The 50,693-nt window shown below is 36.5% G+C and overlaps 1 protein-coding gene across 1 annotated transcript; it reads left to right on the forward strand.

The window, feature by feature from the left end:
* Window positions 1-18,226: 18,226 nt before the first annotated feature.
* LOC108671659 (RNA-binding protein Musashi homolog 2) lies at window positions 18,227-37,584 on the forward strand. Its single transcript, XM_047880339.1, has 7 exons — window positions 18,227-18,365; window positions 24,382-24,567; window positions 33,070-33,113; window positions 33,536-33,757; window positions 34,846-35,071; window positions 35,537-35,767; window positions 36,359-37,584. Exons 1-7 carry the CDS (start codon window positions 18,290-18,292, stop codon window positions 36,577-36,579), a joined length of 1,206 nt encoding a protein of 401 aa, XP_047736295.1. The 5' UTR covers window positions 18,227-18,289; the 3' UTR covers window positions 36,580-37,584.
* The last annotated feature ends 13,109 nt before the right edge of the window (window positions 37,585-50,693 follow it).

The following is a 50,693-nucleotide window of genomic DNA, read 5'->3' on the forward strand; positions in this document are numbered from 1 at the left end:
ATAACTTGTCCGTGCTGGGGGGATATAACCCCCCCGCTTGTCCCTAACCCCCTCCATGCCCCCTTTTCACCCTTTTCAGCCATCCCCCGATCCCCCAACAACCACCCCACACCCCCCTTTCTAATGTAATATTAATTCATTTTAAATTTATTTGGGTATACCACTACAAATTAAGCCACGATAATATTATTAACAAATAACATAATAATTATTCGACGAAGTTGTTCTAATAATAAATACAAGGGTTAAAATAACCTTCATTTATTGAATAAAGTATATAATTTATTCAATAAATGTAATTTTCGTAAATATTTTCTGTATATTCGGAAATATTCTTATGTATATTTGGCAGTATTTTGTATGCCGCGTCGCTCTGTCAACTCCCTGTCACATTTCTGTCATCTCATTATCTGGAACCTGTCAACTGCCGTCAAACGAAGCCTGTCAATCCGATAACCACTTCCCGCAACAGACAGGAAATTATGGCAACAGACAGGAAATTATGGCAACGAGCAGGAATTATGGCAACGAGCAGGAAATTATGTCAACGAGCAAAAAATTNATCTTCCCCATACACTATCACATGCCTCCTGTTTTTCATACCCCATCTTCCCCATACACTATCACATGCCTCCTGTTTTTCATACCCCATCTTCCCCATACACTATCACATGCCTCCTGTTTTTCATACCCCATCTTCCCCATACACTATCACATGCCTCCTGTTTTTCATACCCCATCTTCCCCATACACTATCACATGCCTCCTGTTTTTCATACCCCATCTTCCCCATACACTATCACATGCCTCCTGTTTTTCATACCCCATCTTCCCCATACACTATCACATGCCTCCTGTTTTTCATACCCCATCTTCCCCATACACTATCACATGCCTCCTGTTTTTCATACCCCATCTTCCCCACACTCCCCCAAGTCACTATATTTATACACTCCCCTTTACTGGGGAATATTCTACACGCGGCCACGGTAAATTCCTCGCGACGTGTTTTCGCGGGGCTATATTAATAAGGGGCTTTTTAGGTCTGGGGAATTGGGGGGGAATTGGGGTTATTTTCGAGCGCTGATGTCGGTGTTTTGCCAGCGTCGGTGTCTAATAAAATCAGACCATGATTAAATACCTGTACATATTGAGGGCCAATATCTGGGTTATTTCCAACATACTAGGGCTAGTTATTTATATATAAATGAAAACAAGGGGCATCTAACCATGAGAGATTAAAATAAATATAATATAATAATATATAAAATAAAATAAAACAAGAATTATTTAACTATGAAGGATAGATAATTAATATAATAAAATAACATAATGTAAAACATGGGGTGTCCAACTATGAAGATAAAATAGTGTAATATATAATAAAATGAACCTATTTTATATATGGAGGAATATTCATAACACAACAAGAAAGGTTTTGATGTAACACATAATTAAGTAAATTCATCTCATTCGCCGTTAGTATTGTAAAATCAAGCCATGAGTTTTTACACGTCACACCTGCTCATGAGCGTCATGTCGGAGCCACTGATGAAACGACAGTGAATATTTATAGTGATATTTATGGCAGTATTTGTTGAGATATTGTGTTTATGGCAGTATTTGTTGTGATATTTTGGCTTAATTATGGCAGTATTTGGTGATATTTATGGCAGTATTTGTTGAGATATTGTGGCCTATTTATGGCGGTATTTGTTGTGATATTGTGGCTTATTTATGGCGGTATTTGTGATATTGTGGCTTATTTGTTGGGATATTGTGACTTATTTATGGCAGTATTTGTTGAGATATTGTGGCTTATTTATGGCAGTATTTGTTAAGATATTGTGGCTTATTTATGGCAGTATTTGTTGTGATATTGTGACTTATTTATGGCAGTATTTGTTGTGATATTGTGACTTATTTATGGCAGTATTTGTTGAGATATTGTGACTTATTTGTGGCAGTATTTGTTGTGATATTGTGACTTATTTGTGGCAGTATTTGTTGAGATATTGTGACTTATTTATGGCAGTATTTGTTGTGATATTGTGGCTTATTTGTGGCAGTATTTGTTGTGATATTGTGACTTATTTGTTGTGATATTGTGACTTATTTATGGCAGTATTTGTTGAGATATAGTGGCTTATTTATGGCAGTATTTGTTGTGATATTGTGGCTTATTTGTGGCAGTATTTGTTGAGATATTGCGGCTTATTTGTGGCAGTATTTGTTGTGATATTGTGGCTTATTTGTGGCAGTATTTGTTGTGATATTGTGGCTTATTTGTTGGGATATTGTGGCTTATTTATGGCAGTATTTGTTGTGATATTGTGGCTTATTTATGGCAGTATTTGTTGTGATATTGTGGCTTATTTATAAACTATAACAACTTCAGCTCGTTCAGTTCTTTTCCTCTAAATTAATGCGACAATTGATCATTGTTAATTAGTTGATTAATATTATGAGGAATATGTGGGAGTGAACTGTACTGATGAGTATTTATTATCTATTTTCAGGTGAGATCTTACGCAGCACCGCGGTAATGCTGAGTAAATCACCATTCATGGTGAGTTACTCATAATTAAAGTTGATGTCATTTTTTTGCTTAAACCGCAAGTTTACGAAAAATTTAAAAGCAAAGAATAGTCTACAAATATTCATATCTTTATAGAAAACGTTTTCTATAAAGATATGAATTTTTGTGGATAATTCTTTGCTTATAAATTTTAAGATCACTAGAGTTATAGGGTATAAGTGAGTTATAGCGTATATAAGAGTTATAACGTGTGTAAGAGTTATAGCGTATTTAAGAATAATAGCGTATATGAGCGTTATAGCGTACATAAGAGTTTTAGCGCGTATAATAGCTATAGCGTAAATGAGAGTTACAGCGTTTATAAGAGTTATAGCGTATATAGAGTTATAGCGTAAATGAGAGTTATAGCGTAAATGAGAGTTATAACGTATACAGAGTTATAGCGTAAATGAGAGTTTTAGCGTATATAAGAGTTATAGCGTATATAGAGTTATAGCGTAAATGAAAGTTATAGCGTATATAAGAGTTGTAACGTATATAAGCACTATAGCGTATATAAGCGCTATAGCGTATATAAGCACTATAGCGTATATAAGCGCTATAGCGTATATAAGCACTATAGCGTATATAAGCACTATAGCGTATATAAGCGCTATAGCGTATATAAGCACTATAGCGTATATAAGCGCTATAGCGTATATAAGCACTATATCGTATATAAGCGCTATAGCGTATATAAGCACTATATCGTATATAAGCGCTATAGCGTATATAAGCACTATATCGTATATAAGCGCTATAGCGTATATAAGCGCCATAGCGTATATAAGCACTATATCGTATATAAGCGCTATAGCGTATATAAGCACTATAGCGTATAGTATAAGCGCTATAGCGTATATAAGCGCTATATGTCGCACAAATCCCACTGATCTGCTGTAGCCGTGCGTGCTGCGGTGTACTGTCTGCGGATGACAGTTTTGAACTCAAACCCTGACATAATACTGATGCTAACAGATTAGAGATAACAGCAACAGTGTCATGAACAACAGCGAAAACAGCAGAAACAGCGGAAACAACAGTGATAACAGCAGAAACAGCGGAAACACTGTGATAATAGCAGAAACAGCGAAAACAGCAGTAAAAATAACAGCGATAACAGTACCTAGCGAATACAACAACAACAACGGTAAAGACAACAGCAACAGCAAAAACAGTAGTGAAAATAACAGTGACAACAGTAGTGAACACAACAAGATCTGTCTCTTATACACATCTAGATGTGTATAAGAGACAGACATATGGCGGAGGCTACATATGGCGGAGGCTACATATGGCGGAGGCNTCGCCCCGGCTTCTGGTAATAAAATTTAGAGTCGCCCCGGCTTCTGGTAATAAAATTTAGAGTCGCCCCGGCTTCTGGTAATAAAATTTAGAGTCGCCCCGGCTTCTGATACTCCAAATCAGAAGCTGACGCGTCTGTCAATTTTTATTGGGTTGTAGCGCTTGTCGGGGTACAGTTCTTCGCTAATATTATACGGTGATGCAGCGTACAGTTAATAATTGCGGTTGATAATGAAGCCTATTACCTTCGCCTCGTAAGTCTTCAGTATATGATTTATTACAAAATTCAAATAGGCTTCCTATTTATATATGATGATTCGATATTTAAATTTACGATATCCCCCCGAAACTGCTGCGTCACATATTTTGTATAATAATTTTAGAATTCAAATTGGCAATTTCCAAAAATCATTTTGCCGTCAGTAATTTTCGCTACTCGAAAGAACCATACATAAGAGCGTTTGTTCACCACAAATTCTTTATATTTTTCCCATTCTAAAAATAATATTATTACAATTAATGAATTCCTTTCAAGCGATTTACAGCTGAGGAAAAGGGGAGAACATATATCAAGATCGGTTTAAAAATTCGTTTGAAACGACCAAATTTTTGCATTGCATTGACTTTGTATTAATTTCAATATAGCGTCGTCGCGATATAATCGTTTTTTGTGTTTCTGCATGTAAAGTCTCAAAGAAAACAAGAAAACAAAATTTAATAACAACAACAACAGTAAAAAAACATTTTTCGACTGTGTAACTTCCAAAGGCCCTTTAGAACTGAACAAACGTAGTTCATTTTCCAGCCAAGTTTTGGTGGGTAAAAGCCCTTTTTAGAACGAAGAAAACCGTGAAGAGGAAAACTCTTCCGTTGGTTCTTGTTGGACATAAAGTTCTAAGTTCTAAACGGATATTGCCGCAGTTCAAAGAGTTCTATAGAACTCAAGTTCTCTCGTGGCGAACTTTACAGAGACCAGCTAAACTTGCAAGCGCCAAGTTTCTAGAGAAACGCTGCGTGTAAAATCTGCTTCTCTAGAACTGAGAGCGATTTACCTACTAGGTTCTAGGGCCGAAATAGACTTGTTGGTTCTAGGTTCTATAGGTTCTAGACTCGTTGGGCACCACTCACATAAAAATAATGGGTCAAATCGTGCAAATAGTGAGACCTTTTCTGTGCCTAGCTCTGAGCTGATTTGGTATTTGCGTTAAGCTATTTGAACAATGTCTCACTAAATTATTTGAGTGTTAGTTTGTCTCAGGATCTATCTGTATAAGAGCCTGAATGAGTTTGTGAAGAAATGTAAATGTATAGAGTCAATATATCCGCTAAAGTTATTTAAAGCAAACACAAAATATTGTTTAAATTCATACGTACGTGCACGATTAATAAATACACATTCATGCTCGCATACACATGTCTGAGAATATTCATAGAGTCTCTAAAAATTTTTCATTTTTTTGTTAATTTTCTTTCGTTTAAGCAGTTGTACAAATTGCATTATGTTTTCCATGCGAAATTTTATGTCTAATTCGCAACTTTTAAATTTTTTATAATTGTGAATGTACCTTTCTTTAAGTGTTATTTTATTTCGTAATCAGATTTTCGTCGTAATATGTACATTACTAAAATTATTGACGAAGTATTTTAATTTTAAAACTAATGATTGATATACTCCTTTTTTAACACATTTTTATTGCTTTATTGCATAAAAGTTACAAATAATTTTGAAATTATATATGCTATATGCTACATTTACTTAAATTCATTTTCTTTATGTTGAATATTTTAATAGATTCAAGTACTTAAATATCTTAAATTAGCATGTATTATATACAACATATATCGTTAATTGCGAAGGAAGTCCACGGACTTTAAGTGCCACTTATTGAAACCCGATTGAAATAAATCTACGGGATTTGGTACCATGAAATAAAATATTCTAAACAACTCTACGGATAGTGAAACCACAGAATCGTTCATGCCAATTACATAAATGCAATTAATTTCACGGAATAAATAGTTAAGTTACTCAACTACATCTAGTGTGCATCTAGTGCAAATCTAGTGTGCATCTAGTGTACATGCACCCCCCTCCCCCGCATGACTAGCGCATTTCTGCGTCTTTTGTCTTCGTCTTCAATCGTCGCCAAAAACAAAGAATCGAACTCGTCGCCGTGACTTCAATTACGCGCCGTTACCGTCGCCGGTGTAACGGTACCGTAAGTATTACCGTTACCGGTGTAATGGTACCGTCGCCGGTGTAACGGTACCGTAAGTATTACCGTTACCGATATTAGAGGGAATTTGAGGGAGAAATGCCCTCAGTTATCATGTCATTTAATAATATTAGAGGGAATTTGAGGGAGAAATGCCCTCAGTTATCATGCCATTTAATAATATTAGAGGGAATTTGAGGGAGAAATGCCTTCATTTATTTAATAATATTAGAGGGAATTTGAGGGATAAATGTCCTCAGTTTTAATGTCATTTAATAATATTAGAGGGAATTTTGAGGGAGAAATGCCCTCAGTTATAATGTCATTAAATAATATTAGAGGGAATTTTGAGGGAGAAATGCCTTCATTTATCATTTATTTAATAATATTAGAGATAATTTGAGGGAGAAATGCCCTCAGTTATAATGTCATTTAATAATATTAGAGGGGATTTTGAGGGAGAAATGCCCTCAGCTATCATGTTATTTAATAATATTAGAGGGAATTAGAGGGAGAAATGCCTTCATTTATTTAATAATATTAGAGGGAATTTTGAGGGAGAAATGTCCTCAGTTTTAATGTCATTAAATAATATTAGAGGGAATTTTGAGGGTAAAATGTCTCATTAATCGAGTTCGATGAAAAATATCAATAAGAAAAACATGAAAGAACTTCCCAGAGTTTTCGAATATATAAAATAATTGTTTTTAAGCAACACTTCCAGATCAATCCATGAAATAAGTCCATTTTCTCGACAATACCTTCAGCATTAAACAATAGTTGCATATTCAAAATAATGACTTATTTTAAATGAAAAAGATTTAGTTTAAGACTCACGTGAGCAGCAGTATAGAATTTTCACATACACTGAAATGATAAATTATTTTTAAATAACATGACTAAGTGCAAGACTCAGTTGAGGCGCAGTAATAAACTGGTGATTTTAAAATAATAATATATTTTAAATTTTCTTTAAATAATGATTTATTTTAAATTTTCTTTAAATAATGATTTATTTTAAATTTTCTTTAAATAATGATTTATTTTAAATTTTCTTTAAATATTGATTTATTTTAAATAACATGAAGCAATGCAAGACTCACGTGAGTAGCAGTAATAAAACGTTTATAAATAATAATATTAATAGCCATTATTTAAATAAGTTCAATACCTGTCTCTTATACACATCTAGATGTGTATAAGAGACAGGTGTACACACAGCCCTGGACACGCACACAGATGTGTACACACAGCCCTGACNGATTCAGAGGCTAGGAATCTAGAAAGATTCAGAGGCTAGGAATCTAGAAAGATTCAGAGGCTAGGAATCTAGAAAGATTCAGAGGCTAGGAATCTAGAAAGATTCAGAGGCTAGGAATCTAGAAAGATTCAGAGGCTAGGAATCTAGAAAGATTCAGAGGCTAGGAATCTAGAAAGATTCAGAGGCTAGGAATCTAGAAAGATTCAGAGGCTAGGAATCTAGAAAGATTCAGAGGCTAGGAATCTAGAAAGATTCAGAGGCTAGGAATCTAGAAAGATTCAGAGGCCAAGAATCAAGAAAGATTCAGAGGCTAGGAATCAAGAAAGATTCAAAGGATAAGAATCAATAAGGATTCAGAGGCTAGGAATCAAGAAAGATTCAGAGGCTAGGAATCTAGAAAGATTCAGAGGCTAGGAATCTAGAAAGATTCAGAGGCCAAGAATCAAGAAAGATTCAGAGGCTAGGAATCAAGAAAGATTCAAAGGATAAGAATCAATAAGGATTCAGAGGCTAGGAATCAAGAAAGATTCAGAGGCTAGGAATCTAGAAAGATTCAGAGGCTAGGAATCTAGAAAGATTCAGAGGCCAAGAATCAAGAAAGATTCAGAGGCTAGGAATCAAGAAAGATTCAAAGGATAAGAATCAATAAGGATTCAGAGGCTAGGAATCAAGAAAGATTCAGAGGCTAGGAATTAAGAAAGATTCAAAAGCTGGGAATCAAGAAAGAGTTAAAGAAGAAACAAGAATCAAGATAGGAAACAAGAAGGATTCATAAGCCAGGAATCCTAAAGGATTTAAATGTCATCAGACAATCGGTCAAAGTGAAGCAGATATTTTAAGTATAGGGCAGAGGGAGAGGGTGAGTGTAAGAGTTTGAAGGGTGTAGGCCTATGTTATTTCTTTATGTATATTTCATTAGGGACCAGAGAAATTGCTTTTCAGAGTAATTTTGATTTTTGATTCCGAACTGCATCCACAATATCCTTTATTTGTACTATAATTTCATTTCTAAATTTCAATTTCAAGTGTTGCATAACTTCTCCCCAGCAGAATTATTAATATTGTTTATTGGGGACGTCGCATTCTATTAAAATGTCTTCTATAGTAACTTGCTTTTCGATCGGTCTGTGACAACAAGAAATTTCGTCCGGCTCATTGATAAGTCAAATAAAAAAATTATCAACAAGAAACATTCTTTGGTCTTCAATCAAACTTACAAAAAAGAAGGGCTTCTACCAAACTGTACCGATAATCATTTAGGTATTTAATACATCTGCTATATGCGGATTCAGGTCTACAAAGAAATGCGGTCGTTTGTTTCATTCGCCCAGTTTATAATAATTTCTGAACAGTTTGTTTCATTCGTAATCGTGTTCGGGGATTACGATAAAAGCGAGTAATTACGCACGTACGAAAGGGCCTAAACGAAAATTACTTTATTTATTTTGTTAGAGTTCATCTTAGTAGGTAACGTTCGAATTTTTGTAGTGAATCAGCTTTTTTAAAGATATGTTATGTTCGTTTGAAAAAGTAGCAATTCGTCAGAAATTTGCTCTTCAAAAAACCACACCTATAAAACTAATTTAGAAATAGCTTTCTCAAGCAGGCATTATAATTACTCATTCTATCAAGTTATCTTCCTTCAGTTTGCTTCCACTTTATTCTTTGTTGCACTCTTTCATTCTTCTCTGAGCGCCCCAACAGCCCCTATATATCCCGACACGATAAGTATCCTGGATACGCGCCCCAACAGCCCCTATATATCCCGACACGATAAGTATCCTGGATACGCGCCCCAACAGCCCCTATATATCCCGGCACGACAAGTATCCTGGATACGTGCCCCAACCTAACCTTACCTAAACTAACCTATTTGATATGTTGATACATGGAAGCGTTAGCGAATACACAAAAGTTGTATACTGAGGTATGTCATGAAACAAAACTTGAAATATAATAAATATTGGAGATATTTTTTTCAATGAAACAGAGGGAGCAAATGGAGGGAGTTCAGTAGCAGCCCTACCGGGTTAAGGGGCGCCATTAGCATAGCTAATGGAGGGAGACGAGGGCTCGGCTCATCACGACCTGCCCCTCTCCTACCCCTCCCACTGCCCCATCCTTGCCTCCCAGACCACCCCTGCCTCCCCAGACCGCCCCTCACTTCTCCCTAATGCCCCTCTCTTGCCTATCCAAGCTACACCCCTCAGTTGATATTCTATTTGCCGTCATTAAGTATTGGAATTACTCTCACTTGGTATTCTATAGGCCCTCATCAAGTATTAGGATTACCTTCATTTGGAATGCTAGTAGCGATCAGATTCTAATGAACGAAGGGCAAGACTGCTCGCGGATTGGGAGAAATATTTAAACAAACCGGCGCTTATTGTACTCTGCAACCCAAGGGTTTGTGGGCCGATGGTTGGCAGAGGGCTAGCCAAGGGATGGCCGAGGGTTGACTGAGGGCTGGGTTGAAGGTTGGCCGAGGGTTCGCTCAGAGGGACGATAGTGAAACTTCATAAAAGCAGCACGCTGATTCGCCGTAACAAAATTAGGGAGCGCGCCCGACTCTGAATTAAGATTAAGTGCCGCCCAGGACTCGGGGAGCAGGTAAATCAGCCGCTCATGTCCGCTTTGGCTCAGCGTTTGGATGGCTGCCTCTGGACAGCTTGCAAGTTCGGTATGACTCGACCAAGTCATTCCTTCTCACACTCTCAGGCGACTATAAAGTTGGAAACAAGATTCTGACCTGAAACTGAATTCGATCGGGTGCGCAAGCAGACCCAGAATAACTTTGCGCCGAGAATAGCAATTAACTATTCGGCCGCCACCTAGGCGGTCCCTGAATTTTGTTAGGTAGGGTCTATGGATTTATAGCACTAGAAAAACCATCCTGCAGTATCTGCATCAACCTTCGAGCGAAGAACACGTGTGAAAATTTAAAAGCAAGATGAAACACTAGACTCTTCGCCTCAACTTCGCAGACCCCAACTACAGCACGTGGCTGCAATAGACCCCACCTGAAGCTCTAAACCCTTCACCTGACTGCCGCAGACCCCAGCTCCATTAAGAGCAACAAAAGAGCAAAGCAAAAGACTTGTGAGCGCCACAACTTCTAATTAGACCCTTTACTCCTCCCCCTCTCAAGCCCTCCTCCCCATAACCCTCCCTCCAACATCCCTCCTTCTTATCCTTACCTCTTAACCCTTACCTAACCATGAAATCTTAACCTTACCCTCTTAACCCTGCCCTCTTAATCCTACCCTCTTAACCCTACCCTCTTAACCCTACCCTCCTAACCCTACCCTCTTAACCCCACCCTCTTAACCCTACCCTCTTAACCCTACCCTCNTATTCCTGGTGTCTGGGAATATTCCTGGTGTCTGGGAATATTCCTGGTGTCTGGGAATATTCCTGGTGTCTGGGAATATTCCTGGTGTCTGGGAATATTCCTGGTGTCTGGGAATATTCCTGGTGTCTGGGAATATTCCTGGTGTCTGGGAATATTCCTGGTGTCTGGGAATATTCCTGGTGTCTGGGAATATTCCTGGTGTCTGGGAATATTCCTGGTGTCTGGGAATATTCCTGGTGTCTGGGAATATTCCTGGTGTCTGGGAATATTCCTGGTGTCTGGGAATATTCCTGGTGTCTGGGAATATTCCTGGTGTCTGGGAATATTCCTGGTGTCTGGGAATATTCCTGGTGTCTGGGAATATTCCTGGTGTCTGGGAATATTCCTGGTGTCTGGGAATATTCCTGGTGTCTGGGAATATTCCTGGTGTCTGGGAATATTCCTGGTGTCTGGGAATATTCCTGGTGTCTGGGAATATTCCTGGTGTCTGGGAATATTCCTGGTGTCTGGGAATATTCCTGGTGTCTGGGAATATTCCTGGTGTCTGGGAATATTCCTGGTGTCTGGGAATATTCCTGGTGTCTGGGAATATTCCTGGTGTCTGGGAATATTCCTGGTGTCTGGGAATATTCCTGGTGTCTGGGAATATTCCTGGTGTCTGGGAATATTCCTGGTGTCTGGGAATATTCCTGGTGTCTGGGAATATTCCTGGTGTCTGGGAATATTCCTGGTGTCTGGGAATATTCCTGGTGTCTGGGAATATTCCTGGTGTCTGGGAATATTCCTGGTGTCTGGGAATATTCCTGGTGTCTGGGAATATTCCTGGTGTCTGGGAATATTCCTGGTGTCTGGGAATATTCCTGGTGTCTGGGAATATTCCTGGTGTCTGGGAATATTCCTGGTGTCTGGGAATATTCCTGGTGTCTGGGAATATTCCTGGTGTCTGGGAATATTCCTGGTGTCTGGGAATATTCCTGGTGTCTGGGAATATTCCTGGTGTCTGGGAATATTCCTGGTGTCTGGGAATATTCCTGGTGTCTGGGAATATTCCTGGTGTCTGGGAATATTTGCAAGCTCAAATTTAGTATTAGTATACATTAGTTGAACAGAATTTAATAAAGTAATTATATATTACATTACAGTTTACAAAGTATATATAAGTTATTCTTGAAATTTAATCATTCTAAAACACTTTAATTGTCTTAATAATGTAATTAAATGAAAAACAACACTTTATTCAACTGAAAATGTTCCAGTTGACCACAACGGACGCTTCATTCCCATTCCCAGCGCCGAGGAAATGTGCTTAAGTTATTGCAAAAAAATTCCGCGAAGTCATGCACATTTGAATTAAAAATTTTCCTTCGGAAAATTGCCATCAGTTAAAGTTATTTATTTAAATTACTACCTCTTAAAAGACCGTCTAGAGCCTACTTTAATTTTACATAAATCCCTCTTTAATCTCATTTCTTACAGTAAACTCATCAAGATTAATCCAAGTCTGCGTGCTAATGCTATAAGAGAATCCCTAAAATCCTGACTCCTTAATCCCTGGGACCGGGAATCCCATTAGGAATAGGAAAAACGGTTCCCATTTTCTCGCCGTCACTCAAACAAAAAGTAGAAAAAATCCACGGAAAAACTCCGGCCAACTTCGTCGACTTGTCAATAACTTAGAAGACTTTTTGAAGGTAAAATTTTTTGCATTGTATTTTTGGTGTATTGGAGATCAATTGAACAGTTTAAACCGATAACTGCTTTGTTTAAAGGTCTAAGCGCTTGCTCTTTATTAAAAAATCGTAAAAATAATCTTAATCTTAACCGTCCAAATAAATAACTATTTTATTGAATACAGTTTAAAAGAATTATTTTATCTGTTAAAAAGTGTAGTGACAACTTGGATTTCAATGAACTTGTAATTGTCTGAAAAATGGTTTCTAAAAACATACATTTCAATACATGATCAGCGTTCACGGGACTTAATTGATTCAGGCGGCTTAAAGCATTAATTGTATAGTTTAATTAATTGTGATTCAATTTCGTTTCCTGTAAATGCGGAAGAACGCGAAACTAAATACAAATTTTTGGTGGTTTGTGATTGCGAAGAAGCCTGGTGCCCTCTGCTATCATGTCATTAAATAATATTAGAGGGAATTTGAGGGAGAAACGCCTCAGTTATCATGTTATTTAATAATATTAGAGGGAATTTGAGGGAGAAATGCCCTCTGTTATCATGTTATTTAATAATATTAGAGGGAATTTTGAGGGAGAAATGCCCTCAGTTTTAATGTCATTAAATAATATTAGAGGGAATTTGGAGGGTAAAATGTCTCATTAATCGAGTTCGATGAAAAATATTAATAAGAAAACATGAAAGAACTTCCCTAAGTTTTCGAATGTATAAAATAATTGTTTTTAAGCGACACTTCCAGATCAATCCATGAAATAAGTCCATTTTCTCGACAATACCTTCAGCATTAAACAATAGTTACATATTCAAAATAATGATTTATTTTAAATGAAAAAAGATTTAGTTTAAAACTCACGTGAGCAGCTGTATAGAATTTTCACATACACTGAAATGATAAATTATTTTTAAATAACATGAATAAGTGACAAGACTCAGTTGAGGCGCAGTAATAAACTGGTGATTTTAAAATAATGAATTATTTTAAAATAACATGAAGCAATGCAAGACTCACGTGAGTAGCAATAATAAAACTTTTATAAATATTAATAATAATAATCATTATTTAAAAAGGTTTAAAACTTACGCAACCAGAAGTAATAAAACGTTTATATAAATATTAATATCCATTATCATTATTTAAATAAGTTCAAAACATACGTAACCAAAAGTAAAAAACCTATTATATGTATATATAAATATTAATAACTATTATTTGCATAAGTCCAAGACTCACGCGAGCAGCAGACGTGTTGTCAGGACCGCTGCACAAGACATAGTGAGGGTAAGACTGAGGGTTAACTTTAAGGGGTAACATTTTGGGGGTTACCCTTACTAGGTGAGGGTAACCCTTTAGGGGCGAGGGTAACATTAAGAGCCGAGGGCACCCCTCTTATCATGCACCCCTCAGCCCGGGGTGCACTCGACCAGAACGGAGGGGACTTCGGCCTATTTTAAAGTACTCTACAAGATAAAATATCAGATATACTGTGATCATATTAGTAAAACTCACACATTAATAAAATATATTATATAAATACTGACCTCCTATCTTATAAATGATACTTTATCAAAAGCAAGCAACGTGATTTATAACTGGGATCTAAACAAACGCATTGCGCCTTCCAAACAATATCAAAATTTTACAAATTTCTATTTTAAAGTTCTCTACAAGATAATATATCAGATATATTGTTATCATATTAGTAAAAGTCACACATTATTAAAATATATGATATAAATACTGACCTCCTATCATTATAAATGATTCCTCATATAAGTCAAGGCTAGAAATCTTATCATCCTATCATTTCAACTTATACGTTATTTAAAACTGGGATCTAAAGAAACATATTGCACCATCTAAACAAAATCAAAAATTTAAAAATAAATAAACACAAATTTAATATTTCTAAGGAAAATTTGTAACATTAAAACAAGGGTCCAGGGGTGACGTTTTCACGAATTTTCGATATTCACTATCAAAAAATTTTTCCGTGAAATTATTGTTTAATGAATGGCCGACAATAGTACGCTCATAAATCGGTCATAATTACGTGTTATCATCACCATCATGGCATGTTATCATCACCATCATCGCGTGTTGTCATCACCATCATCGCGTGTTGTCATCACCATCATCGCGTGTTATCATCACCATCATTGCGTGTTATCATCGCCATCATCGCGTGTTATCATCACCATCACTGCGTGTTATCATCACCGTCATCGCGTGTTATCATCACCATCATCGCGTGTTATCATCACCATCATCGCGTGTTATCATCACCATCATCGCGTGTTATCATCACCATCATTACGTGTTATCATCACATCATTGCGTGTTATCATCACCATCATCGCGTGTTATCATCACCATCATTGCGTGTTATCATCACCATCATCGCGTGTTGTCATCACCATCATCGCGTGTTGTCATCACCATCATCGCGTGTTGTCATCACCATCATCGCGTGTTATCATCACCATCATTGCGTGTTATCATCACATCATCGCGTGTTATCATCACCATCATCGCGGGTTATCATCACCATCATAACCCTACCCTCTTAACCCTACCCTCTCTACCTTTCTGTCAGTTAATCGCCTTCTTATCAGTAGCTTGCACGCGTCGTGGCTTGATTTTACATATACACGTTTAATTGTGGGTCATTTTGAACCAATTTCACGGAATCGTAGTTCATTTTATTATAAGCTATTGTTTTAACACATTTTCAGTTATCTTCGAATGTGTCGAAGTATTGAATAGATTTTTTGGGTAACATTGAAAAGAACCTATACGTTCTGGAGTTAGGAAAAGTTGTACAAATCTTACCGTTTTTATTTTTTGTTAAAATCTTCACGTTTTTATTTTTTGTTAAAATCTTCCCGTTTTTATTTTTTGTTAAAATCTTCCCGTTTTTATTTTTGTTAAAATCTTCCCGTTTTTATTTTTTGTTGAAATCTTCCCGGTTTACTATACGCAGTTATACGTGTAATTGAGTCTACGCGCGATACTGATGTTAATATTGGTGCATATATTAACAGATAAAATATAGAGAGAAATAATAAACATAATACATAATATAGATTATATATTGATTGAGATGTTCAACATCCACGCTATTGGTGAGTCGGGCGTGGATTGCTACTTCGGTGCGTTGAAATTCCCTGCATTCATTCATTCATTCATTCATTCATTCATTCATTCATTCACTCATGAATGAATGCATGCATGAAGTCAGTCGTGTAGGCAGGACAGTTATAGGGCCAGCTTTAATGAATTGTAGCAATTAACTAATATCTATTATCTCGCTGACCTGTATAAATTTTTAATTAACTAAAAGCAACTGTCATAAGAATATAAATTGTTAATTACCGAATATACCGTATAATGTTAATTATCAGTTACCAATTATTAATATGGCAATACTGCTAATTACGACCATTATTCATTCTATGTCATGCTCAGGACTGCTGGATTATCAACTGTTCACTAACAAACATAAATTATCAATAAAGAAATATAAATTATTAATTAAATACCAATTATTAATGAACAAATATTGATAAGTAAACATAATTTATTTTATTTCAGGCTCAGGACTGCTGGATTATCAACTGTTAACAAATATTAACTCTTAATAAAGAAATATGAATTATCAATTAACGAAGATAATTAATTGTACACCAGGCTCAGGACTGCTGGTGAAGGCGGACTCGGCGGCCCTGATGGCCACGCCCCCCGGCGGCCACAAGGTGGAGGACCACCAGTCCGCCGTGGCCATCCCCGGCCACCACCCCCCGCCCCCCCAGCAGCTGGTCAACGGATCCTCTGCTGTGTCCCAGGCAGGATCTTCTGGCCGGTCCTCCCCCGCTGGTCAGATCCTTAGCGCTCTTCTATGCATTTTCAGGGTCTATTTTAACACGTTTATCTTTATTATATATTATATTGTATAATATTTACTTAATATTATGTTATGTTACGCAAGCTGGTCAGATCCTTACAGCTTTTGCTTTCATTTTCAGGGTCTTGTGTATAATATACAATATTTATTTAATATTATGTTAAGGAAACGGGTAAGATTCCAATGGCTTTTGTATTCATTTGCAGGGTCTTATATTATTTATCTTGNGGACACCGGATTAAGAGGGGATGGGGGTGGGGGTGAGAAATGTAGAGTGTATTATACAGTGAACAGAGTGATCCTAAAGAGTTCATTAAAACAAAAGTGGAATAATCGTTGCACATAAGAATTTGAATGGTGTTTAAAAAGGAAATACGTTTCCGGTATTGAAAACCTATCCCTACCAATTAATTAATGGGCTTATTGTTTTACTATTTTTTAATAGATATATCATTCGCCTGATATTTAAACTAGAACATAACAGTTTTAACAACTATCTCCAGGTTTCGAACCCGCGGCTAGCTACTTCAAACTCGCTGTTCTAAGCCACTCGGCCCACTACCGATTTAGACAAGTATTTTCACAGCTAGCTGGGTCTCGAAGCCGCAACTCGCTGCTCCAAACCTATATCACTTAGTTATTCGGCCAACACGCTAAGGAATACATATTATGATCATCTCTGGGGAGAGTGGTTAACCTGATAGGTTTTAACCTGGTAATGCTTAACCTGACTCTCCGCTATAGTTGTTTATAGATGACTTGCTATCATTATTGGAACTATAAATCATCTAACTGATAATATTGCATTAAAGTTTGTTCCACTCGAGTTTAACATTCATGCATTCAAATTGTTCGTAAAATCCCAATATATCGAACTTCCTAAAAAATTCGGACAAATTTGTTTGCCTAGAGCCCTAGATAAAAATAATTTTTTGTTGAGGTTACTGGCACATTTTCAGCTTGAAAAAGAATCTACCCAGACACAGAAGCTCCAACAATTACACATTATTAAAGAATATCATTAAGTTCGATCATAATATTTTTAATAAGCTTTAGTTACATGTTTTACACTTATCAGACACTTACTTTGGAGGAAACTCAGCGTTGAAATCACCATTAGACGACATGATGTTACTGTCATAATCAATATAATCGAAATCAATATGTGGTAACTCGAAACTTTTTCGTGACGACCGTACACATGTCTTACTTAACACCTAATTTCTTTCTTGTTTGTGATGTGATTCTAAAAACAGTTCCATTTGGGTCTTAAATTCGTCTCATTAGTATGAATATAGTCATTTCAGTTTAATTATTTAAAATTTAAGCAAGTCTTCTCTCAACACCATGAGCTACATGTCAATGACACTCCAGAGGAAGTTTACTGAACTCGCGTCTCCCAACACCATCAACATCGTCACTACCACGAACAGCTGATTCTGGAGAGCCTGCATTTACTTCTAATACAATCAACTTTTCACTTTATCTGATGTCATTTCGTATAAAAATACAACATTTCGAGTAATTTTGTAATAAATGATGAAGTATAATATTTATCTTTGGTATACGTGTTGTTTTTGTGTATTTATTCAGCCGTGTACAAATAGTTCATCACGTGAACGCACCCTCGTGTTTTCCATGTGGCCGTTGCCGCGCGTTTAGAAATTTTCACAGCCTCAGTTATCTCTAGCTCTGGAAGTAATTCATCATTCATTAAATTCAGTTCCCGTATGTGCAACCTCTAATTATATGTATAATTTATGGTTGCATTTGATTGCTTTAGGACAAAACCGATAGCATTGCACATGCCGATTCAGAAGTTCTGTCTGGAAGAAATAGTCATGAACAATTTTTCGGTTAGGGGCGACGGAATCTCAGTCTGTGTTTTGGTTCTCGTTCATTTCTACTCTGATGGTGCTAAGAAGCGGACGTAGTGCGAAGTTCTCAGTGAAGTTTACATTCTTACAGTGTTAAATAATACGATGTATAGTCAAGGTTATAATCTGAATACAAGTTTAATGGCAAATAATCAAATGAATGTTGGTCCTGAGTTTTATGGTGAGTGTTAAACACTTCAAATCGTGCTGTAAATACCATTCCTTGACTAGTTGACTTGCTAGGTAGTTCGTGAGGCTGGTCACAAAGATGCATGGCGTGGTGCTTCGTCTGAAATTTTTTCTAATTGACGAGAAATGTTTCATAGCTAAACATTTGACTTTTTTGTCCATGAAAAACGACGAGTCTGGTTATTTTGGTTCGCCTAATTTATGTTTAATTTTACAACGTATTCTTGCGTTATCTGGAGATTAAATTTACGGTAGCTTCATATCCTAAGTTCTAAACATAACCTAGCGCTGACATGTGGACTACGCCATTGTTGAGTACTCTTCTCTCTAGTAATAGTCATAAAGTTAAGTACTATTTATCACTATTTTACGTACTAATCGTTAATTATGACCTTAGTAGGAAAGCGTTTTACGATCTCTGCCTCTCTGGACAGGCTGGACTCTCTATACTCTCTAGAAGTCATTAATAGGTAGTATTATTATGAAATATTGAGTGCTAGAAATCTCTTTAATTTACATCTAGTGTATTTTCCTATGAATCTTCAGATTATGAGAAATCAAAATTGGGATTTGAAGATTTTTGGTCTTGTAGTAGACAGGATAAGTAACAAGCAAATGAAAGCAATGACTGGCAAGTTATCTTGTGTTATCAGTTATCTCTCATCTTGACGTTGACTAACATCTTGAAGATGAGTAATTTATTATCAGTGAATCTCTATTAATAAGCATGCTAACTTATTATATATTGAAAATCTGAAGAACCAGACTCTGGAGACCTAGTAAAATTAGTTATTATGTTATCATACCTACCAAATTAATAATTGAAGCCATTACCCATTATGGCCTAGGGGTTAAATACTTCAACAATTGCTGCTCCATAAAAATATGATGAACCAATATCTTTTAGTCTATGCTTGAGCAGGAATTTATTCCAAGTTATTTAAGGTTTTACTGAACACTGATGTAAAATGCTTCAAAATTAATCCAATTAATTATTTAAAAGAAGGACCAATGTATTTTAGTGTTCCTAGCAAATAATGACATAGACTAATGCCTTAGTTGTCCTTCCATTATCTTATAGGTATAATTAAGCATATTTTCCTTTGCCTTCTTGTAGGTTCTTTGATAAATAAATAAAACTGCAGACAAGTCCTGGTTTTGGATCCCAAAATGCACATTTTTAAATTGATGGCCGAGCACTCCAGTTCTGTAATTTGAATATGGTTTTTAATGTTAGTTAATTAACTTTAGTTATTAATAACATTAACATTAGATAGCCTTATTATGGAACTTTCTGCTTCCTAATAAAAACTAGAGAAATGATAGTTCATGTATTCACAAAAAATATTTATAATTAAATATAGTTAATATTGATATATCAGCATAGTTACATATATGCAGATGTCCCTGTTTCAGGTCCACTGATCCAACCTGCTAAATGTTCATTTATTATTGATTTATTATTAAATTACAATAATTTCTATGAATAAAATATTACTATTCATGAATTACAGATTCAAATTTCCTTGCTGTGGGATAAAGTCATTAACTATTTGGATTTCAGGAATTATGAATAGTGATAACCTGTAAGTCCTACTTTGATCATTGATCTATTGATATATAAGGTAATAACTGTTAATATTGCCCCAAAATATTAATAATATTTAAATGAAAATATTTTTTAGTATTTATTCATATATGAACTGATTAAAGTAAATTAATAATTAATTAATTTAATAATTTATTAATTTAATTTAATTTTAATTTAATTTTAGTTAGTGCAATTAATTATTAATTAATTAATTAATTAATTTATTAGGTATCCTTAGTGTTGCTGCTGCAGTTAGTGCTGTTGCTGCTGCAGTTAGTGCTGTTGCTGCTGCAGTTAGGGCTGTTGCTGCTGCAGTAGGGCTGTTGCTGCTGCAGTTAGTGCTGTTGCTGCTGCAGTTAGTGCTGTTGCTGCTGCAGTTAGTGCTGTTGCTGCTGCAGTTAGTGCTGTTGCTGCTGCAGTTAGTGCTGTTGCTGCTGCAGTTAGTGCTGTTGCTGCTGCAGTTAGTGCTGTTGCTGCTGCAGTTAGTGCTGTTGCTGCTGCAGTTAGTGCTGTTGCTGCTGCAGTTAGTGCTGTTGCTGCTGCAGTTAGTGCTGTTGCTGCTGCAGTTAGTGCTGTTGCTGCTGCAGTTAGTGCTGTTGCTGCTGCAGTTAGTGCTGTTGCTGCTGCAGTTAGTGCTGTTGCTGCTGCAGTTAGTGCTGTTGCTGCTGCAGTTAGTGCTGTTGCTGCTGCAGTTAGTGCTGTTGCTGCTGCAGTTAGTGCTGTTGCTGCTGCAGTTAGTGCTGTTGCTGCTGCAGTTAGTGCTGTTGCTGCTGCAGTTAGTGCTGTTGCTGCTGCAGTTAGTGCTGTTGCTGCTGCAGTTAGTGCTGTTGCTGCTGCAGTTAGTGCTGTTGCTGCTGCAGTTAGTGCTGTTGCTGCTGCAGTTAGTGCTGTTGCTGCTGCAGTTAGTGCTGTTGCTGCTGCAGTTAGTGCTGTTGCTGCTGCAGTTAGTGCTGTTGCTGCTGCAGTTNTTTGATGAGTTCAAGTTCTGTTTGATGAGTTCAAGTTCTGTTTGATGAGTTCAAGTTCTATTTGATGAGTTCAAGTTCTGTTTGATGAGTTCAAGTTCTGTTTGATGAGTTCAAGTTCTATTTGATGAGTTCAAGTTCTGTTTGATGAGTTCAAGTTCTATTTGATGAGTTCAAGTTCTGTTTGATGAGTTCAAGTTCTATTTGATGAGTTTAAGTTCTATTTGACGAGTTCAAGTTCTATTTGATGAGCTCAAGTTCTATTTGATGAGCTCTAGTTCTATTTGATGAGTTCAAGTCCTGTTTGAAGAGTTCAAGTTCTAGTTGAATAGTTCAAGTTCTTGTTGAATAGTTCAAGTTCTATTTGATGAGTTCAAGTTCTGTTTGAAGAGAGGTTCGAGACACGAAGTTCTAGTTAACATTCGTTTCTGGATGATAATTTGTAGTTTACTTGTGGTTCTGAATACCTAGTTCTGATGAGTGGTTTAGGACATAGAGTTCTAGTTGAGGTGTGACTATCAATGCCAGAGTATAGTTGAAGAATGGTTCTCATAACATTCACCCTCTGTTGATTGATGAATTGATGAATGCATTCACCCTCTGTTGATTGATGAATTGATGAATGCATTCACCCTCTGTTGATTGATGAATTGATGAATGTATTCACTCACTTCGCCTTCTGTTGATTGATGAATTGATGAATGCATTCATTTTTTTGCCCTCTGTTTATTGATGAATGCATTCACTCACTTCACCCTCTGTATAAATCAATGAATCGATTCATCAATAATGAGTAACTTGACGCACTTCTGAGCAACAAAACTCATCATCTTACTCGCCTCCCCTTGCTGGTGAAGCCCCGCGGGGCTGCGTACGTAGGGCTTCCCCAACGAGGCTTAACTCCCCAGCCGCGGCCACCCTCGCTTTTACCCTCACTTTTGCCCTCACTTCTACCCTCATGTTTGTCCGGTGCGCACGCGTCCTAGCGTAGACGTGTAAAAAATATTCCTGATTTTGCAGTTTCCCTTCAGATATTATTAAATATTAATTATTTTTACCCTTGCGACCCTCACTTTTACCCTCGCGACACTCACTTCTACCCTCGTGTTCGTCCGGTGTGCACGCGTCCTAGCGTAGACGTGTAAAAAATATTCCTGATTTTGCAGTTTTCCTTCAGATATTATTAAATATTAATTATTTTTAAATTAGTAGAGTTCTCCTTATTAAAGACATCCGTATTGCGGTCAGATATTCTAATCGAACGCCTTCGCAGTGAAGATATTCGTGTTAAATTGATTCGTATTGTAACATTCTGTCTTGAAGTTATTGAAATTAGTATTTGCTAGGCGCGTATGTTCGTGTCGCGAAATTATTGCGATTTTTATTGCCAAAATACAGTTTTTTTTGTTAAAATCTTCCGGTTTTTATTTTTGTTAGAATCTTCCCGTTTTTATTTTTTGTTAAAATCTTCCCGTTTTTATTTTTTGTTAAAATCTTCCCGTTTTTATTTTTTGTTAAAATCTTCATTTGATGAGTTCAAGTTCTGTTTGATGAGTTCAAGTTCTATATGAGGAGGTCAAGTTCTGTTTGATGAGTTCAAGTTCTGTTTGATGAGTTCAAGTTCTATATGAGGAGGTCAAGTTCTATTTGATGAGTTCAAGTTCTAGTTGAATAGTTCAAGTTCTAGTTGAATAGTTCAAGTTCTAGTTGAATAGTTCAAGTTCTGTTTGATGAGTTCAAGTTTTATTTGAAGAGAGGTTCGAGACACTAAGTTCTAGTTAAAGTTGGTTTCTGGACGATAATTTGTAGTTAGTTTAGTTATGCTTCTGAATATCTAGTTCTGATGAGTGGTTTAGGACATAAAGTTCTAGTTGAGGTGTGACTATCCATACCAGATTATAGTTGAAGAATGGTTCTTAACACATTCACCCACTATTGAGTGATGAATTGATGAATGCATTCACCGCCATCGCTCTCTGTTGAGTGATGAATGCATTCACTCCCTTCACCCTTTGTTGAGTTACGAATTGATGAATGTATTCACTCACTTCGCCTTCTGTTGATTGATGAATTGATGAGTGCATTCATTTTTTTGCCCTCTGTTTATTGATGAATGCATTCACTCACTTCACCCTCTGTTGATTGATGAATTGATGACTGTTTATTGATGAATGCATTCACTCACTTCACCCTCTGTTGATTGATGAATTGATGAATGCATTCACTGACTTCACCCTCTGTTGATTGGTCGAACAAATCAATGAATCGATTCATCAATAATGAGTAACTTGACGCACTTCTTAGCAACAAAACTCATCATCTTACTCGCCTCCCCTCGCTGGTGAAGCCCCGCGGGGCTGCGTACGTAGGGCTTCCCCAGCGAGGCTTAACTCCCCAGCCACGGCTACCCTCGTTTTTACCCTCACTTTTGCCCTCGTGTTCGTCCGGTGCGCACGCGTGAGCGTAGACGTCCAAAAAATATTCCTGATTTTGCAGTTTTCCCTCAGATATTCGTATTAGTCAATAGTCATCCCTATTAAAGACATCCGTATTACAGATATTCTAATCAACTGCACTCGCATTTAAGATATTCGTTTTGAATTTATTCGTATCGAGATACCGTATTAAATATATTGTTATTAGTATTCACGTTGCTAGGCACGTATTTTATACACGTGTTCATGTCACGAAAGTATTGCCGGTTTTTATTGCCAAAATACTTTTTATGTTGAAATCTTCCCGGTTTACTATACGCAGTTGTATGTGTAATTGAGTCTACGCGCGTTACTGATGTTGAACGCTCGTCTATTGGTGCATATATTAACACATAATATATAAAGGGATATAATACTTATAGATATATATATATTAGCTGTATAGAGATTGAGATGTTCAACATCCACGCCATTGGTGAGTCGGGCTTGGATTGCTACTTCTGTGCGTTGAAATTCCCTGCATTCATTCATGCATGCATTCATGAATGAATGCATGCATGAAGTCAGTCGTGTAGGCAGGACAGTTGTAAGGCAAGCTTTAATGAACTGTAGCAATTAACTAATATCTATTATCTCGCTGACCTGTATAAATTGTTAATTAACTAAAAGTAACTGTCATAAGAATATAAATTGTTAATTACCGAATATACCGTATAATGTTAATTATCAGTTACCAATTATTAATATGGCAATACTGCTAATTACGACCATTATTCATTCTATGTCATGCTCAGGACTGCTGGATTATCAACTGTTCACTAACAAACATAAATTATCAATAAACAAATATAAATTATTAATTAAATAACAAATAATTAATGAACAAATATTGATAAGTAAACATAATTTATTTTATTTCAGGCTCAGGACTGCTGGATTATCAACTGTTAACAAATATTAACTCTTAATAAAGAAATATGAATTATCAATTAACGAAGATAATTAATTGTACACCAGGCTCAGGACTGCTGGTGAAGGCGGACTCGGCGGCCCTGATGGCCACGCCCCCCGGCGGCCACAAGGTGGAGGACCACCAGTCCGCCGTGGCCATCCCCGGCCACCACCCCCCGCCCCCCCAGCAGCTGGTCAACGGATCCTCTGCTGTGTCCCAGGCAGGATCTTCTGGCCGGTCCTCCCCCGCTGGTCAGATCCTTAGCGCTCTTCTATGCATTTTCAGGGTCTATTTTAACACGTTTATCTTTATTATATATTATATTGTATAATATTTACTTAATATTATGTTATGTTACGCAAGCTGGTCAGATCCTTACAGCTTTTGCTTTCATTTTCAGGGTCTTGTGTATAATATACAATATTTATTTAATATTATGTTAAGGAAGTTGGTAAGATTCCAATGGCTTTTGTATTCATTTGCAGGGTCTTATATTATTTATCTTGTATTATTTAAATAGGGTCTAATTCTTGAGGCTACGGTTCTCTGAACAGGTTTAGTACAGTCGCCATGGTAGGAGGTCTGCGAGTTAGTTTCAGCCTGAGGGTCTAGTATAATCATGAACCAGTAATACAGAACCAGTGCCTAATTCAATGCTAAGGTCTAATGCGTCAGACCCTTAGTTTTATATAGAGTCTGTCATTACCTTTGCATATTTCCATCACCACATTATAGACTATATTCGTACTATATCTTTCGTATCCTATTCTTATATATCTTTCACTACATTATAGATTATATTGGTAATCGATTATATATCCTTCACTACATGATAGCTTATATTACTGTAGTTGACTCTGATTCTATAATATACTATAATATATTATAATATACATATTATAAATGCCTAGCTTCACGATTGCCTATACTCCAGGTACACACATGCAGAATTACTTTTGTTTGAAATATGCATTTATAAATTTACATAATCACCTAACATCAAACATTACTGCGTTAATTCAATCGAACTCGCCTAATATACATCAGGGAATGGGTTTCAAGTTGTATATAGTCAAAAAAATGTAGTTAACATTGTTAGTTGAATCAGTCGTCAGTATATCACTAAATAAAGCAGTCTCCGCTTCCAACATCCAGTCCAGTTCCCGTTTTCTATGATACGTCATACGTGTCTATGCGTTGCAGATAAATGGATGGGCCATAATGTCCAAATAGTGACACATGGACAAAGTTTCGCTCATTTTTCTGAGTGTATTTCAATAGTTAGGCATTAAGCTCTTATTTGGGGATAATAATGTAATGTAAGTTAGTAGGTTTTTATGCTGTTTTAAAGTGTTCATTTTATACAATATTTATTAAAAACTAAAGTACATCACTTATTTTAAATAATATACGATAATCTCCATTATCAAGACTAGAGTATATCACTTATTTTAAGTAATATATGACAATCTAAATTATTAACACTTAAGTACATCACTTATTTTGAACCACTCATGATAACCTCTTATTAATCCTTTATAACCATGTGCCCACGGTACGACAGGTATCAGGTAACCCAGATACCAATTACCCGGTATCCCAGGTACTCAAGTGACTGAGGTGCTGCATGTAGCTGCGGTAACCCCCACACCTCCCCCCACCCCCCACGCGGAAATAAGACATCCCGGTACAGCCTTTCATATATATAAATATTTCTACGTAATATTCTTCTACTTAATAAACGCCTACTTCACATCTGGCTCATTAGAGTAGACTTCTTATCTTCATTATCTTTCTTCCTTGCTCTCCCTTCACTGAGAGAAATCAATGAGGTTTTGTCGAAATCTTGATGAAGTTTTTTCGCCCCTTATGCTCCGTCATCCTGATGACCCAACATAGGGGCGTTGATGCTTCACTATTTGGGACAACCCTTCACTGAGAGAAATCAATAAGGTTTTGTCCAAATCTTGATGAAGTTTTTTTGCCCTTTATGCTCCGTCATCCTGATGACCCAGCAAAAGGGCGTTGATGCGTCACTATTTGGGACAATAATATCCATTGATTATTCTGAGTGTTTTCCCCCTCTCGTAGCGTTGTTGTTGTCGTAGCCTTGCGCGACGTAGGTTACGTTTACGTCTACGTAAATTAAACTTCACTTAATAATTAAAATAATTTGTTAATTGGGCAAGCGAGTAATGGATTGTTTAAATTTCAGTAAGATCTCATTAGTTGTTTGATGGATTTTCTAATGAGTTGACGGCTTGATGAATGAATTTAGTGACGAATTAACGTAGAGATAAATTTAAGTAGTTAATGAGTTTGAGTATTAAAGGATCTATGGTAGTCTATGGGTATTGATATGCTGTCATTAATCAGTTATTAATTAACGATTAACTGGTATGACTCTCACTTCAGCTTATCTTTAATACTAATTTCTAATCAGTTATCTTATTAATCACGCGATATCTTGATTTATTTATACCGTAATTAATTACCAATTGATTATCTTCAGCCGTTTAGTTCTGTCCACTTATGGCTGTCCGTTTGGTTTATATTTAAATTATTTAACGCCGTAAATCAGTCGATAGTTGCCACCAATTGGAAATAATAATAATTCATCTTTAATTTAAATAAATTTTTCGATAGGTTATCTTATTTCCGGATCAGAAAACATTTTTATTGAAACTTATAGCTAATTCATAATTATATTTTTGAGGATATCAGTTGTACAAGAATATATCTATGGAACATTTATTGCTTATGAACATGCAAAGAATTGCTATGGAACATGGTAATGAATAGTGTGACATGTAAATTATGTTGAATCATTCATCAATTTCTCATTCGTTGGTGTATCCATTCATAATGCTAGTTAATCAATTCCAGTATAAAGTCATTATTGATGTATTATTTATTCAAGTGAATGAAGTCCAGGATCTTTCTAATTTGTTGTTACTCGGTAATTACGTGTACATTAGTAACGAAAATTACTGGAGTTAACTAGCGCGAGGCGTGGCCAAGCATTTGATGTTAGTTTATACTAAGATGGTACCAGCTAGGTGGTAATAGCTACCTTACTAACCTAACCTAGGTAACTAGGTTGGGTGGTGATGTTACTGCTCTAGTTATTGTAGCACGGGCGATCTACGGTCCCGAATATGTGCGAGTTTGTGAACTTGTATAATGTTGTTAGTTGTTCAATTTACACGAGACATACGATACCATCCATACCGTTGTGGAAATGTTACACACCACATTGCATCATCTGTTTGATGCCGACTGAGTTATCGTTATTTTGTACTCGCTCCACAAAATTGTCTATGAAAGCTCGTAGTAAAGCGTAGTAAATCTCAACTCATTCATAACGTTGTACCCGCTCTATGAAATCTCGCAGTAAAGCGTAGTAAATCTCGACTCATTCACCAGCGTGCTTATGGCACCCACTGGTATACAGGATACGAGTGTCAGCTGCTATTTTTAAAAATTAGTTACAATGCACAAATTGGTCACCTTCTGACTGAATTAAAAGGCCAATTGTGATTCGGATTGGTCATAATTAACTTGAGAAAAATTATGATGCGTCCCGCATTCCGGATTTTACTTTTATTTTTTCCTTTTCATTTTTATTCCTCTATTCGTAATTGAAAGTTTGGCTAATTTGAAAGCTAATTTGAAAGTTTGCGACTGAACTATTAACATCTCGATTTGAGTTGACGTGATCAGTTTCGTTATCTTTTTCATTCATTCATTTTCATTATCATACCAAAATGAACGAGCATCCTTTTAGCTGTCCTGCTTTCAACCGCTGATTGATTTGATTCATTGAATTGTTTTACACAAAGTACATACATTTTGGTTTGAGATACCGTTTAAAGTCTCATCGTTCATACACCAGAAAAGATAGAAATTTTGTTATTGTTGTTGCTGCTTATATAGGTGGCCCGAGGTCATAGGGTACGCGCTTATTTGGACCCTTCAGTACTTATCTTTTTGGTCGCTATTAAATACTTGCTTTCGTGAATACCTAGCCTTGTCATATCTATATTTACCTTCGCTCTTTTTGAAGTATTATATGTACCAGTATCAAGTGTAAAGTATTAAAGTGTTTATTCAAGTATCAATTGACATTTCTGTAATTGCTTCCGCTCTATTTGAAGTATTTATATATGTACTACTATCAAGTGTAGAGTATTAAAGTGTTCATTTAAATACAAATTGATAATTTTCTGTATTTTACTCTCGGTATTAATACAGTATTCATATTTCTGTATAAAGCGTAGTCAGAAGTGGCTTCTGTAGGTATTTTAAATTCATAAGTTTGTGTGTTAAAAAGTATCTGGAGAGTATTCTTGTTTCTGTATCGAGTAAATACTTTGTATCAACAGTAGATACTTTGTATCAGCAGTAGATACTTTGTATCAACAGTAGATACTTTGTATCAAGAGTAGATACTTTGTATCAGCAGTAGATACTTGTATCAACAGTAGATACTTGTATCAACAGTAGATACTTTGTATCAACAGTAGATATTTTGTATCAACAGTAGATACTTTGTATCAACAGTAGATACTTTGTATNGTTGAATTCGTGGCGTGTGTGAATGTGTTGAATTCATGGCGTGTGTGAATGTGTTGAATTCGTGGCGTGTGTGAATGTGTTGATTTCCTGAGCGTAAATCATGTAATATTTGTAGTGTAGTTTGTTCGTGCGTATATGAGTATAATCCCTGCGTATAAAATTGTGCCCGCAGCTATATATAGTATGGCGGTATTGCCATCTGTTGTCGTATTTTATATTCTTGTATATTGTATTGTTGTATATTGCATTGTTGTATTAACTATACCCTTGTCTTGTTAAAGGCTTCATACAAGGAACAGCTTGTATAACTATCATCTGTAACAACTATCAGTCGGTATCATTCAGCCTTGTATCGAACACTTCATTGTTTCTTGGTTCAATACTTCAGTGTATTGATACTTCAATGATTAAAACTTCAGTGTATTGATACTTCAATGATTAATACTTCAGTGTATTGATACTTTAATGATTAATTGTTGAGAATTGTTTTGATGTTTAGTTTGATGACGATTAGTTTGGTATGAAGTTATCAGAATGAAACGCTACGAAATTCTTCTATATATTTTAGCTAACTCTACGGATATTCTATATAATATTTCAGTGTCTCGGTATTATGTGTGTTTAATTAATGATATTTGTTACATGTTCTTCTGTGCCCCCTTTAATTTGTTTCCAATAGTGTATTGCTTATGCTATGTGCTCGTTTGGCCCTTATTAAACGAGCACATTTGGCTCGTTTGGCTCTTATGCTATGTGCTCGTTTAAATTGTGTGTCTAGTGCATATATATACACTATGTATATACACTATACATACACTATAGTGTATGTATATTCACTATACGATGTATCTAATGGAAGTGTCTAGGGCTCGATGTGTTTTTTTTTCGGTTTCCACTCAGAAAAATTATTGGGTCAAATTGTCCAAATGGTGGCACACTTTCTAACGTGCATAAGGCAGACGTAGCACTGATACGGCCTTTACCGGGGCCTAACTGGGTCAGAATGACTCACGCAAGTGCATCACTATTCGCATAAAGTCTCACTAATTTTTCTTAGTGTCAGCTCTGTCCTAACGTGTCTCAATTAAGTATTACTTAGCATGCATTACTTGACGATTGTTTAAAGTATTATAGGAAGTATATGAAGTATATCTGTAACATCTCAGGATTATATTCTGTTCTATACAATGCGTATTCTGTAATTTAATGTGATGGCCTCCAGTTTGTAATGGTAAATTGGTTCTAAACGATGTTTCTTATCCAGCATAACTAAGAGTTAATTTGTTGAACTATACATATCTTTTTCTTCTTTAAAGTGTGATGAGATCTGTTGTTCTGGTCTGAACTTGATTTAAAGTGTAATGAATTCAGTTAATCTAATTTGAACTTCATTTAAAATAAGAGTAGAATATTTCATGTTTTACTTACAATTTGCGTGTGCATACAATGACATTGTATACATTTGTGTATTATACATTATTAGCTTCCAAACAGAGTTATTACTGTGTTGAACGTTTGAGGTTTGAATTGCTCATGTGTAGTTGTATCTCTCTGTTTTGAATTGTCTGTGTCTTACTGATTGATTTGCCTTGTGTGTTTTAATTATATTAGATTACTGTAGAATATATCTATATTTTGACATACCCTAACTAGGATATTCATACCAGCTATTTTTCTGAGAGACGACCGTGAACCCGGAAAAAAACAGTTTTTTTTAAGTTTGTTGTTTACTTTGTTTCTGTTGAAACATCAAAATTTCTTGTAGAATTTCATCTTTCGTCCCAAAAATGTCTTCTGGTCTTTGCCGATTGTGTTGATAACTAACTGTTGGTTTATTATGTGTAAACAAATGATATGTTGTTGATAATGTATTGATAATTATGATGTAGATAAATAGTTTGTTGATGAATAATGTTTTGGTAAACAATGTGTTGATGTAAAAAAGTGTAGATAAATAATGTTTTGATTATAAATTTTGTGATGAAAAACTAGTTGATAAATCTCGATGGGTGTAAAATGGAACCTGACTTTTCTGTAGAACTAGGAAGAGTGTTGATATAAAAAATTTCAGTATTGTTGAATACATGTCTAGTATTGTTGAGAACATGAAGCTGTACTAGTGCTCATTTACGTTGTATCGTACTCAATTGTTACCTACTATACTCTACCGCATGTATTGTGAACGTTTGTACATTTATAATAAATAGTAAGAAAAGATATTGAAACTAATTTTCTACAAGCGTTCATTTCTATTAAAAATAATATTGATATATATATTAATGTATATTAAATGAAACTGAATACGTGTATGTTTATTATTGTTGATATGAATATTGATATATATGTTCATGTATATTAAATGAAACTGTATACGTGTATGTTTATTATTGTTGATATGAATATTGATATATATGTACATGTATATTAAATGAATTTGTATACATGTATGTTTATTATTATTGATATGAATATTCATGTATATATCCATGTATATTTTTTACAGCGTGCAGTGAAGACACGTTATAAAATTCATAATACACGGTGCATATTAAACATCTAAATGCATTCATACTTCATGTATATCTTCTAAATGCATTCATACTTCATGTATATCATCTGAATGCATTCATTCATACATGTATATCATCTGAATGCATTCATAATTGTGTGAATGCATTCATTCATGCATGTATATCATCTAAATGCATGCATTCATCACGGTAGAATCATCGCTGTTATCTACGACTGCAATGATGATATTGACAACGTGCATGATGATCACATGTTCGTGAGACTATGTCGGCAGCCATGTTGAAACATGTTGAATGATATGCTATTTATTTCACTATACCGATGTTACTAGGAGCATTGTTACATAGTTAGGCTGATAACAAGGTGCATAGATTACCATTCTTCATCAATTATTTAAGCTACTATACTTGAGAGATTTTTGAATCAACTTCAAGAACATGAATGATGCTGCCTCAACATAAAGAACATGAATGATGCTACATCAACATGAACATGAATGATGCTGCCTCAACATACATCAACGTTGCTTCAACTGCCACATCAATGATCCAGAACATATCAACATATTTTGCTACGCTGCACAAAAATTCTGCTCGATATGAATGCCTCGAGTGAAGAATTTATTTATACAAGATGAATTTATTTTATACAAGCTTGATTGAAGACCATTTTATTGATAGTTTTAGAATTTAATTTCAGTTTTAAATTAATAATAAATATGGATATGTTCTAAAAGTTATTATTGTAAGAATTTTCTTCAGAATCCGGATTCTTGATTTGAAAATGCCAACAAAAAATAATGTCCGAATTATTTAAAAACTAGAATGGAAATTATCAATAAAACTCGTTCTTTGGTCTTCAATCAAACTTGTGTAAGAGATAAAAAATTTGCACAGGCTTTCGTAATCGAAGTTTATGAATTCTGAAATATTTTTGTTAAAGGATCGGTCGTTCAATTCATTTATTTATTATTATGATTATCATTATTATAATGATTATCTTTATTATTTCATTTTGCTTCAGAAGGATTCGCACCCAGATGGAAAGTTGTCATTGCTGCTAACCTGATTCTTAACGTTGAACTTTGAAAATAAAATATTTGCATTAAAGTAAAAGAATCGTTATAAGTGGAAGTTTCTAATTTAGGATTATAGGAAGAGCTGTTTGAAAAGTAATCAAAGTAACTGCAATAAATTTTTGTAAATTAATCTTAATCATCAATGGCGAAATAGTTAGCTGCTTTAGAGCCGGCTGAAATGGCCAGATTTTATATTTGATATGGTAACATATGGTCTAATGATGGCTCTGTAATTAGTTGAATTAATTTCGAAGCCCATAAAGATAGGATAATTTAATAATAATACTTAACTTGAATTAGTCAAAAATATAGTGAACATTTTTTATTAAACTTATAAAAAAAACTGTCGCGCCATTCGATGAAGCGATGACGACATCAACATGCGACTGGGGATGCAACATAGACCTCTTACTCTATTTAGCCTGAAAAACCCTCATTCTTCCCTCTTTTATTACATACTCCTTATACATTCAACATTACTCGTTCACTCAGCTTTATTCACCACATTACGGCTCCTTTCTCGTAATTTCTTACCGTTTCTCCTGCTATTCATTCACCCTTCCAGAGCGGTCTTCCCCCCCAACACTTTACCTCCCATTTCCTCCACCAGTGGGTGTGGGTGATACCATTTACCCGTCGATTGTTACATTCAACTAAACGTTTATTGTTAACCCCCTTATTGACCCTTTTTCCAAGGAAAGGTGCAGCGAGCTTCATTTCATCGCGTCTGTTACTGTCGTATTCAAATAACCTCTTTCCTCCTTCTGAACCCCTATGAAAAGCAGGGGTTTTCTGGTTCATTACGTATATTCTTCGTGCCAAATAACCTTTGAATAACCTCCCCCTTGTGAACCCCTGTACAGAAGCAGGGGGTTCGGGTTCATCACGTATGATTTTCATACCAAATAATTCTCCCCCTTGTTCCCCTGTAGAGGAGCTGGGGACCTCCCCCCTTCTGAACCCCTATAAAAAGGGGTTCATCACGTATATTTTTCATGCCAAATAACCTTCCCTCTTGTGAACCCCCGTAGAGGAGCAGGGGGTTCGGGTTCATCACGTTCGGAGACCCTAGCTCGGTGGAGAAGGTGATCGCGGTGCCGAACCACTGCCTGGACGGCAAGAAGATCGACCCTAAACACGCGACGCCCAAGAACCGCGGCCGCAGCAACAGAACCAAGAAGATATTCGTGGGGGGCGTGAGCCAGGAGACCAGCGCTGAGGAGGTCAAGCAGTTCTTCTCCCAGTACGGCAAGGTGGGTCATTAATGGTAATTGGGGTAACTGTAGTTACAGTTGGTAATTACCGTAAGATATTCGTGGGGCGTGAGCCAGGAGACCAGCGCTGAGGAGGTCAAGCAGTTCTTCTCTCAGTACGGCAAGGTGGGTAATGGTAATTGGGGTAACGGTAATTGTGGTGATGGTGACTACGGTAATGGTGATTATGGTAATGGTGATTACGGTACTGGTGATTACGGTACTGGTGATTACGGTAATGGTAATTACGGTAATGGTAATTACGGTGATGGCAATAGCGGTAATCGTAATTACGGTGATGGCAATAGCGGTAATGGTAATTACGGTGATGGCAATAGCAGTAATGGTAATATAGTGATAATCAAGGTAATGTTCTCCTTGTTGGGCAAGATTAATCTTCATGCAGGTAATGGCAGTAATATCACTCCTTAGGTTGAAGAAGCCTTTTATGTTAATAGACATGAGCTGGGCATTAATCTTAATGAAATTAATGGAAGTAATGGAATTAATATCGCCCCCTTAGGTGGAAGAAGCCGTCATGTTAATCGTCATGAGCTGGGCTCTAGGCTTAATGAAGGTAATGGAAGTAAAGAAGGTAATGGAGATAACATCACCCCTACAGGTGGAAGAGGCCGTTATGTTAATGGACATGAACTGGTCATTAATCTTAATGAAAGTAATGAAGGTAATGTAAGTTATGAAGGTAATGGCCCCCGCAGGTGGAAGAGGCCGTTATGTTAATGGACATGAGCTGGGCATTAATCTTAATGAAAGTAATGAAGGTAATGGGAGTGAAGAAGGTAATGTAGATAACATCACCCCTACAGGTGGAAGAGGCCGTTATGTTAATGGACATGAACTGGTCATTAATCTTAATGAGAGTAATGTAAGTTATGAAGGTAATGGCAGTAACATCACCCCTACAGGTGGAAGAGGCCGTTATGTTAATGGACATGAACTGGTCATTAATCTTAATGAAAGTAATGCAGGTAATGAAAGTAACATGACCCCCAGGTGGAAGAGGCCCTGATGTTAATGTACATGAGCTGGGCATAAGGAAGGTAATGACAGTAATATCACCCCCGCAGGTGGAAGAGGCCGTGATGCTGATGGACAACCAGACGAAGCGTCACCGCGGGTTCGGGTTCGTGACGTTCGAGTGCGAGGACGTGGTGGAGCGCGTGTGTGATCTGCACTTCCATAACATCAAGAACAAGAAGGTCGAGTGTAAGAAGGCTCAGCCTAAAGAGGCTGTACAGGCTGCTAGCCTTCTTACCAAGAGGCTTATGCTGCCTCAGCCTACACTTGCTGTTGGTGAGTAGTGGTGTGGTGGCCTAAAGAGGCTGTACAGGCTGCTAGCCTTCTTACCAAGAGGCTTATGCTGCCTCAGCCTACACTTGCTGTTGGTGAGTGGTGGTGGTGGTGGTGGTGGTAGTGTATGTGATGATGGTGGTGGTGTTAGTGTGGGTGGTGGTGATGGTAGTGGTTGTGTGGCTCATGATGGTGGTGGTGGTGTGTGCGTGCTGCTCACCACACACTCTTCAGAGCCCTCGTGCTCCCCAATCTCGAGTAAGAAGGCGGCGCATCAGCGTGACCGGGGACTAGGAAGTCCCGAACTCATCATAAGGTCATAAGGTGGTGGTTGAAGTGTAGGTGGTGATGGTGGTGTGTGTGGTGGTGAAAGATGGTGAGAGCGTTTGGCTGTGGACATAATCAATGTGCACGACATAGACATTATGCCGCGCTATGAACATAACTAATGCTGCTGTGGCTGTGCAGGCATGGGTAGCATGGGTGCCACAGCAATGCTGAGTGCTCAGCAAGCAGCAGTGCTCGCCTCAGCACAAGCAGCAGCCCTCAGCAGCTACGGCAAACTGCTGGGGGGTTCATACCCTCCCCTCTCTGCATACCGCTACGCCCCCTACCCTCTGCCCCCCTCAGCAGCAGCAGCAGCTGCTGCAGCTGCTCAGCAGCAGCACACACAGCAGCAGCTGCAGCACCAGTCAACAGGTGCGTAGATTTGTTTCCTTGTGATCGCGTGTAGCTTTTCTAGATGCATTACTTTCTAGAAATTCCGGGATTATTTTAAGTCTTTTTAGCGCATTTTCTCATTTATGGAAAAATACCCTATTGTGCTCGCCATGTCCGTCCGTCTGTCTGTCCGTCCGTCTGTCTGTCTGTCCGTCTGTCTGTCTGTCTGTCTGTCAGTTCACGTTTTCGTCGACGAGAAAATGCGCTCTCTGTCACTCACTGCAGTGAGTACTGAGTTATATTTGTTATTGTATTTCTTTATCATCTCCTGCATTTATATTCCAAAATTATTATTTCTTCTAAGTTTAGAAAATCTAAAAAAAATCAACATTATTAACCGTATTTAAATATTTTCACAGAATGAATATTGCATAGTTTCTTTTACTGTTCTGCTTGTGATACAATCTAATTTTTATCGTTGTTTTCGTGATTGACATTTTTTCATCATTGTTGTAGGTTTTATTATAAATAATTATGTACATTTATTAATAATAATAATATATTGTCATCTTTATTGGCGAATAGATATTTTCCCACGCCCACATATCTAACTGTCCCCCGTCTGTGCAGCAGCCGCGGGGCCCAGCAGCGCGACACATGCCATGGTGGGGCAGCTCCCCCACCCCTCCCAGCCCTCCGTCTTCTCATCCCCCAGCCTGGCCCCCTACGGTGCCGCTCCCCCAGGGGCCCTCGCCCCCCCTTACCAAGGCTACTCGCTCGCCAACGTCGACATGAGTTCCTTCCAGGGCATCGACTGGACCAACGTCTACAACGTCGGCATGTACGCCTAACGCGGCCAACCTCTACAACGTCGGCGTCTAACGCGTACAGCGTGCATCTCTTGATGTTCTGTTTCACCGGACGAACTGCGGCGCAAATCTGCGTCGTCTTCTGCATTTAATTTAACTTCTCTTATTTTCAACAAGGCTCCTTTACCCTCAGCAGTGCGCCCTTACCTCAGCAAGCCTCTTTTGCCCGCAGCAAGGCTCCTTTGCCCTCAGCGATGCGCCCTTACCTCAGCAAGACGCCTTTGCCCTCAGCTTAAGCCTATTACCCTCGTACGAGCACTCCTTCCCTCAGCCACCAACTTGTCATGTTCCCCAACTGAATATTTATGTTAACATAATGCCGACACATTTCTTCGATGTTGCGTTATGTTGAGGCATGTTAACTGATGTTTGTAACATTATTAGACGCGCTTTGTAAACTTACGATGGTCATAAGTGCGGCAACATACCTAAATGGAATCAGAATCACTTACGTGTTCTAGATAGACGAATATCTGTATTCTTATTCAGAATTACACTTCTATGTAACTACTAGGTGTATTTTTCTAGGCTTTACTAGGCACTCTGGATGCAAGATCTTACCCTGGCATCTAGGCATACTAAATGATAAATGTTTCAACGCTTGCGGAAATAGTTTCAATTATTGAAAATTGTCGAAAATTTTGTAGCTTTAGAGAAATACCGCTTCGTTCTTGGAATTCATTTAAAATGCTTGAATTTTATTCTGTAAAAAGGAAATATTTTGAAAATTTGTAGAATAGGAAATTTCGTACGTCCTCCTGTGGTATTTTTTGGTAATATTTTTTTTTGCACTATCACGCATTTTGCCTTCTATTACAGTGCTGGAGACCTCTCTATTTGAGCTAGTAACCTCTCTATTAGTGCTAGAGACCTCTCTATTAGAGCTAGTAACCTCTCTATTAGTGCTAGTGATCTATCTATGCAAATCACCCTAGATTTTCATGTCCAGATCTCGTGTTAGTTGCAAATGTCTGTTATTTTTTTTTTGCATAATTTTTAATATAAAATAATGAACGACCACACAAACCTATTGCTGTTCCTTGAATTAAATTCTCTTGACCAATTTTTGCTGTGAAATTTATTTCACAGCAAATTTATTTCTATCAGCTTTATTTTTGCACGTGTTCCTGAATAAGAATTTTGCAAATGAATAATAATAATCTTCTCACTGAGGCAATTTAATGAAGTTGAATTTATTAAATAAGCGTGTGAATTATGTTCAAATTCTGTCACATTCTGACTAAGAACAATTATTTCTTCAAGTCACAATTAATGTCGCAAGTCAGTCACTAATTGATCTGGTCACATTGTTCATAATTAGCTATTCTTAAGCACCTAATTATTTAATTAAGGCTAATTAACTATCTACGCAAACTATTGATGATTGCCTTGGAAAATATGAATGAAATTCGGGAACAATATCACACAATATTTTGTCTCCTTAGTCATTTTGAAGTCATAGTCATTTTGAACAATATGTCAGTCATTTTGAACAATATTCAGGACGATAGTTAATGATATGCACGGTAACTTGATCACATATATACTTACAATACTAATACCATGTCATAGTTACTGGTAACTCATTGCATTTATACTAGTGACGGTAACTATTGTATTGCTACTACTGAAGAACTACCACAATTGTAAGTACAGGCTTACACTTAACCACTACCATTAGTTACCTCGTCTGGTGGTCATTACTGGGGGTTACCTGTCTGCGTTACCAACCAGTTATTACTTGGTATTACTGCCATCCGACGTTGTAGGTAACTGCTTATGAACACCGGCGTGAATACCAGTAAATGTCTGGTATTATGTAATACCAGTAAATACAAGTGTGTAATACCAGTATATACTAGTGTGTAATACCAGTAATACCGGTGTGTAACACATGAACCGTATTCATCACATTAATAATGTTCATTTAAATGATCATTGATGGTGAACGTTTGGATGATGATGATGATAATGATAAATGACAGCACGGCAGCTACAGCTACCAGGCAGCTTTATATTTATCGCGTTATTATTTAGCTTTAATAATAATAATAATAATCATTATAATTAGTGACGTCACACAGCGACGCTTCTGAACTCAAGATCTCTGCTGTACTTAATGTCTGATTAAACTGATGCTTAAAGTAATGAACAACTTAATGCGTTTTAAACTATGAAGTGATTAATGAGTTACTCTGTGAAGTGATTAATGGAACTTAATGGCTTCATACGAGCCGTGCAGGGGTTTGTCGTGGGTTCATACGAGCCGTGCAGGGGTTTGTTGTGGGTTCATACGAGCCATGCGGGGGTTTGATGTGGGTTCATACGAGCCGTGCAGGGGTTTGTCGTGGGTTCATACGAGCCATGTGGGGGTTTGATGTGGGTTCATACGAGCCATGCAGGGGTTTGTTGTGGGTTCATACGAGCCATGAGTTTCGTGGGTTCATACGAGCCATGCGGGGGTTTGTCGTGGGTTGATACGAGCCATGCAGGGGTTTGTCGTGGGTTCAAACGAGCCATGCGGGGGTTTGTCGTGGGTTTATACGAGCCATGCGGGGGTTTGTCGTGGGTTCATACGAGCCATGTGTGAAGTGACATCGTACCTTGTCTACAAAAGTTGATCAACCATAATCCATCACCCCACGTCTACCTAACAGTCGTAATTCAATACAACTACTTATACTACCATGCGGTCTACCTACCACAAATCCCCCAACTATCACCACCCCCCCCCCATGAGGTCCCAAAATAATTAATTTAAAACCATTGCATCCCAAATTCCCCCGCCCCCCAAAATGTCCCCCCAGTTTCGTATCGTAAGATAACAAAGAACGAAAAGAACATTTGTTCTCATTATGTACAATAGGATTATGAAGTAAGAAACTAATTAGTCTTCTAGAAATTCCTTGTTTGCAGGAATGGTTAAGGAATGTAGGAATATTTTAAGTTGATCGCTGTAAGAATATTGCTACTCGTACGCGACGAACAGGGATATTTATAGTGCGTATGGATGATATTTGTGTGCGTGCGTACAATGATGTGTGTGCGCATTAAGCTGTGCGTTATAACGCATACATCTCTATGGCACGTCACTTATGCGCATTACTTTTGTTATGTATAAGATTTTTTTATTATTAACTCTTGTTCAATAATTTTGAGTTGATTTGCCTTGAGGGATAATTGATGTTTGTTAATTTAAAGCAAAATATCGTTTAAGTCGAACTAAGTGAAGCGTGAACGATGTAACATTCATGAACTCGTGTAGTGAGTGTTATTGAGTGTTTTTCTTTACAAAAATTTTGTAAATGAAATCTGAAAATTGGATGGTAAATCAGGTACCGTTTTTTCCGTATTTTTCTATTTTACTTTATTTTGTTAATTATTTCCTTTGAAAAGATTTGAATTTGAGTGCTAACTGCATTCGAAGTAAAAATTTGCGACAATGTTGCTGTTGCGCCGAGAATTTAATTTCATAAATTTTTCTTTATTTCCATGTACGTTTCCTTTATTTCCATGTACGTTTCCTTTATTTTCATGTACGTTTCCTTTATTTCCATGTACGTTTCCTTTATTTTCATGTACGTTTCCTTTATTTCATGTAGGTTTTTTTTTATTTTAATGTGAACTTCCCTAATTTTCATGTACGTTTTTTTTATTTTCATGTGATTTTTTTTTATTTTCATGTTCCTTTCCCTTATTTTCATGTACGTTTTTTTTGTTTTCATGTACGTTTTTTATTTTCATGTTCCTTCCCCTTATTTTCATGTACGTTTTTTATTTTCATGTACGGTTATTTTCATGTAGGCAAAATGTCGTATTGTAAGCACGACGTATACGGGCTACGTGTAGTTGGATAAGTACGTCAAGTCATCAGTTTAATTACTAAACTTATTACGTATGTTTAATATGTACGTTTAGTGCTCTTATTTATTGTATGCGTTTAATATTACTTTATTTCAATAGACTTTTCGTTCCTGCCGAATTTGAGTCATCGTGTACGTTAATTAACGATATATTATATACATTTTCCTGACCAAAACACTCCCATCATCATTGCCTAGATCAAAAATAATAACCCTGTATAATTTTTTGATAAAAAACAATATTAAGAGAAAATTCTGGACAGCAGAAAGCTCATTTTCATCACCTTGTCTAGGTTTGTATTTTTTCGTTTTTTTTCTACCCTGTGTATATATATACGGTATATATATATATTTTTTTTGAAACAAAAAACAATATTTGAGAGGAATTTGCAGATAGAGGAAAGCTATTTTCATCATATTTTCAAGTTTTTGTATTTTCGTTTTTTTTCAGGTTTAAAAGCCGCCTTCTGATTGGTCAATTGTTAAGAGGCCTGGCAATCACAGTCATGCATTTAAGTTAATGATGAAACTTCGCATTTTATTAATTAAATAATAAAAGTTCACTCTCTTTATTTTCTTGCACTTAGTCATGAGTTTTGTACCCGATCATTAGTATTTATTTTTTGCTGGTGCAGCCTTATTAATAAAATGTAAAATCACATTTTTTTTCTTTTATTTCTGTTTTCGTTAAGTTTTCGACTCGTCATTCTCTTATATTTTCAATTATTTTGTTTTTTCTATCATACACGCACCATAGAATATTAAAATCTACATTTGATTCATCCAATTTTTCGCAAACATGATATATAAATTTTTACATTGAATTTCTAACACATGATATATGATTTTTTACATTATATTTTCTAATACACGATATTTTTTCTCGGAATTTGACCAGTCGTTATCGTGCGTGGTTCTTTAGCTACAAAATAGTGAATCTTTAAAATGATTTAACTCCTCGTATTATTTGTAAATTCCAACAAAATCCGTTCATGACAATAAAAAAAAGGTAGACATGGCCAGTGAAGACATGTAAACAATTGCTTATCGCAGACAATAACGGGCGACAATACTGTCTTATTGTAGAAAAATTGGCTATGTACTTAAGAATATTTTGGGAAAGCTTCAAATATATCGAATTAAAGCCTGTGTGCAACCACGTCTGTCTGAGTACCGATTTCGTACGATTACATGCAATTAAGTGGGTCTCGGTACCAATTTCGTACGATTACATGCAATTAAATGGGTCTCGGTACCAATTTCGTACGATTACATGCAATTAAGTGCGTCTCGGTACCAATTTCGTACGATTACATGCAATTAAGTGGGTCTCGGTACCAATTTCGTACCATTACATGCAATTAAGTGGGTCTCGGTACCAATTTCGTACATTACATGCAATTAACTGGGTCTCGGTACCAATTTCGTACGATTACATGCAATTAAGTGGGTCTCGGTACCAATTTCGTACGATTACATGCAATTACGTGGATCTCGGTACCAATTTCGTACCATTACATGCAATTAAGTGCGTCTCGGTACCAATTTCGTACGATTACATGCAATTACGCGCGTCTCCGTACCAATTTCGTACGATTACACGCAATTAACTGGGTCTCGGTACCAATTTTGTACGATTACATGCAATTAACTGGGTCTCGGTACCAATTTCGTACCATTACATGCAATTCTGTACCAATTTCGTACCATTACATGCAACTACGCGCGTCTCTGTACCAATTTCGTACCATTACATGCAATTACGCTCTCTGTACCAATTTCGTACGATTTAACGTACATATCTGTAAGGCAATAATTCGCTGTACGCTTCTAGCGGTTGTTAATTAACTTTACGGAACAATTGTTCAATTTAATAATTGAAGACAATTAATTAAATTTACGGAAAAAGTTTCCCATTACGTAATTGATCAACACAAATTTAATTCAACGGAATTTAACCTGATCTATATTCCTTTAATATGAAAATTTTAAGGGCAATTTCAACTTGAACTTGGCATTTAATTTTAATTTAAGTCTTAAATTGATATACGAGTATGTGTACATTTTTTGACGGTAAAACATATTCAGAAAAATGCGTGGGTAATTTTGCGTAAATAGTGACACACTTTTTATAGGTAGCACTGATACACCCTTTTGTCGGGCCAAACTGGGTCAGGATGACCCACACAGAAGGACAAAAAGTTTGTCGCTTTTTAGTGATAGTCTCACTATTTTCTCTTGAGTATTTTTTTCCACTGTTGAAATGGTCTCGATTACTTTCCTACATGAAAATAGCAGCTATATGAAATAACAATTTTTTTTTCTTCTCGAAGTAATGATTTGTTCACTAATTCTTGAATTTTCGGCGGTCGGTGAATTATAAAAATTTATATTATTAAAGTCTTTTATATCTTTTTCATTTTAATATTATTTTGGGGGCTCAGGTAAACGTAACTTTAATTAGAATTTTTTTATTGATAGCCGCTTAATTAATTATTGTTAGCTTTAAGTTATTATTTTTAATTATTTCATGCAGTAAACTAATTTTAATCATAGAATTAGAATTAAATATATTGAAGGAAATGAAGTAAAATATAACGAAGGGCATTTCAGGAGCCGTGAAGCGAGCTGCATTTTTCGTATGGTTACGAGTAATTTTTAAGACGTAATTAAGGTGATTAAATAATATCTATTTTAGGAGTCTAGCACATCTATTTTTGACCACTCTCAGTCATATCTTTAATGCTTACTGACTTTAATGCTTACTGACTCAGCAAACACATTACTGAAGCACCTTTGTAAACACTTCCTGAGGAACAATTCTGTGTCGTGTCTCTTAGGACGTCTAAGTAGACGTCAAGTAGACCAGTGAGTAGATATGGCTAGTAGAGCGGTGAGTAGGTCTATGGGTAGACGTCATATAAGCCTGCGGGTTGACTTCCACCCTAACAAAATTTAGATGCAGGCCCGACTCTGCATTAGGTGCCGCCTAGGACTCGGGGAGCATATAAATCAGCCGCTGATTTCCGTCTCGGCCGGGCTTGAAGTGCAGCCTCTGGGCAGCTTGCTAGCTCGTTATGACTCGGCCTACCCTTGTAAAACTCTCAGTCCACTCTTCTCATACTCTCATGACACACTAGTCATACTCTCAGGACACACTTGTCATATTCTCATGACACAATTGTCATACTCTCAGGACACACTTGTTATACTCTTAGGACATTCTCAAGTCGGAAAGAATGTTCTTACTAGAAGCTGATTTAGATCGGGTAGCCAACCAGACCCAGAATAACGCTATGCCAAATGCAGCGACTCCTCGAAAGAAACCTAGGCGGTACCCAAATTTTGTTGGGGTAGCAGGCCTGTAGTTAGACGTCTAGTAGAGCCACTAGTAGATCTGTCTAGTTAACGTCTCAGTAGACGTCTAGTTATGTGTGAGTAGAACGTCCAAAATATTTCTATCAGACGTGTAGACTGTGGAGCAAGCTTAACTGGGGGTTAGTATGGATCACTCGCACAGTCGCAATGTTGTCGGAACTCAGCTCAGTAGAAGTGAATATCACTCACCATTATTATCAATTGTTCGTTTGGCCATGAACAAAAAGTGCGTTACCTGACCAAAAGGATCTGGTAATTTTTCGATTAGAGATTTGTTGCTGTAAAGTAACGATCACTTCTGTCGATTGTGGAGTGGGTTCCACCAATATGCATATGGCTTACTTGAAAGTACCTTTCTGTCATGCCTACTTGGATGAAAAACGAATAACATCGCGGTTTCTGCCTCATAACATCGCTTTTTTCACATAACATCGCGGTTTTTTTCACATAACATCGCGGTTTTTATCCACAACATCGCGTTTTTTTGCCCACAACATCGCGGTTTTTTACCCACAACATCGCGGTTTTTTACCCACAACATCGCGGTTTTTATCCACAACATCGCGGTTTCTTGCCCATTACATCGCGGTTTTTACCCACAACATCGCGGTTTCTTGCCCACAACCTTGCGGTTTCTTGCCCACAACCTTGCGGTTTCTTGCCTACAACATCGCTTTTTTCACGCAAAATCGCGGTTCTTACCCACAACATCGTGGTTTCTCACACAACTTCGTGGCATTTCAGCCCACATCGCGGTTTCCATTTCAAAGTATCCCGATTTACAAATTTTTAAATAAGGCAGCACTGCACGGCTGACGTCCAACAACGCTTTATAAATTGCAAGTGTTTTATACATCACTCAGAAAAATGAATGAGTTATATTGTCCCAATAGTGACACACTTTCTTACCCGCAACACGAGCAGAGAGCAGACGTAGCACTGATACGTCCTGTTGCCGGACTAAAGTGTGTCAGGATGACCCACACAAGGGCAAAAAGTGCATCACTATTTAGACAAAGTCTCGCTCATTTTTCCCAGTGCAGCGGCACAACTTATTGCAAAAAAATAATAAATTCCCCTGGGACGGCACAGTGTAATATACATTATTGTATATTACACAGTGTAATATACATTATATACATTAGTGTATGTGTGTGTGGGCGGTGTAAAGTATGGTAGTCTAAATGTTTGGTCAATAGTTAGTTAATAGGTTAAGGCAGTTATGCTTGTGTACGGTGAATTGCATAGTTGAAACTACACATTTTATAATAGATGCTATAGAATATAGCCAACACTTAAGGTAATTAGCCACCATTCACGATCTTATATAATATATTAGAATATATTCTCCTTATAGCGGTGGCGTAGTTATAGGTATAGATTACATATAGGATATAGCTTACCATCTATTATATGAGTAAGATTATTATGGCATTTTATACAGTAGCATGACTCATGCTACAGCCTAGGTCATGCTGATGAGTCATGCTACAGCCTAGGTCATGCTGATGAGTCATGCTACAGCCTAGGTCATGCTGATGAGTCATGCTGCAGCCTAGGTCATGCTGATGAGTCATGCTGCAGCCTAGGTCATGCTGATGAGTCATGCTGCAGCCTAGGTCATGCTGATGAGTCATGCTGCAGCCTAGGTCATGCTGATGAGTCATGCTGCAGCCTAGGTCATGCTGATGAGTCATGCTGCAGCCTAGGTCATGCTGATGAGTCATGCTGCAGCCTAGGTCATGCTGATGAGTCATGCTGCAGCCTAGGTCATGCTGATGAGTCATGCTGCAGCCTAGGTCATGCTGATGAGTCATGCTGCAGCCTAGGTCATGCTGATGAGTCATGCTGCAGCCTAGGTCATGCTGATGAGTCATGCTGCAGCCTAGGTCATGCTGATGAGTCATGCTGCAGCCTAGGTCATGCTGATGAGTCATGCTGCAGCCTAGGTCATGCTGATGAGTCATGCTGCAGCCTAGGTCATGCTGATGAGTCATGCTGCAGCCTAGGTCATGCTGATGAGTCATGCTGCAGCCTAGGTCATGCTGATGAGTCATGCTGCAGCCTAGGTCATGCTGATGAGTCATGCTGCAGCCTAGGTCATGCTGATGAGTCATGCTGCAGNGGTAATTGATCTATCTTTATCTTTATTACTAATAGAGGTCATTGATCTATCTTTATCTTTATTACTAATAGAGATCATTGATCTATCTTTATCTTTATTACTAATAGAGGTCATTGATCTATCTTTATCTATTACGCTGCAAGATAAATCTATGCAATAGAGTATCACTCATACTCTACTTTGTGCTATTTTGTCCAAAACTAACTTAAACTACACGAATTTTGCTGGATTGTGAAGGAACTATTGTATGAATATCAACTTTTTTTCATATTGAAAAAATATGAAAAACAACAACATTTTTCAACATATTGAAAAAAAAAATATATATCAACTGCATAAAGTTTCGAACAGTTTTGATTTTGATTTTCGCCAGTCTTTCACTCGAAGTAAAATTCGTTTTGTTTTTAATGTAATTTTATGAAAAAAATGGGCAGTAATGGTTGTAACTATTTGAAATTCTCAATAACTATCTTAAAATTACTAATTAATCAGCACTGGTTTTTTTCGTGTGAAATTATTTTGTTGGATCTTTTCTTAATGTGAAATATCTCTGAAGGTAAAATTTGTTAAGATTTTCTTCTGGATATAAACAATATTTTTAATAACAGTTGAAGTAATACATGTACTTTAGGATTTATGTTATATCATTGAATTCAATTTTTATATAATAAAAAAAATATTAACTTTCCTATTATCTTTTATATAATCTTTTTTGACGGGATTTTTAATGCTCGAACTAAATCAAGTAAACATGCAGAGACTTAATGTACCGTGAAACATGTTCATAGTACTGTACCGTGAACATGGTCATAATAATGTACCGTGAACATGGTCATAGTACTGTACCGTGAACATGGTCATAATAATGTACCGTGATTATGGTCATAGTACTATACCGTGAACATGGTCATAATAATGTACCGTGAACATGGTCATAGTACTGTACCGTGAACATGGTCATAGTACTGTACCGTGAATATGGTCATAGTACTGTACCGTGAACATGGTCATGGTACTGTACCGTGAACATGGTCATAGTACTGTACCGTGAACATGTTCATAGTACTGTACCGTGAACATGGTCATAGTACTGTACCGTGAACATGGTCAAAATAATGTACCGTGAACATGGTCATGATAATGTACCGTGAACATGGTCATGATAATGTACCGTGAACATGTTCATAATAATGTACCGTGAACATGGTCATAACAATAAACATGTACGACTTCTGTGGATGGAAATGTAAGGAAATGCAATAAGCGATGAACATTTACCGCTCTCATGTTTTCATGACCATGAACATGTTGGGTATCCTATCATGAATATTATTCATGATTATGTGTAAGACGTCCATTAAACATGCAGTTTGCATGAACATGTTTCATGTTGACATGAGCGTGTTCCTACATGGGCATCATGTTGACCTAAACATGTATCATGTAGACATGAATATGTCCCTTGTTTTAGCAAACATGAATATCTTGACATGTTTCTTATTTACCTTCTTATTGCATCATGTTGATATGAAAATGCACAATGCCGACATTAACATGTATCTTGTTTACATTAACTTGCGCCATGTTGAAATGAATCATGATGGCTTAATATTCATCATGTTTAATCGAACATGCATCATGTTGACATGAACATGCATCACGACATGAACATGCATCATGTTGACATGAAAATGCATCACGACATGAACATGCATCACGACATGAACATGCATCACGACATGAACATGCATCACGACATGAACATGCATCACGACATGAACATGCATGGCTATGTCAGACCAATTCAAGCTCCTCTAATACAGCGTTCTATTTTCAAATGTCTTTTATTGTCCTTTTCTCTGTGGCTTTATAATATACATTATAATCCATATTAACAATTAAATACATATTAATATCCATATTAAAAATTAAATATATATTAAAATATTATCGTTCCTGCATGATAAATGACAATTGTTTGACCCTGCACGAAGAAAAAATACCGGCTATATTGTCCACCTTTGGCCGAGCCAAACTGCGTCAAGATGACCCACGAAAGGGCAAAAAGTGTTACAAAATTTCTCACACATTTGTATGAGTGTGAGGCCGACAAAGCATGGGACATGTAAATTGTGCGGCCGAACTTTTAAATATAATTAATTAAATTAAAACTAATAATTAATTTAGAAAATCATTAATAAATAAATTAAATTAGTGCCGTTATAAAAAATAGAATACTGAAAAATACATGATAATAAGCAATAATAATAAAAAAAATCACATAATAGTTTGTAATATATCCCAACATAATCAACATTATGTCTACAGGAGCATTTGTGCTATGAAACTAAAATCTTTTGTATAATCTATATATACATAACACAAATTCGACAACTCGTATACAACTCCAATATATTCCTGTATTTGTAATCATACCATATATGTGTGCGTGTATAGGCACCATTTTCACGTATGAAGAGAGTATTGAGATTATAGGACCGGTATTTTCTTCAAAGAATTTGTTCTAAACTCGCATTGATATTTTATATAAATCGATACCAAAGATATACTAAGTATCGATATCATTTATATATGACAACGTATTGACAAATACGCCCGATCTGTATATTCAATAATTAATTTCTAGCATAGCATTGATGCCATATATTAATCGATACAATATATTTAAGTATCGATATAATTTATATCTGACAATGTATTGACAAGATAGACCGACATAAGTCGATACAATATATTTAAGTATCGACATAATTTATATCTGACAATGTATTAATACAATATATTTAAGTATCGACATAATTTATATATGACAATGTATTGACAAGATAGGCCGACATAAGTCGATACAATATATTTAAGTATCGACACAATTTATATATGACAACATATTGACAAATAGGCCCGGTTTGTGTATTCAATAATTAATTTCTAGCTCCAAATTGATGCCATATATTAATCGATACAATATATTTAAGTATAGACATAATTTATATATGACAATGTATTGACAAGATAGGCCGTCGGAACGAGCGAGGCGGTCTGTACAATTGGCTGTTTTATTAGGCGGCGCAGGCCTACCCGCGCCTACCTGTCGTGCGCGTTTTATGACCAAATCTTGCCAAAACGACACTCATAAAACCATGACAACATCACCAGCAGCTCCTTCCCTTTTTCCAAAACGATAATTCGCGACCTTTTTTTCAAAGAAAACACAAAAGAATTACTTAGTTCGTCTCTTGGGGTCATTTTTGGTGGTCAGGAAAGGTTGTGGGGTCGGCGATTGGGGGCGATTTTACGGCCGCGGTGTGGGGGGAAGGGGAGAATTTTTTTTCAGAACCCCAAAATTTTTATTTTGTGACAACAAAAAATCTTTTAATACAAATTGGCTTGCAATTAAACTGCAAAGAGAAATATATTAAAGAAATAATATAGAAATATTATTAAATGCTTATATGAAATATGAAAATAATATAATGTGTTGAAAAATATAATGTTGAAATTTTGAATCTATGTTGTGAAAAAATATTTTAAATATGTACAAAATATCCAGAAATTATATCGATTCCTCGTGTTATGTTAGGAAGAAATAGATATAATAATTGCATTATTCAATAAAAAGATTGCTATAGAGAGAACATTTACAAAAACAATAATGAATAAAAACGTGAATATTGGAAACGTTAGGCAAATTCTTAAGTAATATAATAAACAGTAAAATAATAATATACAAGAGAGTATAAATACTAATAATTATTTGATAGGATATATTACGTAACATCGAATTAAAATGCTTTGCAAATACTAAAAAAAAAAGATAAGAAAATTAATAATAAAAACGTGAGATATTATTAATTAATATTATCTCGCACATATCTGCCCTATTGATAGTACTCAGCCTATATGCAGCACCCAGACAAATAAATGGGTTCAATTGTCCAAATTCTGACACAATTTCTACACCAAGCACTGGAAGCCTCTTATGCCGGACTGGGTCACAATGACCCTTACATGCGCAAAAAGTGCCACACTTTTTGCACAAAATCATATTAGTTTCTCTGAGTGAAGGCATGAGCACGTATAGAAATTTTTATAGAATATTTTATATATTTATGTATTTATTAATGAATAATAAATATTGATAAAATTTTCATAAGATTTTCAATTGAATATTAAACAATATCAGCTTTATTATTCAATATTATTAATAAAATCATTTACAGTCGTGTACGAGAACGAGATTAATTATATAATAAAAAATATGATATTTTCAGCAATAGGAAAAGATTTTATTCATATTCCTGCATTAGATCGCACGGCGGAGGAATAAGGATGGGAAGTCCTGCGGCCACGCGAGGCCGGTGTATTACTCCGCCGGGATCTGATTAGCCGCGCGCAAGGATCGCGTGCCGTTCAACTCCGCACAGTTTCAGGAAATATCCTCTACTGGATCCTGTAGGATCTACGTGTGGTTCCTGTAGGATTTACTTGTGGTTCCTGTTGGATCTACTTGTGGTTCCTGTAGGATCTACTTGTGGATCCTGTAGGATCTACTTGTGGTTCCTGTAGGATCTACTTGTGGTTCCTGTAGGATCTACTTGTGGATCCTGTAGGATCTACTTGTGGTTCCTGTAGGATCTACTTGTGGTTCCTATAGGATCTACTTGTGGATCCTGTGTGTTGAATGAGATCCTACAGATAACAAGTAACAG

Source organism: Hyalella azteca, unplaced genomic scaffold (assembly GCF_000764305.2).
Source record: "Hyalella azteca isolate HAZT.00-mixed unplaced genomic scaffold, Hazt_2.0.2 contig5228, whole genome shotgun sequence".
Lineage (NCBI taxonomy): Eukaryota > Metazoa > Arthropoda > Malacostraca > Amphipoda > Hyalellidae > Hyalella > Hyalella azteca.

What these genes read in the sequence shown, in the direction of transcription:
- LOC108671659 (XM_047880339.1), top strand. Translation starts at nt 18,290, where the DNA reads ATGTATAGTCAAGGTTATAATCTGAATACAAGTTTAATGGCAAATAAT. An exon ending in TGTTGGTCCTGAGTTTTATG is followed by an intron (nt 18,366 to 24,381) that starts GTGAGTGTTAAA and finishes ATTGTACACCAG; the next exon opens with GCTCAGGACTGCTGGTGAAG. An exon ending in TGGCCGGTCCTCCCCCGCTG is followed by an intron (nt 24,568 to 33,069) that starts GTCAGATCCTTA and finishes TCACCCTTCCAG; the next exon opens with AGCGGTCTTCCCCCCCAACA.